Source organism: Apium graveolens, chromosome 7 (genome assembly GCF_009905375.1).
Source record: "Apium graveolens cultivar Ventura chromosome 7, ASM990537v1, whole genome shotgun sequence".
Lineage (NCBI taxonomy): Eukaryota > Viridiplantae > Streptophyta > Magnoliopsida > Apiales > Apiaceae > Apium > Apium graveolens.
In genome coordinates this window covers 14523626-14595714 of record NC_133653.1, presented here as the reverse complement: position 1 = coordinate 14595714, position 72089 = coordinate 14523626, and the positions used below count along the sequence as shown (strand labels likewise).

Genomic DNA, 72089 nt, shown 5'->3' with positions numbered 1-72089 from the left:
AATCTCAGCTAATCATGATCATTGAAATCTTCAAGTCCTGTAATCTTCTTATTATCAAAAGAGATAATGATAGATTCCATGACAACCCTTGTTCTTAAATTGTAGACTCTGAAGGCTTTTGTGGAAAGTGGATATCCAACAAAAATTCCTTCATCAGCTTTTAGATCAAATTTGGATAGCTGTTCAGGATGAGTCTTAAGAACAAAATACTTGCATTCAAATACATGAAAGTACTTTAGAATTGGATTCTTTTTCTTCACCATCTCATATGGTGTCTTTCCATGCTTGTTGATAAGTGTTGCATTCTGAGTAAAACAAGCAGTCTGCACAACTTAAGCCCAAAAATAGGTTGGTAACTTTGCTTCATCAAGCATAGTTCGTGCAGCTTTAATAAGAGTTCTATTCTTTCTTTCAACAACTCCAATTTGCTGTGGAGTTCCAGGAGCATAGAATTCCTGCTTGATTCCTTGGTCTTTGCAGAACTCTTCCATAATCAAATTCTTGAACTCGGTGCCATTATCACTTCTTATAATTTTCACAGAGTCTTTAACCAATTTATCCAGTTGTTTGACATGATCAATCAAGATAGATGCAGTTTCACTTTTTGGGTGCAAGAAATACACCCATGTGTATCTGGTGAACTCATCCACTATGACCATAGCATATTTCTTCTTTGCAATAGACATGACATTCACTGGACCAAATAGATCAACATGTAGTAGGTGATAAAGCTCAAGAATTGAAGATTCAGTCTTGCTCTTGAATGAAGATTTTCTTTATTTTGCCTTTTGACAGGAATCACAAAGGCCATCAGGAGCAAATACTGATTTTGACAGTCCTCTCACAAGATCTTTCTTGACTAGTTCATTTATATTGTTGAAATCTAAATGAGAGAGTTTCTTGTGCCAATTCCAGCTTTCTTCAATTGATGCTCTACTTAACAGATAGATTGCAGAGCCATCAGTGCTTATTGAAAGCTTGGCTTCACAAATGTTACCATGCCTATATCCTTTTAGAACAACTCTGCCTGTATATTTGCTTACAACTTCACAGTGTTCTTCAAAGAAATCCACATGATAACCTCTGTCACAGATTTGACTAACACTCAGCAAATTGTGTTTAAGTCCTGAGACTAGAGCTACTTTTTCAATGATGACATTCCCAAGATTGATATTGCCATATCCCAGAGTTTTTCCCATATTTTCATCTCCATAAGAAATACATGGGCCAGCTTTCTCCACAAAGTCTGATAGCAGGGTTTTATTTCCAGTCATATGTCCTGAACATCCACTGTCCAGAACTAGGATGTTTTTTCTGTTGCCCTGCAATCACAAAGACCACTAATGATTAGTTTTAAGGACCCAGACTTGCTTGGATCCTTTGGCCTTATTAAGTTTGTTAACATTTGCAGCGGATTTAGTATCAGAGTTTATGTTAACAGTTTTCTTATCAGAATTTACAATATCATACTTTGCATCAGAACTTACACTAGAAGGAATAATGCTAACTTTCTTTAAAGAAGGTTTTATTTGATAATAATCATAGTACATGTTAGATATATTTGATAATGCCATGGCTAATATGTTTTATGTTTAGCTTTCAGATCTTGTGTGAACAGGATAGATCAGTACTTATACTGGAAGTCAGGACTTAAGGATATCAGTACTTATATTATCAGGAGATAATCATCAGAAGATAGATATCAGAACTTAAGTGCTGAAGGACGATCAGATAAGGACAGTAGCTGATTAAAGGAAAGAAGATAGAGATAAAACATAAGAAGAGATATGCATGAAGAAGGAATTCCGTGAAGAATGGAATACTTGGAATAGAAGATATCTGATTGATATATTTTAGGAAGCAGAATTATATTCCATATCAATTAGCGATTATCTTGTAACTGTGTAGTATATAAACACAGGCATAGGGTTTACACTATAAGTGTTATCATTATCGAAGTTATTATTCTATATAACCCTAACAGCTCTCGTGATATTTGTTCATCACTGAGAGGTAACAGTTCCATATTGTAACAGAGTTTATTGTTTCAATAAAGTTTGTTTTCTGTTACTCAAGTTCTTTAAGTTCGATTTGAGTGTACTATACACTGTATTCACCCCTCTACAGTGTATGTGTGACCTAACAATTGGTATCAGGGCCTATCTGTTAACTTACATACAGTTAAAGATCCAAACACAATCATGTCGGACACAGAAACTCCAACTAAGCCTACCACAACTGAGGAACCACCAAAGACACAAATTCAGAGTCCATATGAGACCATCAGAGTCCCCATACTGAGACCATCTGAATATCCCATATGGAAGGTAAGGATGACCATGTTCCTGGAAGCAACAGATCCAGAATACCTGGATAGAATCAAGGAAGGTCCTCACAAACCAACCAAACTCGCTGTTGCAGTTGCAGGTGAAGCAGCAACGACCGTACCAAAGGAGAAGAGTGATTATACTGCTGAGGACATAGCATCAATTGCTAAGAATGCTAAGGTACGACACTTACTGCATAGTGCCATTGATAATGTAATGTCAGAAAGCCAAACAAAGAAAATCTTTGCAAAGAAGAAGTATGCGTTAGTCATAGTGGATGAGTTCACCAGATACACATGGGTGTATTTCTTGCACACATAAGGCTCAAGAATTGATGATTCAGTCTTGCTCTTGAATGAAGATTTATTTGGTCCAGTAAATGTCATGTCTATTGCAAAGAAGAGATATGCATGAAGAAGGAATTCCGTGAAGAATGGAATACTTGGAATAGAAGATATCTGATTGATATATTTTAGGAAGCAGAATTATATTCCATATCAATTAGCGATTATCTTGTAACTGTGTAGTATATAAACACAGGCATAGGGTTTACACTATAAGTGTTATCATTATCGAAGTTATTATTCTATATAACCCTAACAGCTCTCGTGATATTTGTTCATCACTGAGAGGTAACAGTTCCATATTGTAACAGAGTTTATTGTTTCAATAAAGTTTGTTTTCTGTTACTCAAGTTCTTTAAGTTCGATTTGAGTGTACTATACACTGTATTCACCCCTCTACAGTGTATGTGTGACCTAACAATTGGTATCAGAGCCTATCTGTTAACTTACATACAGTTAAAGATCCAAACATAATCATGTCGGACACAGAAACTCCAACTAAGCCTACCACAACTGAGGAACCACCAAAGACACAAATTCAGAGTCGGTATGAGACCATCAGAGTCCCCATACTGAGACCAACTGAATATCCCATATGGAAGGTAAGGATGACCATGTTCCTGGAAGCAACAGATCCAGAATACCTGGATAGAATCAAGGAAGGTCCTCACAAACCAACCAAACTCGCTGTTGCAGTTACAGGTGAAGCAGCAACGACCGTACCAAAGGAGAAGAGTGATTATACTGCTGAGGACATAGCATCAATTGCTAAGGATGCTAAGGTACGACACTTACTGCATAGTGCCATTGATAATGTAATGTCAAACAGGGTAATCAACTGCAAGACTGCTAAGGAGATATGGGATGCTCTGGAAACAAGATGTCAGGGAACTGACACAATTAAGAAGAACAGGAAGACAATACTCACTCAAGAGTATGAACACTTTGACTCAAAGACTAATGAGTCATTGAATGATTTATATGATAGATTTGTCAAACTTTTGAATAATTTGTCACTGGTTGATAAAGAGTATGATCTTGAAGATTCAAACCTTAAGTTCCTGTTAGCTCTTCCTAAATGCTGGGATTTGAAGGCAACGACAATAAGAGACAACTACAATCTTGATGAAACAACTCTTGACGAAATCTATGGAATGCTCAAGACACACGAGTTGGAGATGGAACAAAGAAGCAAGAGGAAAGGAGGAAAGTCAGGGACAGTTGCTCTTAAGGCTGAAGAAGAATTTCCCAAAGCAGCTTCCTCAAAGAAAGACAAGGGTAAAGCTCTTTTCATAAAGTCTGATACTGAGTCATCAAGTTCTGAGAGTGATGATAACTCAGATTCTGAAAGCTTGCCTGAGACTGATGCTGATGAGGAGATGATGAAACTGTGTGCTCTTATGGTGAAAGGAATCACAAAGATTGCATACAGGAAGTTCAGGAAGGGAAAGAAGTTTCCCAGGAAAAGCATAAGTTCTGATAAGAAGAATTTCAGAAGATCTGAAGGAAAAGGAGGAAAGTCTGACAGAGGAGATTACACCAATGTTAAATGCTATAACTGTGGTGAGAAAGGCCACATATCTCCTGACTGCAAGAAGGTAAAGGGTGACAAAGGCAAGGCTCTTGTCACAAAGCAGAAAAGCTGGACAGACACCTCAGAATCTGAAAGTGAGGAGAACTATGCATTAATGGCAAATGCTGATAAAGAAATTGCTGAGAGCAGTTTTGAAGCTGCTGAAACAAAGGTACTTCAGACTACTTATGCTTTTCATACTGATGATATTAATGAGTTGAGAAGATATCTTAAAACCATGTTTGTTAGCTATAGAGATCAAACTTTAACATGTGAAAGATTAACTTCTGAAAATCTTGCATATAAGAAAAGAAATGATTTCTTAGAAAAAGAGTTAGTCATATTCCATCAAACTCAGAAGGATAGAGATGATGCTTTTTATGTTAGGGATGAAGTGCTAAAAATGAATGAATCTCTAAAAACTGAGTTAGAAAAGGAAAGAGAGATAATCAGGACTTGGACTAACTCTGGCAGAACAACTCAAAATTTGCTAAGTAGTGAAAATTGGAAAGAGGGCTTAGGTTATGGAGAAAATAAGAATGATAAAGGAACTGAAGAAATTAAGCCTGTTATTAAGCAAAAGCCAAAGTTAAAACCTGTTAAGTTTGTAACTCTAAAGTCTGATAATGAGAAATCAGAAGTTAAAGAGGAATTAACTTCTGACAAACTAAAACAGGAAAAGACAGCTGAAGTAAACATAGGCTTAATGACAAAGAAGCAGCTTAAGCATAAGCTGAAAGATGTCAAGAATGCAAACAAGGTAAAATTACCTAGGAAAAATAGGAATGGAAAGGAAGGTGTGAATAAAAGCAATGATTATAAACCTGTTCCTGATGCACCTAGGAAAACTTGTCATAACTGTGGAAGTTCTAACCATCTGGCTTCTTTTTGCAGGAAAAATAAGAATATTAACTCCTTACCTTCGAAATCAGGAGTTAAGAGTCAGTCAGTTAGATACAAACCACAAAATCCTTGTTTTCATTGTGGTAGTTTATGGCATTCCATTTATACTTGTAAGGAATATCATAGTCTATACTATGATTATTATTAAATAAAACCTTCTTTGAAGAAAGTTTCCATTGTTCCTTCTAGTATAAATTCTGATTCAAAGTCTGATAATGTAAATTCTGATAAGAAAAATGTTAACATAAACTCTGATGCTAAATCCGCTGCAAATGTTAACAAACTTAATAAGACCAAAGGATCCAAGCAAGTCTGGGTCCTTAAAACTAATAATTAGTGGTCTTTATGATTGCAGGGCAACAGGAAAAATATTCTAGTTCTGGACAGTGGATGTTCAGGTCATATGACTGGAAATAAGGCCCTGCTATCAGACTTTGTGGAGAAAGCTGGCCCAAGTGTTTCTTATGGAGATGGCAACATTGGAAAAACATTGGGATATGGCAATATCAATCTTGGGAATGTCATCATTAAAGAAGTAGCTCTGGTCTCAGGACTTAAACACAACCTTCTGAGTATAAGTCAAATCTGTGACAGAGGTTATCATGTTGATTTCTTTGAAGAACACTGTGAAATTGTGAGTAAATCTAAAGGCAAAGTTGTTCTGAAAGGATATAGACGTGGTAACATTTATGAAGCTAAGCTTTCAACAAGTACTGATGGCTCTGCAATCTGTCTGTTAAGTAGAGCATCAATTGAAGAAAGCTGGAATTGGCATAAGAAACTCTCTCATTTAAATTTCAACAATATAAATGAACTGGTCAAGAAAGATCTTGTAAGAGGATTGCCAAACACAGTATTTGCTCCTGATGGTCTTTGTGATTCATGTCAGAAAGCCAAACAAAGAAAATCTTTGCAAAGAAGAAGTATGCGTTGGTCATAGTGGATGAGTTCACCAGATACACATGGGTGTATTTCTTGCACACAAAAAGTGAAACTGCATCTATCTTGATTGATCATGTCAAACAGCTGGATAAAATGGTCAAAGATTCTGTGAAAATTTTAAGGAGTGATAATGGCACTGAGTTCAAGAATTTGATAATGGAAGAGTTCTGCAAAAGCCATGGAATAAAGCAGGAATTTTATGCTCCTGGAACTCCACAGCAAAATGGAGTTGTTGAAAGGAAGAATAGAACTCTCATTGAAGCTGCACGTACAATGCTTGAAGAAGCAAAGCTTCCAACCTATCTCTGGGCTGAAGCTGTGCAGACTGCTTGTTTTACTCAAAATGCAACACTCATTAACAAGCATGGAAAAACACCATATGAGATGGTGAAGAAAAAGAAGCCAAATCTGAAATATTTTCATGTATTTGGATGCAAGTGTTTTGTTCTCAAGACTCATCCTGAACACCTATCAAAGTTTGATCTAAAAGCTGATGAAGGAATCTTTATTGGATATCCACTTTCCACAAAAGCCTTCAGAGTCTATAATTTGAGAACAAAAGTGGTCATGGAATCTATCAATGTCTCTTTTGATGATAAGAAGATCACTGGTCTTAAAGATTTCATTGACCATGATCAGCTGAGATTTGAAAATGAAGACTCATATTCTGATACTGAAAAACCTGACAGTCTAAGTCCTGATACTACAAATTCTGACAGATTAAACTCTGATGTTATTGAAACTGTGGTGACTACGTTAAAGGAAGATGCACCTATGCAGGGGGAGCATACTCAAGATCCTACCACATCTCAAGAAACATCAGAACATGCATCTGGCTCTTCAAGTTCTGATTCGTCAAGTTCTGATAAGCCAAGTTCTGATAGTGCTGAAAATCTAAATACTGAAGAATCCAACTCAGAGAGCATAGTTTCAGGGGGAGCATCAGAAAATGAAAATGAAGATAGCATGGATCATGGGGGAGCATCCAGTTCTAGAGAAAACCTTCCATCTGCAAGGAAGTGGACAAAATCACATACACCTGATTTGATAATTGGAAATCCTGATGCAGGTGTCAGAACTAGAGCAGGTACTTCAAATGAGTGTCTATACAATTCTTTTCTCTCTTAGACTGAGCCAAAGAAAGTAGAAGAAGCTCTTCAAGATGCTGATTGGGTGCAAGCAATGCAGGAAGAGTTGAATGAATTTGAAAGAAACAAAGTCTGGACCCTAGTGCCAAGACCAAAGAATAGATCTGTTGTTGGTACAAAGTGAGTATTCAGAAACAAAACTGACAGTGATGGCATAATTACAAGGAATAAGGCAAGGCTGGTTGCAAAAGGATATTCTCAACAGGAGGGAATTGATTATGATGAAACATTTGCACCAGTTGCTAGGTTAGAAGCCATAAGGATATTTTTGGCTTATACTGCTCACAAAAAGTTTACTGTCTTTCAAATGGATGTGAAAAGTGCTTTTCTCAATGGAGAATTGGAGGAAGAGGTATATGTTGAACAACCTCTAGGTTTTGTAGATACCAAACATTCAGATTATGTCTACAGGCTTGATAAAGCACTTTATGGACTTAAGCAAGCTCCTAGAGCATGGTATGAGACTTTAGCTCAGTTTCTTCTGGAAAGTGGATTCAACAGAGGGACAATAGACAAAACACTGTTCTACCTCAACCATGGAAAGGACTTACTTCTGGTCCAGATTTATGTTGATGATATCATTTTTGGATCTACAAATGACAAACTTTGCAAGAAGTTTGCCAAACTAATGCAGTCAAGATATCAGATGAGTATGATGGGGGAACTTAGCTATTTTCTGGGCCTTCAAGTCAAGCAGAATGAGGAAGGCACTTTTATTTGTCAAAACAAGTACACCAGAAACTTGTTAAAGAAATTTGGAATGCAAGATTGTTCAAGTGCATCCACTCCAATGGCCACTGCAACAAAACTGGATAAGGATACCAATAAATCAGTAGATATTACTGACTACAGAGGTATGATTGGCTCTCTACTCTATCTAACTGCTAGTAGACCTGATATCATGTATGCTACCTGTCTTTGTGCAAGATTTCAAGCAGATCCAAGAGAACCTCACTTAACAGCTGTAAAAAGAATCTTTAAGTATCTTAAAGGAACAGCTGCTCTGGGATTATGGTATCCTAGAGAATCAGATTTTAAACTAATAGGTTACTCAGATGCAGATTTTGCAGGTTACAAAATTGACTGGAAAAGCACAAGTGGAAGCTACCAATTTCTTGGAGGCAGATTGGTTTCTTGGTACAGCAAGAAACAAAAGTCAATTTCCACATCAACTACAGAAGCAGAGTATATTGCTGCAGGAAGCTGTTGTGCACAGATTCTTTGGATGAAGAATCAGTTACTGGATTATGGGTTAACATATTTCAAAATCCCTATTTACTGTGATAATCAAAGTGCTATTGCTATGACAGGTAATCCAGTTCAACACTCAATGACAAAGCACATCAGCATCAGGTACCACTTCATCAGGGAACATGTGGATGAAGGTATAGTGGAATTGCATTTTGTTCCCACAGATCAACAGTTGGCAGATATCTTCACAAAACCATTATGTGAAGCTACTTTTACAAGATTGGTAAATGAACTTGGAATGGTTTCAGGTTCTTTCTTTAAATCTGCTTAGACTTGTTCTGTGTTATCAGACTTTATGCTCAGTATTTACAAAATTAATCTCATTGTGTATTCTGTGCTTAATTGATAAATGTCTTTAAGTACTGATTGTTGTCTGATATATGTTTCTAAACTCTGATAAGTGATATGTTTGTTCTAGTACCTATTCAATCATATGAGGATAACTGTGCTAGATACTGACCTAGTAGTCTTCAATAAACAAATGATTCCATGGAAGAAGTAATTATTTCAATGGAAATCTTATGACACTAGCAAATTCTGATAACTGAGCTTAGTTAAGTTCACTTTGTATATCTTATTACTAAGTCACAAATTAGAATAATGCTACTCATCTGTTAAGTTCTGATACTAGTAAAACTGCTGATTGTACTAAGTGCTGATAAACCTCTCTTATCAAAAGAAAAAGCAAAAAGATTAAAGAATAAAATCAGGTACTCCTTTGAGATCTAGAGTAAAAATGTGAAAGGGACGACCCAAGTGCATTGCTGGTATTAAGTAAATATGCATTAGAAAAGCAAAATATTTTCTTGGTGACTTTTCACACTCTATGATTACTGGAGAAATACTCTGATAACAGCATAAATTCTAATAAACAGTCGTGACTCACTTACACTGAGAAGCCACTGTAAAATAGAATTTCAAAAGATGCATAAAATGAGCACAAAACAGTTGAGGTGGACTCAAGCATGAACTCATTCATCAGTAGGTTTCAGGATAATGACAGCTCTTTAGCAGAATTTTAGTTATGCCTTATTTCTAAGATGTACTGAAGTGAATCAGACTTTACTCTTTGTCTGTTATTTAGCTTAATGCACACACTAATCACTCCATCTGAATGATGAAAATTTCTGTGGTGGTCTATGTTATTTTAGATAAACAGTCATTGTGTCATTTTTGCACAAATTCTGAGGACAAGTTCTAGTTACCCGTTCTGATGATTAAGTTCTGACGTTCATAACTAAGAACTTGTATGAGGATTTACTAAGATGAGCATTCCTTTTTCGAGTTAAGAAATTACGTTCTGATGACCATTTAAATTTTGTCTTCATTTAAGTTCTGATTCTCTGTCAGCACTTATTCATCGAAATTATCTCGGTCATTTTTAACATGATTCATTTTCAGAATATTAATGTTGCAGTGAAAAATAATTCAATCAGTGCTAACGGTTTAAATTTTGAATTAAAACTGTGTCTCTTGATAAATGGAACGGTTTTTCCTTGAAACAAGGCAATTGGGTAAGTAATCATTCCTGTTTTCTCGAGCCCAGTAACTATCCGTTATTACTGCATGTCTGACAGGTGTCCAACGGTAACATTTTTTTTGAGTATAAGAACAACAGAGAGAAGATTTCTTTAATCTTTTATTTTCTTTATACTTTATCTCTCTTCTTACTTTTACTCTCTTTCTCATTCTTTCTCACGTTGGTTTTTCATACAGACATTATCTCAAACACCTAACAGGCATACTTGAATCTCAATATTTTTTCACATGGCACCAAAGGATTTAATCATTGATGGAGCAAAGTTTGTTCCAAACAACTATTCTGCAATTCTTGATCATGCTGAAGCCCCATCTGAATTGCACTTTGTGCAAGATCTTCTTGCACATAGTGAGGTTGGGTACGCCTTAACTCAGCCTGAATTATTTTCAAGTCAACAAGTTCTGCGGTTCTGGAGGACTGGAGTTTTTGATGATGGTGGTAAACGAGGCACTCCCAGTATTATCTTTCAAGTGGGTGATTCATCCTATGTAGTCACTCCTGGTACAGTACGAAGAGCATTACATCTTCCAGAAGATTGTACCTTCTCTATACCAGAGGAATCAGAACTTCGGGGGTTAATGACTGATTTGGGATATGAAAAGAGTTTGACGAAACTTGGACAGTTGAAACGGGCTAATATCAGAAGAGAATGGAGTTTCTTCTTCGATTGCATCACCAAGGCTTTTGGCAACAAGTGTTCAAATTTTGATGCTATTCCCATTATGAGTCAGCACATCGGGTATGCAATTATCAATCAAACTCATTTTGATTTTACAACTGCTTTAATTGGTTTTATTGGGGATAGGATGACAGAGGATCGAGATGTTGTTTATTTTGCTAGATTCTGTCAGCTTATTTACACTTACTGTACAGATGAACCTCATTTAGTCAGCACTCAAACCCCACCTTTTAAGGTTGCAAAAAGGTATTTTAACGACCTGATAAATGCTGACACAAAGAAATCAATGGTGAGACCATTACAGATTCCTCAGTCTGTGAAACAGATTATGGTAAATGCTGATCCTGCTACTTACAAATCTGTTTACTCAAATGTTCAACCAACTCACCATAACCAAAATCCATCAACTTCAGTACCTACCTCTCATTCTACTCAACCTACCCTCAGAACTTATCTCAAATCCTATCTCTCCACTTCATAGACTGCTCAACCTTCTCCTTCAGCACCTACTGTGAAGCCTACATCCTCTAAGCCAAAGAGAACAAAGACTGTTCCTCAAACACCTCAAAAGAGGAGGAGAATTACTTTGAGAGATGAATCAGATTCTGAGGATCAGATTCCTTCTTCAGAACCTGTGGTAGATGAAGCTGAGAAGGCAACTTCTCAGAAGGATTCTGCAATTGGGGGTTCTAGGCTTCTCAAGAGGCTTAGACGTATGACGGTTCCTGAAACTCCCAAGGAATCCAAATCAACAAGGAAGTACAAGAAACAGAGGGCACAAAGGCCAGTTTCAGATGATGAGGAGGAAGCAGCTAAGGAAGGGGATCAGGAATCTCTGATCTCACAAGACAAGGAATTTGCTCCAGTCACTTCTTCTCCATCAACTCCATCTCAGGAACCTGTATCTGACAAGGCTAATTCACCTTCTGTGTCTCTTGTTGATCCAGGCACAAGTGCTGAAATTGATATTCAGAACCTGGTTGTGCCTGAAATACTTTTCTTAGAAGCTCCAACAGCAAATACTCCTTCCACAACACCTGTTACTGATGTTGTTCAAACTCCTGAGTTATCACTAACACCTTCTCTGCATCAAGATGCTGATGATCAGATTTTAGTTGAGCATCAGGATATGGCTGTTGATCAGAACTTAGTATCAGATCAGCAATTAGAGGATGCTGAAGCCTTCATTGCTACTCACACTGTTGTCTTATCAGAAGATACTGATTCTCTAAGTTCTGATGCTGCAAATGTTGGAGACACTGGTGAGGCTGCTACAACTGTAGATGCTGATGAAGCAGGTCCTTCAGGACATACTCCTCCACTGACTCTTCCTAAGTCTGAACTGGTAAAGGAGTTTGTTGTCAGGGATCCACCGGTACCTTGGAGTGAAACTCCTGCAGGTCAGGAGTGGACTAAGGAATGGAACTCAGTTTCATGTGTTCCAAATGCTTTACATCTTGCTGAGCACTTGACTAAAGCTGATGAAATGTTACATTCTGATGATTTTAAAACCCAGCTTAGAGTCACTGCATTGAGTATTAAACATCTACAAGGTCTTCATTCATCTACTCATGCAGAGCTACACAAGATTCAGGAGAACTTTATCAAACAGGAACAAGTTTGGAAAATTGATAAGAAAAAGTTCTTTCAACCTACCATTGACAGGGTTGCTTATATTGAGAAAACTCAAGAGAAGCAACAAGCTCAGATTGATCAAATTCTGACAAATCAAGCTTCTCAGCAATCGCAACTTACTGAAATCCAGACCTCAGTGGAACTACTTATCTCTCTTTTATTACCTGCTGATGCCAAAAAGGGGGAGAAGGTAATTAAGTCCAAATGCAAAACCAACAAGACACTGCAAGGAAAGGATGATGGAAAAGATGACCAAGGAAACTCTGGAATGGGTAGTGGTCATAGTCAAGGTAGAAGGTTTACATCAAGACAAGCTAGTCACAGAACAAGTTCCGATACTGGGAAAAGAATAAGTTCTGCTGTTGGTAAAAGGATAAGTTCTGATGAACTTCTAGATCTTGATGAGGAAATGTCAAGACAGTTATTTCTTCAAGAAAATCCAGGGATGGACTTGGAAAGTTTAAAGGAAGAAGAAGCCAGACTTAAATCAGAGAAAGTCACATCTAAATCTGAAGCTTCTGGTAAAAAGTTACTTCCAAAACCTAAAGGCATTGTGATCAAAGAAAGGATACATACTGCAGAAACTTTGGCTAGATCACAACCACAGATAGATCCAAGATCCAAGGGTAAAGAAAAGGTTGGTGAACCTATCAAGCCTTATGTACCTCCTGAGGAAGAAGAAATTACTGGTGAAAAAGATGATCTTGCTCTTACTTCAAGAAAAGTTCTTAAAATAACCTCTGACATGGCTCAAGTTGTTCAGAGTCAAGAAATTGTAAGTTCTGATATTCAGAAGAAGCAAGTAACCTCTGACAGTGCTCAAGTTAACTTGATATCAGAAAATAGATCTAAAACACTCCTACCAGGATTCACTGAAGCAAAACAGACTCAATCTTTGAAGACTACTTCAAATGGTTTTGAAGCAAGAGTAGTTACTGGAAAGGAAGCTAAAGATAAAACTGGATTGGGAAGTGCTGATGAAAGAAGAGTACACAACACTACAGATGATCCAACTTCCTTGAGTGAACCAGGTATTGGAGCAACTCCTGAGAGATTGAATCAATTAGAATCTGTACAGATGGTTTACCATACCTACTTGAAAGAATACATCATGTTGTATTTCATGACAGATGGTAGGGTTTATCATATAAGACAAAATGCCATTCCTTTGAAGTATTTTAAAGAATTGGAGCATGTACTTTTCTTACTTCAAGTGGATGACAGAATAACAGAGACTGTTGCAAACTACTTAAAAGAACAGATTCAGAGACAGAAAAGGCTTTATTCTGTTAAGTCTGACAGCAGATATGTTCCAAAGTACAGAGATCACAATGGGGATATTGTTGATATGAAGCCTAATACTGCACAGATCAGAACATATCTTGGTATTAAGGGACTTGAATTCAATCTTGAATCTGACAAAGCTTATATCATAAGACTAGACCAGGAGTTAAGGAAAGCAAAGATTAATGATCTCAGAGCTACAATCTTTCAAACTGGTGAAGATACTGCAGAGCTTAAAGGTGTTAAAAGGAGAATGATTGATGAACTAAGATATGCTGAGAAATGTTTGTTGAAGAACTATCTCAGAACAACTCCTGACATCAGAGAGATCAGAAGATGATGAAGCCAAGTCGAAGATCTACAACTGCTTAAATTCTGATATTTATACAGATTGAAGTTGTTATCAGAAGTTGAAATTGGTAAAACTTTAAGGACTGTAAGTTGTAGTTATCTGGTCTATTTCTCATGCATTTATACTTAATGTTTTTGACATCATCAAATATCTGTTTAACTTGTATATTTTGTTAATTTACAAGTTGGGGGAGATTGTTAGATATATTTGATAATGTCATGGCTAATATGTTTTATGTTTAGCTTTCAGATCTTGTGTGAACAGGATAGATCAGTACTTATACTGGAAGTCAGGACTTAAGGATATCAGTACTTATATTATCAGGAGATAATCATCAGAAGATAGATATCAGAACTTAAGTGCTGAAGGACGATCAGATAAGAACAGTAGCTGATTAAAGGAAAGAAGATAGAGATAAAACATAAGAAGAGATACGCATGAAGAAGGAATTTCGTGAAGAATGGAATACTTGGAATAGAAGATATCTGATTGATATATTTTAGGAAGCAGAATTATATTCCATATCAATTAGCGATTATCTTATAACTGTGTAGTATATAAACACAGGCATAGGGTTTACACTATAAGTGTTATCATTATCGAAGTCATTATTCTATATAACCCTAGCAGCTCTCGTGATATTTGTTCATCACTGAGAGGTAACAGTTCTATATTGTAACAGAGTTTATTGTTTCAATAAAGTTTGTTTTCTGTTACTCAAGTTCTTTAAGTTCGATTTGAGTGTACTATACACTGTATTCACCCCTCTACAGTGTATGTGTGACCTAACAGTACAAATTATGATATTCTATACAAGTATAAATGGAATGCCATAAACTACCACAATAAAAACAAGGATTTTGTGGCCTATATCTAACAGACTGACTCTTAACTCCTGATTTTGAAGGTAAGGAGTTTATGTTCTTATTCTTCCTGCAAAAAGAAGCCAGATGGTTAGAATTTCCACAGTTATAACATTTCTTTCTAGGAGCATTAGGAACAGGCTTATAATCATTGCTTTTATTCACACCTACCTTTCCATTCCTATTTTTCCTATGTGGTTTTACCTTGTTTATATTTTTAACATCTTTCAGCTTATGCTTAAGTTGCTTCTTTATCATTAAGCCTATGTTAACTTCAGTTGGCTTATCCTGTTTTGGTTTGTCAGAAGTTAATTTCTCTTTAACTTCTGATTTATCAATATCAGACTTTACAGCTACAAAGTTAACAGGATTTACCTTTGGCTTCTGTTTAACAACTATAGGCTCAATTTCTACAGTTCCTTTATTATTCTTATCATCTCCATAACCTAAGCCTTCTTTACAGTTTCCAGTACTTAACAAATTCTGAGTTGTTCTGCCAGAGTTAGTCCAAGTCCTGATAACCTCTCTTTCCTTTTCTAACTCAGTTTTTAGAGATTCATTCATTATAAGCACTTCATCTCTAACATAGAAAGCATCATCTCTATCTTTCTGAGTTTGATGGAATATAACTAACTCTTTTTCTAAATAATCATTCCTCTTTTTATAAGAAAGATTTTCAGAAGTTAATCTTTCACATGTTAAAGTTTGATCTCTATAACTAATGAACATGGTTTTAAGATATCTTCTCAACTCAGTAATATCATCAGTATGAAAGGCATAAGTTGTTTGAGGTACCTTTAACTCAGCAGCTTCAGAACCTGCCATCAGCATTTGCCATCAAGGCATAGTTCACCTTACTTTCAGAATCTGAAGTGTTTGTCCAGCTTTTCTTCTTTGTGACAAGAGCCTTTCCTTTGTCACTTTTTCCTTTCTTGCAATCAGGAGATATGTGGCCTTTCTCACCATAGTTATATCATTTAACATTTGAGTAAACTCCTCTGTCAGACTTTCCTCCTTTGCCTTCAGATTTTCTGAAACCTTTCTTATCAGAACTTGAACCTTTCCTGGAAAACTTCTTTCCCCTTCTGAATTTCCTGTATGCAATCTTTGTGATTCCTTTCACCATAAGAGCACACAGCTTCATCATCTCTTCATCAGGGTCCATCTCATTAGACTTTCAGTTTCTGAATCCTCATCACTATCAGGACTTGATGACTCAGTATCAGACTTTGTGATGAGAGCCTTTCCTTTGCCTTTCTTTGAGACAGCCACTTTAGGGGATTCCTCCTCAGCCTTAAGAGCAACTGTCCTTGACTTTCTCCCATGCCTCTTGCTTCTTTGATCCATCTCAAGTTCATGAGTCTTGAGCATACCATAAATTTCATCAAGAGTAGTTTCATCAAGAGCATAGTTGTCTCTTATAGTTGTGGCCTTCAAATCCCAACTTTCAGGAAGAGCTAAAAGGAATTTCATATTAGTATCTTCAAGATCATATTCCTTATCCACCAGTGACAGATTATTCAAGAGTTTGACAAATCTATCATATAAACCAGTTAATGACTCATCAGGTTTTGAGTCAAAGTGCTCATACTCTTGAGTGAGTATAGTCCTCATGTTCTTCTTAATTGAATCAGTTCCCTGGCATCTTGTCTCCAAGGCATCCCATATCTCCTTTGCAGTCCTGCAGTTAATTACCATGTTTGACATTACATTATCAATGGCACTGTGCAGCAAATGTCTTACCTTTGCATCCTTTGCAATAGATGAGATATCTTCAGCTGTATATTCACTTCTCTCCTTTGGTACAGTCTGTGTTGGCTGATCTGCAACTATAACAGAGAGTTTGGTTGGCTTATGTGGTCCTTCATTAATTCTGTCAAGGTATTCTGGATTTGTAGCTTCCAGAAACATAGACATCCTCACCTTCCATATGGGATACTCAGAAGGTTTCATTATGGGAACCCTAATAGTCTCATATCGATTATGGATTTGAGTCTTTGGAGTTTCTTCAGTTTTGGTGGGCTTGGTTGGAGTTTGTGCTTCTTCAGACATGATTGTTTTTGGATCTTTATTGTATGTATGTTAACAGATAGCTCTGATACCACTTGTTAGGTCACACACACTATAGAAGGGGGTTGAATACAGTATTTACTATAATCAAATCAAATATAAGAACTCAAGTAACAAAACACATATTTTATTCAACACAATAAACTCTGTTACAAAGAACTGTTCTCTCTCAGTGATGAACAAATTATCACGAGAGCTGCTAGGGTTACAATGAATAATAAACTCGATTAAGATAACACATATAGTGTAAACCCTATGTTGTGTTTATATAGACACATAGTTACAAGATAATCTTCTACTTGATATCGAATATAATTCTGCTTCCTAATATATATCAATCAGTTATCTTTTCTTCCAAGTATTCTATTCTTCATAGAATTCTTCTCCATGCATATCTCTTCTTATGTTTGTCTTGATCTTCTTTCCTTTCAATCAGCCGCCTTCCTTATCTGAAAGCCTTCTTAAGTCCCGATATTATCTCCTGATAAATATCTCCTGATAACTTAAGTTCTGACAACTTAAGTTCTGATATCTTAAGTCCTGACTTCAGTATAAGTACTGATTTCCAGTTAAGTACTGATTTGTCCTGTTAAGTAAGATCTAAAAACTAAACACAAATCATATTAGACATGACATCACAAATATATCTAACACACTAACTCACTGAAACTCCCTCTCACTCTCACATTCTCTCAAATCGAACTCTCACCTCACCTCTCACCACTCAAAATTTCCCTCACTTCACCTCTCACCACTCCATCTCACCTCTCACCACTCTCTCGAATTAGGTGTGGACTCTCAATCGGGTCTTCAATTAGGGTTTCAATCGAGTCTTGAATCTGAAATTAGGTATGCTTCTCTCTCTTTTTTTATATGCTTATGTGGTTTCTCTCTGTTTTTTTTTTTACATGTTCTTATTTTAATGTGAAATTAGGTCTTATATGATTTTATATATGAATACTTTCAATGTTATTGATTTTGATGTGTATATGATTTTGATGAATGAGTCTCATGAGTATTTTGGGTTAAAATATTTTGTAGAGTTTTTGAGTTTTTTTTAGTTTTCTAAGTTTTTTCAGTTGTAATTTTGAGTTGTAATTTGATTTTTTTCAATGTTTCATGTTCTAGTTTTCTGAGTATTTCAATTTTTAGTTGTAATTTTGAGTTGGATGGATTTTTGTAATTAGTGATTTTTGTAATTTTGAGTTGGATGTATTGCGGCTGTTAATGAGATTTAGGATCAAGTGGATAATCCTTTCAATGTTGTGACCTCAAAATTGTAGTATATGTGGAGTATGCCCTGCTCATGCTCATATAGGTTTGTAAATTATGACTACTATCGATGACATGTAATTAGTTGAAATATGATTTATTCGTGTTTATATATTAATATTATCTTGTAAACACATAAAATATGCCATGTATGCGATTGATCAGAGGTAGTCAAGGACTCTCATAGTGATTTCCTTAAGTATATATGGACTGTGGAGTATGTCCTGCTCATGCTCTGGTTTATCAGGTTCAAAAACAACCCTTCCCCAATCTATCTTTGACCATAATAGACTTTAGAGTTTATAAGTTATTATGTTATTATTAGTACCTTATTTAATAATTTGTTTAGGTAAATATTATAAGCTAATATATGTTTAGGCCTGTAATTGTATATGTTTAGGTTGATATTAATACTATTTATTTATTTATTTAAATAATTAGCATTAAACAGAGTTATAAACAAGAAATTTTCTTATGTGAGTTTGCAGTTGTATGTATTTCTGATAATCATATCCAATCCTAATTGTTAAACCATAAACCAAACATGTAGGCTATATAGCTAACGTATACCTGTTTATAGTAGGTAGGTATGACTGACAATGTTAATACTTGGTTGAATCGTCTCAAGTATATCAAAGATTATATCGATGGAGTGAAATTATTTGTGAGGAAAGCAATGGCCAATTACGCTACTGGAGAGGAAATAAAGTGCCCTGTCGTAAGTGTGAAAATCGCTTGTGGTGCTCTGTCGGCGATGTTCAGAGTCACCTGATCTACAGCGGACCAGCAATGTTGTTCGTTAAGTGGATTTATGATGTTACTTTATTGGTAGACTGTGACAGCTAGTAAATATTTGAACTATTTTATAAGTGCGATGTAAATATTCTTAAATATTATGTGTTATAATGGCAATTATGCGGATTCGTTATATATTGTGTATAGTTTTGTTGTATAGTATTGCGAATGTTGCTGGAATATTTTTAAGCGTTAGCTTTCGTACGCAAGTAAGATTTTCATTACGCGATTAAATAGGTAGCGCGATTTGATAATATTTGAATAGTTGCGACTACGCGATTAAGTAATAATTGAGATTCTCGCGATTTAGTGATATTTGAATAAGTTGCGATTAGGCGATAAATTATATTCTAATATTGTGGAGTAGAGTCAATTTACTTGCAATCACTTGTGTGATTTTTAATGTGTTAATTATATTTTTACATGACTTATTTATTAGTATGATAATATTAGAAAAACTATTTTTAATATAAATTCTTTTTGTCCGAAATTTTTGAAAACAATTTTATTAAACTTCTAAAATCTCATAGTATTTATGGTATTAATTTTGTTATTTATGGATTCATATTTTAATTACTAAAATACATTCTTTTTAATTATACTTTTAATAGTTATTGAATGACAAGTCCGGAAGAGGAACTTTTTGAAGTATTATTCCCATCTATGCCGAAAGGCGAAGGACACCGAAGCCTTGGTACACTGCAAGCAGAGGCCGAACGAGAAACTTGGGGATTCTCTGGCTCGGTTTAAGGAGAAATCTGGAATGGTCACCAACTTGGACAAGGTTAAAGCAATGGGCTTCCTCACGGCGGGCTAGACCCCTACAAAGGTAAAAATCTTCGCTCTTCTCTTTATGATTTTCCCCCAAGCCCCTCAATGATATTTGTGTGAGGGAAGAGAATATCCGGAGAAAGATGGAAAGTATTGTGGTAAAAAAGACTCCCGAAGGGATGACCGTTCTAAATGAACAGAAAAATATGACTACTCGAGATCCGCTGGTAATCGGAGGGATAACATGAAAGAGTGATAGAAGGTAACAAATCGTGATGCCGAACAGCATTTGGTCATGTTCACTCCCTTGAATACACCGATCTCCAAAATTCTCTATGAGATTAAAGGAAAGCCGGGATTCGTTCTGCCGTCCAAAATGAAGGTTCTAAACCACAAGAAAAATCCTGATAAGTACTGTGATTACCACAGAGATAAAGGGCACAATACTGATGAGTTCCATCACCTCAAAAATCCCATCGAGCGAATGATCAAAGAAGGTGAACTAAATCAGTTCGTCCGAGATCTGAGGGACCGATTGGGGTCGAAGGATAATCAGGAAGAACACGAGGTGGAAGAGCCCAAAATAAGAGATAAGATTAGGCGTGAAGTAAAGATAATTTTATGAGGCAGCATACTGGATCGGGATAGCAAGAAAACGAAAAAAAAGTATGCCAGACAAGTGTACAATCTCTATCAATACATCCATGAGAAGCCCCATATGTCCATGAAATTCAGTACCGAGGATTATGAAGATATCATTTTTCCACACGAAGATCCCCTCATCATCAATCCTCTCATTAGGCAAAACAAAATCTGGAAAGTACTTGTAGACATTGGCAGTTCAGCCAACATCATGTTCCATAAACCTACTATAAAATGAATTTGGCGAGTGAATAATTGGAACCTTGTGACGAAGCTCCCCTCTACGCCTTCGGTTGACACCCGATACAGTTAAAGGTAAAATAACTATTCATGTCCTTTTGGGTAAATTTATATATATAGGGGAAAAGCCAGTGAAATTCTATATGGTTCGGATCGAGAGTCCATACAACGCGATCATGGGAAGGCCATTCTTGTCAACTTTCAAGGCAGTAGAATCTATACACCGCCTTTAGCTTAAATTTACAACTTAAAAAGGGGTAGGAGAAATTCGGGGTGACCAAAAGACCGCGAGGATATAATGCTGGAAGATTTGGAAAAGGATCAGGCTTATGAAAGACTAGATGAGACCAGAAAAAAGGAAAAGGGCCAAAGTCGAACCCATTGGAAGCCGAAAGCCCTGAATATCGAACTGGAGAAATTCGGGGTAGATCTCTCAAGCCCGAAAGCTGACCTGCCATTGAGGTCGAAGAAGTTGAACTCTATGTCGATCATTCACGTAAAATGGCACGTATTAGGAAGACTATGAAGAAAGATTTGAAGGAGAAAGTAATTTCAGTCATTCGGAAATACCATAATGTGTTCGCCCGGGGGCCGGAGGACATGCCCAATTTGGATCCCAAGACAGCTAAACATTGCCATAATGTAAAGCCGTACGACAGAAGTTTATTAAGGCCAAGGTGGAAAAGGTGTTAGAAACCAAGTTTATAAAGGAAATCAAATATCCTGACTGACTGACCAATGTGGTGGTACTCAAGAAGTCCAACCGGAAGTGGATAATGTGTGTGGACTACATGGATATCAACAAGCATGTCTGAAGGACCATTACCCTCTTCCCAACATCCACCAATTAATAAATGCCATGACCGAATATCAGGTACTAAGCTTTCTCGATGCCTTTTCTGGCTACCATCAAATTACTATGGATGATAAAGATGTGCCAAATATAGCGTTCATAACTCCGAAGGGAACCTATGCATACATCAAAATTCCCTCCGCACTTAAGAACACTGGAGCCACATTTCAGCGCAGTGTCAATAAAGTGTTCAAAGAACAGTTTGGTCGAAATATGGAAGCCTATGTGGACGACATGATTGTGAAGTCCCTATTCTGAGATCATGTTGAAGACCTAAAAGAGTGCTTCGACTCTCCGAAAGAATAATATGAGAATACGACCTTAAGTTCAATCCACGAATGGCAATAAAAGCCCAAGCACAGGCAAACTTTATGGTTGAATGCATATTCTCCGGGCCGAAGGACCTTACTCCTGAAGAACAACTTATTCGGATCCCTAGAAAATGAGAACTTTTTTGTGGATATTTCAGCCTCTGGAAAGAAGTGTGGAGTAGGGATGTTTCAGTCTCTGGAAAGAAGTGTGAAGTCAGATAGGAATGGAGGATAATAGTCGGGCAGATGCCCTATCCAGGCTAGCTTCGACCGAGATGCAGAGCCTGACTGACTCTATCTATCTCACCGAAGCCAAGACGCCTTCGATAAAAAAAGATTACCTAGAAATATACCAAGGGGCCAACTAGATGACCATCATTCAAAATTATCTGGAAAAGGGAATTCTCCCCCGGACCAAAGGGAAGCACTAAAGATTAAATATAGGGTGGCGAGCTACACTGTTATTAATGGGAATCTATATCGTCGGTCGGCCAATCAGCCCCTATTGAGGTGTTTGAATCTCGAAGAAAAATAACAGGCTTTAGAGGTCGTGCACGAAGAAATTTGTGGAGAACATATGGCTGGTCGGTCTTTAGCCTTTAAGATCCTTCGACAAGGATTCTTTTGGCCGACTTTGGGAGCTGATGCGAGTGAATACGCTAAGAAATGCAAGCAGTGCCAACTGTTCATCATAGTACCGAAGTAACCTCTAGAAGAAATAGCTTCGATTCTCAACCCTATACGTTTTACAATGTGGGCCATATATATTGTTGGACTTCTACCTACTACCATAAGACAGGAAAAATATTATATCATTGACATTGACTACATGACAAAGTGGGTTGAAGCCAAGACACTGTCCGCTAGCACCAAAGAAGCCGCGAAAAAGTTCTTCCTCGAACAAGTCATCTTGAGATTCGGGATTCAGAAGGTATGTGTCTTGGACAATGGAACATAATTTGTGGGAAACAAATTCAGAAAGTTCCTTCATCACTTTGGAGTTCAACAAAATTTTAGTTCAGTTGTTCATCCACAAGGCAACGGGTCGATTGAATTGGCCAACAAGATAATTTTCCAAGGGATCAACAAGAAAAGAAAAGTTGCACTGAGTTCTCTACATCTTAAATACAAAATCTACCAGCTAATACGTCAGTTGAGAGTCTATTTCTCCATATTAATGACATAGCTCAATCAAATATTTATGAACATCCATGAAATTAGTCTGTCTACTAATTATGGAAGTGTTTAGTTATAATAGTTGGTCTGCAATATTACCACTTTTAGATAATCTAAGTAACATCTTGAGTTGAGATCGTAATTGTATATGGGAATTTATTAGTATAACATAATATTGCATAGTACATTAGGTAGGAGTTGCTTGTTCCAATTAAGTTGATGTAGAGAGGTCATTTATACTAGCGAATAGTTTTTCTCTGATGCATATATACTGGGGTCCGATCGGATCCTGCTTGTCCAAAAGAATACATGCAGAGGGGTCGATGTAGTTAAATTGTAGTTCGTCTACTAATATGTGGACTGGAATGGAAACCCTTTTAGAGTAGTAGAAACGAAGATGGAGAGTTAAAAAACCCGAATATGATTGGAATGCAACTTCCAAAATACGAAAGTATTAATGACATCTTATGAACTTTCTTAAACCATTCTTCAAGTAGACCTGATTTGATATCTACGGAAAAAAATGGGCTAGAAATAAAATGGCTAGACATGGGCTTGCAGAGTTGTAGTGATGTTGGATAAATTGAACATCCTCTAAATGAAAATAGTCTGTCTACTAATTATTACAGATTTCCTGAAATATTTGCACTTTTAGATAATCTAAGGTAGCCTCTTCAGTTTCAATGGAAGGTCACTGATAACCATTTTAGTAGAAATTCTAATACAAAGTCATGGAAGGAAAATTAATTTAATTTATTTGAATTATGATGTTTTGAATTTTTTTCGAACTTCTATAAATTTAAGAAAGAATGCAAAACATTATGTATAAATAACCCAAAAAAATTATTTCGGAAATAAATTTTTACTTGTTAAAGCTAGTAAGATGGCTAAATTTTTACTGATGCCTATGTAGGAGGAGCACCTTATTGTGCAATAGGAGGCGAAGACGAAGATGAAGAACAAGACTTTGAGTAACAAAGTGTTTTTGAAAATCCACTTTGGAGCTGGAATGCATTTCTCTTAACCGTTTCTTAACCTTCTTTCTTCGAGTAATACTAATACAATAAATGTGTTTTTGCACAAGCGGTGAAGCACTTCACAAAAATTATAAACTATTATTTAAAGTATTTAACGGTCATTTTTTTATAACTAAACACACTCAAACACCCAAACCACATTGCTATTTATAAGGTATGAAATCGACTTGAAGGGAAGGGAGCGAGAGATACCAATACATAAAGAGGCCTTTTAGTAGTTAAAAATCGTTTCCCTTCATAATAATGAAATGATATACTCTCCATGTGTACTTTAATGTTATGTACTTTAAATTACCTCGTATTCTTCAGCCTGATGCATTTGTATAGTCTTTAGGTGCGAGTTAGAAGTTATGATGTGGGAAGCGTGCAATATGAGCACTTTTAAAAAGTAATAAAAGAGATAGATTACTAAGACTTTGAGCATAACTGTCACGTCTAGAGCTGTAGACCGGGGGCAACTACAGCCACCAGGTCTAAAGTTGTGATAATTTGATAATTTGTAGGGCACTATAGTAACACTTTGGGGGTCATTCCAACTGCTGAGAGTGTTCAGTTCAATGCCTTAAATGTGTAGTCATTGACGAAAACGAAGACTTTGAGAAGTATTTTGGAGCTACTTTCTAAAGCTCAGTGTAGCTCCCAAGAAAGCAAAGAAATAATATAATCTTTTAGAATAATTTGTGGAAGTTTAATACAAGTACAGAAGTTAAGATGCAGAAACTTGACCTGTGATGGCTCCTGGATAGTTTCCTGCAAACTGATCGGTATGCACAGAAAGCGCAATTGGGAACAAATAACCCAACGTGAACCACCACCAAGAGCTCAAACTTTGTGGAATCATTTGGGGAAGAATCAGACTTGCTTTAACATTTTCCGTAATAAAGTGACGGTGCAATTTTGTAACTTGCAAACCAACTAAGATTACCTTTCATTCAGGAAATTAAATATTACCTTTTATTGCTCAAGATTTAATTACATTGCTTAACAGCTCTGTAGGCAACAAACTTTTAGATAGACTAGCATCTCCAAGTCTAATTGCTAAAATGGCTAGCTAAATGATCATTATATAAAAATTTGTTGAATTTGTAATAGTTTTTATACTATTAGTATGAGCTATAATGGTTAGCGATATTTAATAAAATTATTTTATTATTATTTTCATATATATATATATGCAAATTTTATATGTTAATAAATATTTAGTTCAATACAAGTGAAAATATAAATAATATATTCAATAAAAATATATTAAATATGATAGAAATTTAATATATATATAGTAACATGTTTAAATATAACCAAACATATTTAACTTTTGTGTTGGTCGTATGGTACATTAATAATTAATTTTAACTAGTTGATAACGTGTGCGAATAATGGGTTGAGATCAAAATATCAATAATAAATAATAATAATAGAAATTTATTCTAAATTATAATTAAAATATATAATAAATTAAATTATATGATTATTGTTTATTTTTTTTAAAATTATATGTATTTTTCATCAACCCAAATCTTATTAGAACAATAAACTCAACTTTATTTGTATATATTGTTCAAAAATACATAACTAACATTTTACATCGAAACTTTAGTCAAGTAAAGAGCAACACAATTGACGATAATTTAACAAAATATTAAATCAACATTACTAAGTAATTGCATATTAAATTTTTTTAGTGTTAAGTGGATTTGTGTTTTTATATAATTTGTGATCACTTTTTTCTAATAAAATCTTTTATAAATTTGCATTTGGTGTTAAAATAGAATTCTACATGTATGAATCTAGAAATTTAAACATATATACGATTTTATTTATATAAAAATAATATAAATATGTGGTATATAAGAATAAAAATCGGGTAAAATATTACATATAAATTATAAGTCATATAGTAATAAAAAGAATATAATTGGCTTATTTAGAGATATAGTAAGATCTAAAAAGGATGAAATCAAAAGTTTGTGAAAACGAAAATGGGTGAAATCAAAGTATCCCTTAAAAGATAATTTCCCTTATTAATAAAAATGTATAAAGTATTCCATTTTATTATTTTAATAAAAAAATAAAACGAATTCTACGAAAAATAGAAATGCCGTAATTATAGTATGATTTCAACGATCTATAATTTGTTAAAAAAACAACACACAACTCTACATGTACATCTAAGAGAAATTTGGGTGTGAAACTAAAATACAGTCTAACCGTACCCAGGAAATAAATTAGAGTTCTACGAAAATAGAAATGTAATCCTAATATGGTTTGAACAAATTTGTTATTTGTATTTGGTGCTAAAATAGAATTCTAGATGTATGAATCTAGAAATTTAAATGTATATACGATTTTCGTTTATATAAAAATAATATAAATATCTGGTCTATAACAATAAAAAACGGGTAAAATATTATATATAAATTATAAGTCATATAGTAAAAGATTTTGATTTTATGAAGTCGATATCTGGAATTGCACAGGCTTAGTGTTCCAACCATGGACATTTTGGGAGTTACAAACCCGTCGACCAAATCTTTTGGTAGACTTCCCCAGCTGCAGCCTGAAGAATAGACTATAGGTTCCAGCTGGGAGAGGAAACTCGACCTCACCGCAAACCTCAAACCACCATGTTTGCTGCAGATATGCAATTAAACCAAATTTGCAAACACAAAAAAGGAGCTTGGTAAGATTACAAACTCTAGAGATAGCAATTGAAACAAATTTTTAGAAAAAAGGGAATTATCCAGGTCATTTAATATTCAATGTCCTCAAAAATAGAATTCTTTGATTCTCAGACAAATGCTGCATCTGGAGCTCAAATCCAAAACTGAATACACATTCAGTATAGCACTACAAAAAGTTAGAAATGGTAAGCTCATCCACACTTTATTTTTCTTGCCAACACTCATTTACATTATTCTATATAAGGAGATCAGAGGATCTCAAGTCGGCCTTTTATGATGATATTATCCGGGGGGATAGGGTAAATTTCACTTTTCAAGAATCCCAACCGATAAATGGCCCATTAGACTTAAGATCAGTGCAAGACAGTCACATAAACTTGCATTAACAATACATCAAAATCTTTGATATCAAGAACACATAAAGTAGCTTTAATCCAATCTCGTTAAAATATAAAAACAAATAAAATTATCGAAACTACATGCCTCTAAACAGAAAACTAATCCCCAGCAATGCAATTAGTTATTTAATTACTCAATGTCAATTACATGAAGGAACTAACACCAAATTCCAGCATCCACCAAACTAAAATCAGCTAACAAAAGACAAATGAATTGCAAAAACTCTCACCTAGACAAATGTCATCGCACGTGTTCAATCTTGTGCAATTGGAAAGTATAACCCCTTCACAACTAACTTAACAAGAGTCACCCACAATCTGACATCTTCCAATCTGCCGAGAATTAGATGAAATTTGGAAGGCAGGCACAACACCTCAGAAAATCCAATTAATATCTCACCATATTCAGTAAGCTATCATTTCGATAAAATAATAGTAGGGCTTCTAAAATAACTGCCACGATTGATTCTACAAGCCAAAGTTTGGAAAAATAAGCTAGGCAACTAAAGCCTACAACAACACTGCAAGTGCCTCTACAATAATCAAATGATAAATCCACTTTTATGTTAAAATGAAATTTCAATGAAGATAAAATCCCGGTAATAAGATAATTTAAAAACTGTTTACACAAGACATACAAAATGGGACTGCTGACCCTTACAAAAAGCCATTGCATACAAGCGAAATCAGATCCATAGCCATCACTTCATCAGGAACCGACCCACTTTTGAGCATTTCACGATAAATTATTAATGCATCCTTCAACCATCCTTCTTGCACATATCCTGCAATCATCGTACCACAAGAAACCCCATCTTTTTCAGGATTCCTGTCAAACAAATCTCTAGCCAAATTTACAGACCCAGTCTTAGAATATCCATTTAACATAACATTTCACAAAACTATATTATTCTCTGGCATATCACACTAACCTTCTCCGTCCTGCAAACACGACAAAACACAATAATATTAACCAAATTTGTCAAAATAAGACCAAAGCTCTCAAGACCAATCTTAACGACAAACCCATGAATAGCATTCCCTTAGCTTTCTTAACGCCTTTAATATGCGAATAAGCTGATTATATATACACTCCACATTATCTCCTCGCCGAATTTATGGCTCACTGTTCTGATGGTAAAAATTGGTATTGCCTTGGCACCCAGAGGCGGATCCTTTAAGGGGTACGACCCCTTAAATTTTTAGTTTAGTTAAATTTGTATATTCAAATTATATAAAAATTAAAAATGACCCCCTTAATTTTTGCAAAAAAAAAATTGCCCCCTACTTAAAGTTTTTTTATGTCAAAAGTCAATTTATTGGGGCAACATTTATATGTGAAAGTTATACATTTTTTGTTTTAAAAAATTATGAGTTATAAATGAAAGTAGAAGTTAGGAATAGATGACAAAAAATGATAGGAATAGATATTGAAAGCATTTATAGTTAAACCACTTTAACATCATCAATTTTGATTTTCATAGAACTATAATAAAGTTAATATGAAGTTGATTTATTGCCTATTATCCCTTAATCCACATAATTATTTATCAGGTTTTGATTAGAAATCTATCCTTCAAAATTTCACCAAATACGTCTTCTAATCACTTGAAGATCAGCTTTTTAACTATATAGTTGACAGTTGATTTTCAAAATTTGAATGGTATTCTTGACCTCGTTCAAAAAATGGTTGAAAAACACAAAGATATGAGTGTAATTCGGTTCGGGAAAGCCGGGTTTCGAGACAGGTGTAATTTGAGTCGGGTTTAATTGAGTCGAGCGGACTCGCTCGTTTAGTTAAACAAGTCTAAACCTCTGCCCGAACCCGACTCGTTAATTTTCACGTGTCGAGTCGAGACGACTCGTTTAGCTAAACGAGTCAGTTTTAACGAGCCTTCTCGTTCAAATTTACAATAAATCGAGCCTAAAACGTTACCAGAATTCGGCTCGTTTAATTTCACAAGTCGAGTTGAGCCGACTCGTTTAATTAAACGAGTCGAAACCTTTACCCGCACTCAAGCTCGTTTATGAAACAAGCCGAGCCCAGTAAAACGAGTTCGAGCCGAGCGGGCAGCTCGAGCTGCCCGGATCGTATTACAATCTTACACAAAGATGTTGGTAAAATAGCTAGTGATTCTAACGGTTGCAACTGCAACAATTAAGAGATAATTTTCAGTCGAAAATATTCTCAATAATTTAATATATAAGATCGTATTTTTGATTTTTTTAAGCCGAGCTCGAGCTTATTTCGAGCCGAGCTCGAGCTTATTTCGAGCCGAACTCGAGCACAACATGCCAAATGCCCGGCTCGAGTTCGTCAAAAAAAATTTCTGACCCCCCTTATATTCAAAGCTGGATCCGCCACTGTTGGCACCCACTGCAAGTTCAAAAATTTAACATCACTCTTTGCTTGGTGTTTAGGCAAGGTCTTCTAACAAAAGATAAAATGTCTCCGTATCATACACACTACAACAAATTAGGCCAATTACGACGGCCAACTTACGACGGAAAAAAATTCGCGCCCAATTTACGACGGAAAAAAGTAAAACGTCGTAATTATTTATGACGAAACACAAAACCGTCGTAAGTTTAGTATTTTATTAATAAAATTACGCACGACACGATTAAACAAAAATTAAAATAATTTGAAGTTGCGACGATTTAAACATTTCGTCGTAAGTTAATTATTTTATATTAAAATTTTAACTTGAAATTGAAAAAAAAAATATTTAATCAAAATTTAGGACGAAATATGTGCGATGGAAAAATCGGATCGTCAAATTTACGACGGAAATTAAAATTCGTCGTAAGTTATCAAAGAGGGAAATTTAATTTTTTCCCCAAATTTTTGGCGGGAAAAATATTGAACATCCAATTTACGACGGAAATTAAAATTCGTCGTAAGTTATTAAAGTGGGAAATTTAACTTTTTCACCAAAATTTTGGCGGTAAATTTGACTTTTCTCATATTTTTTTGTAGATAATAATTTACGACGGGTTCAGTCGTAAATTAGCACATAATTTTTTATAATTTCAATTTTTAAGAAATATTATTTCATGATCTAACCATATTAATATCAACATTTATTTGTGTGGGTGACATTTCAAGAATTTCAGTAAAAAATTAAATATTTTGATAAAATAATTTAATATGAAACATTGATTATATCACTAATATATATATATATAATCATCCATACGGTTGGATCGTTCAAAAATATTTTTAAAATAATCGTAACACCAATTTAGGAATAAACACTAATTAACAGTAATAGTCCAACTGATGCTTCATTGGTAAATTGGCAAATCTGATAAAATTATTTTGACATTTAATTTTTGTAATATCACTAATATATATCAATTGAAATCCATATAGTTGTATCGTTCAAAAATATTTTTAAAATAATCGAAACACCAATTTAGAATTAAACACTAGTTAGCTGTACTAGTCAAACTGATGATTGACTGTTAAAACGACAAACCAAATAAAATTATTTTGATATGAAAATTTGGTTATATCACTAATATATATATATGTTTTGACATCCGTACGGTTGGATCGTTCAAAAATATTTTTAAAATAATCGAAACATCAATTCAGGACTAAACACTACTTACATGTAGTAGTCAAACTGATCTTTGACTGTTAAAATGTCAAACCAAATAAAATTATTTTGATATGAAATTTTGGTTATATCACTAATTTATATATCTATTTACATCCATACGGTTGGATCGTTGAAAAATATTTTTAAAATAATCGGAACACTAATTCAGGATTAAACATCAGTTAGCTGTACTTGTCAAACTCATGCATGATTGTTAAAAAGGCCAACCAAATAAAATTATTTTGATATGAAATTTTTATTATGTCACTATTATATATATCTATTGACATCCATATGGTTTGATCGTTCAAAAATATTTTTAAAATAATCGAAACTTAGTAAACACTAGTTAACAGTACTAGTCAAACTGATGTTTGACTGTTAAAATGGCAAACCAAATAAAAATATTTTGACATTAAATTTTGGTTATATCACTAATATATATATCTATTTATATCCATACGGTTGGATCGTTGAAAAATATTTTTAAAATAATGGAAACATCAATTCAGGATTAAACATTAGTTAGCTGTACTAGTCAACCTGATGCTTGTGTGTTAAAATGGCAAACCAAATAAATTTATTTTGATATGAAATTTTGAATATATCACTGATATATATATCTAGTGACATCCATACGGTTGAATCGTTGAAAAATATTTTTAAAATAATCGAAACACCAATTCAGGATTAACCACTAGTTAGTTGTACTAGTCAAACTGATGCTTGACTGTTAAAATAACAAATCAAATAAAATTATTTTAATATCAAATTTTGGTTATATCACTTATATATATATATATATATATATATCTATTGACATCCGTATGGTTGGATCGTTGAAAAATATTTTTAAAATAATTAAAATATCAATTCAGGATTAAACACTAGTTAGATGTACTAGTTTAACTGATACTTGACTGTTAAAATGACAAACCAAATTAAATTATTTTGATTTTAAATTTTGGTTATATCACTAATATATATATATATATATATATATATATATATCTATTTAAGTCCATACGGTTGGATCGTTGAGATATATTTTTAAAATAATCAAAACACCAATTCAAGATTAAACATAAAGTGATGCTTGACTGTTAAAATTTCAAACCTACTAAAATTATTTTGATATGAAATTATGGTCATATCACTAATATATATATTTTTTGACATCCATATAGTTGGATCATTGAAAAATATTTTTAAAATAATCAAAACACCAATTCAGGATTAAACACTAGTTAACTGTACTAGTTAAACTCATGCTTGATTGTTAAAATGGCAAATCGAATAAAATTATTTTGATATAAAATTTTGGTTATATCACTAATATAAATATATCTATTGAAATCCATACGGTTGGATCGGTATTTTTAAGTTAATCGAAACACCAATTCAGGATTAAACACTAGTTAGTTGTACAAGTCAAACTCATGCTTGACTGTTAAAATGACAAACCAAATAAAATTAATTTGATATGAAATTTTAGTCAAATTTCTAATATATATATCTATTTACATCCATAAGGTTGGATCGTTGAAAAATATTTTTAAAATAATCGAAACACCAATTCAGGATTAAACACTACTTAACAGTACTGGTCAAACTCACGCTTAACTGTTAAAATGAGAAATTAAATAAAATTAGTTTGATATTAATTTTTTTATATCACTAAAACATTTATTTAAAGAATTTTATATCCTATAATATTTTTAAGTTCTACAAATTAATTGAAGTAATAAATTAAGTTATAATTATATTAAATTTAAAATATTATATAATATTGATAAAAGGGAATATTGTAATTGAATGTTGGGCTGGCTACTGAAATTTGGGTTTGGCCGCTAAAATTTTATACGAGCGGGAAGTGAATTTTTTGGAGAAGAGGAAAGGGGGAATCAATTGGAGGAACTAAACATTGGATTTGCTTCATGCTCTCTCTTATTCTTCTGCTCTGATTTAAGATTCAGAAAATTATTGGGTTTAATTAGGGGCAAAATATTCGAGCAATACATTTAAGCAATTGATTCAGTGTTTCAGATTATGGTTGAAGGTCTCTTCCGATCTTGGTTCAATATCTCTTCCAATTTTTATCTTCTATTTAAATTGTATGTGTGTAATTTATGTGTTGGCATGCTTCATTGATGATGTGCACATATCTGTAATTCTTTATATAAGTTGTGTTGCTATTCTACTTTTCCTTTTGTTATTAGGGCGTGTTCGTGTTTAGGCAGTGTTAAGATTGGATAAGGAGTGCATTGTAAGGTTTGGAGAAGTGGGTTTGCTGGTAATTTGTTTGTGCGGACTGGTTTGGTTGATTTTTATGCCAAGATTGGTGAAATGGAGAAGGCACGGTTGGTGTTTGATGAAATGTCTGAACCAGGTTTGGTTTCGTGGAATGCGTTGATTCCTGGGTATTATTTGCAAGGGTTTTATGATGAGGATGACACTGAAGAACTGCAGGAGTGGGATCAACAGGTACTTTATCTTTTGTGGCTGGTTCTTGGTATTTGTTCAAAAATAGTGGATCCAATTTTTAGCCAGTAGGTTTTAAATTACATTTTTGTAAATAAACATATGCAGTAGCTAATCGCATTTTTGTCATCTTTCAAGATACCCAGTATACAATGGTGCCAGAAATTAAAAGACCCCCGTCAAGATCAGCTCTTAGAGGTCCAGGCCAACGATAGCTTTGACAATTCTTTCCCTTGCCAAAAAATGAGGATGTTTCAGTAGACTGCTGATGCAAATCTCAGTGTTCGAGACATGCATGAGGTTAGTTCTAGTATAAAATGTAATTTGTATATCATAGTAGCTTTTCAGTTTTACTCCCTACAAAGGTCAGGATGATGGGTTCATTGATTTCGAGTTGAGCCTTCCTAAGCTATTCTTTTTCCCGTGAACGTCGCACATGCTCATATGCTTCTGTTATTTTTTCATTGGAAATCCATATGAGCTAGAGTTAGATATTAAATTTAGAAATTTCTGTTTGTTATATTATTAATGTGCGGCGACAAGTGCCCACAATAAAAAATCAAAATCATTTGAATTATATATGTATACAGTTTCTTTTTTGGACAGTTATGCACTATTACCATATAAATACTTTGCCCATATAACATTCAGACTAAACTTCCATTTTTGTATGTTTAATGGTGTGAATTTTAAGGCTCAAGAGCCTAGTTGAAGTTTATTTGAGTATTATATCTGCAGCATAATGTTATTCCCTTGTCAGATATTTACTCCAATCAAAGCTTCAAGCCTGTTAAACCACAATAGTTACGTGCAATTATCTATAAATTAAATAGAGAATGGTGCTAGCTTTTACAATGGCAGCCTTAGCCTCTTGGTGATTAACAAGAACAGAGGGTATAGTCAATGCTACGTCGACCATGCAACTACCTTTTAAATTATCTTGTTTTAATTTCTGGTTCCCATTGGAAGCATTTGTTTTGGCAGATTGTCGGTCTTTATCAGGGACTGAACGGTGTTCTGGATAGCATGGCTAAGAAAGGCTTACCTATCCCTGTTTAAAGTCTAGCATCCGATTCAACTGTTTTTTTGAACTAGCAAACATACAATACGATCAAATGGCTTCTTCAGTATTAATTTTGGTTGCTGTTGTAGATATTAGTACTAGTATCCCATTGCATCTTTTAGAATATAGCGGCACTTTGGAATTTGCTTGCTTTTGTCTAATATGTATATGCTTATTGTCTTCTAACGTCTCAAATCCATCCATGCACAATAGATGCAACTAGAATACAAATTGTGTATTTTCATTGTCAGCTGCTATGTTTATTATATTTTACCTGTTCTGGATTTCCCTCTTTACAGCCTGCTCTGCTTCCAGAAAGGACAGCAGAAGTAACATCATCCGTATATTCTGTTATGGGCCTTCTTTGCTTGGCTGAGTCTCAGGTGAAAGTCTGTTTTTTCATGTTTATTAGTTTGAAGGCTTAAACTTCTTTGATAGTTTTATTTATGGAGATAACAATGAACCAAAATTTTCTTTCAGGGTGTAATCATAAGGAAATCTGAGGAGAAAGGAAACACACAAAGTCTATTAACAAAGTTGCATTATGGTGATGTATAGATGCTAGATGAAGCGATTATTTTATTACAGTCAGTGACTGAAGATAAAAAGAATATTTCAGTACATTTTGTGGTATATATTCAATATGCATATCCATTCTTATATTGGTTAATTGCTTATCTTTTGTTTTTAATATCGTGGCCGTATCTATATAATATGGCTTGTTACTTTTCATGTCATTTATAATAGTTGATTTTTACCTACTGTTGAAGGAAATAATGGAAACTAATTAACTAAACATAGTCTCCAGTCGTTAGTCCATCTTTTGAAGAAATCTATCTATTTATAAAATTAGATGTTGAAGAAATCTATCAAATAATTGAATTGGGGTTGCCGGAAAGTGTCCGGAATGCGGCTAGATATTTTTTTTTAAACCTGGAAATTCAAACTTACGACGGTTGTTCATCACATATTTCGTCGTAAATAGGCCCTAATTCCTAAAATACGACGTTTTTTCTGTCGTAAATTTATAACTTACGACGCATTTTTTGTCGTAAAATTATGTTTTATTTTATTAAAAGTGGGTCCCGTAAAGTAATATCCGACATTTTTTTCGTCGTAAGTACATAACTTACGACGTTATTTTTCGTCGTATTTTGATACCTTACGACGATATATTTCGTCGTAAGTAGATTTAATATTTATTGAGTATGTGGGCCCTTACTTCCTAACTTGCGACGCAATTTTATCTTGTGACGAAAAAACGAACTTACTACTCGACCAAAAACGACGATTTTTTTCCGTCGTAAATGGCTCAATTACGACGATTTCAGTTCAAAAAAACCGTCGTAAATGGCCAGATTTGTTGTAGTGACATTACTCGTGCTTTCAGCTGCCAATCTGAATGTGGAAACACTGGACAATATATTTTTACTATAGGTTTTCATAATCTATAGTGACAGCCTGTTGTTCGCTTACTCAGTGGGTGGATTAAAAATCTAATGTTTAGTTTTTAGGCCTCTTTGATGGAGGCTTGTGTTAAAAACCTAGCTCCAAAAAGCTCCATCTATCTGCTGTGGTTTACCATAGTCATGAGAGTACAAATGTGTGCATGTCTATCAAATGAGAGATGAAGATAACAGGTAGTAAGTTCCTCCAAGATTACAACAAATTATCAATGAAGTCAAAATTATGATCCAGAATCAAGTCATAGCCTATTGTACAACCGCTGTTTAACCAATACAGAGATAATGTCACGTAACATACACAATTAGGATATTATTTCACAATTATTCATTACATGGGATGACGGTTGACATGGCATACCAATTGAAACAAATCTTTATTTATCTCCATTTAATCTCCATCCTCCTGACCTTGAGGCCCAATTCCCTGGCAATGATACCAGCAAACCATTTTGGTTTTCTAGCTAGCAACATCAAGTATCCAGCAATAAATGCAGGCACCACTCCACAGCCGTATCAAATCACCACAGCTTCCCATGTAAAAACCACTAAAAAAGTAATCGTCATCCTCCTCTCCATCTTCTTCTTGCGTCACATTATCATGTCCGCACTTTTTGGACAATGGATTTCCACACAATCCTAAGTTAGCAACATAGCTGTCATTTTCAAATGTATTGAATTGAAAACCTTGTGGAATATTACCTTGAAGTAGGTTGCAAGAAAGATTCAGAATTGCAAGCGAATATAAATCAGTAAGTTGATGTGGAATTTCTCCTTTAAGTTGGTTGGATGAGAGGTCTAGTGACTCCAACACTGTCAATTTAGCAATCGATGGTGGTATGTGGCCTGTGAGATGGTTGTGAGAAAGATTGAGAAATCTGAGTGAAGCTAGATATCCGATGTATTCAGCAATCTGCCCTTCAAAATTGTTCTTGGATACATCAATGTTGGTGAATACAGTTAAAATTCTTATTAACTCAATCTCTTGGCCTTTAATCACTAGACTCGTTGAATCACTGTAAGAATCATCACCCAAATATTCAGGCTTTGTTTCCTTCAGGTGACCGTTCATCATAGCCTTGAAGCTTTTGAAATACATTGTTGGCAGTGAACCTGAAAACTCATTGCACGACAGATCAAGGATTCTCGACTAGGAAACGGGTCCTCTATCTTAGAACTCATGTTCATAAGACCATGAAACTTATTAAATTTCAGAACAAGAACTTGGAGATTTGGAAGAGCTTATTGGCATGGAGATCGAGATACCGAATGCCATTCCAAGGTAGTTGTTCAAGACCACCAGTTAGCCTGTTGTGAGAAATATTCAGATACAAACCCACTGACCCAATCCAATCAGGAATTTTCCCTTCAATATCATTGTTTAATAGGTCTACATAATCCAATGAGATCTTTGCCTCTTTTGAAAAGTGTGGGAACTCTTTCATGTTGCAAGATGACAATCCCAATGTGAAAAGTGTAAGAGGGAGTGGGCTCATACCTGTGCTTCTCACTGTGAGAAAATGGTTATGAGAAAGATCAAGATACTCAAGGGATTCAAGGCGTGAAAACATACTAATGTTCAAAACACCACTGAAATAGTTTGATGAAAAGTCAAGGCTAGTGAGGTTCACAAGTTGAGAAAATGATTGTGGAATGGGTCTAGTGAACCCATTATCTCTCAGAACTACATAAATGAGATCACGGGAGTGGGTAACAAATGTAGAGGGTAAAAGACCTGTGAAATTGTTAGAATTACGGTACAGATATCTTATGTTTGTACAATTTGCTAAAAGTGTTAAAGATGTGGTCTCATAATAGAATTGACAAAACTGTATTTCGATGTGCAACTAAAGAACAGTGTGCGTTAATTGTGCTGACATGTTGGAGCATTTGGAATAGACGTAATAAATGGATATGGAGCAAAATTAAAGGTTCTGCTTTTGGTACAACAAATGCGGCAATAAACATGCTAGCAGATTGGAAAAGAACTCAGGAGAAGAGAGCTAGAAATGCACCACCGTTACAGAACTGGTTGAAGATAAATGTTGATGCAGCAATTTTTGCTAATCTAAGAACAATTGGAATTGGAGGAGCAATTCGTGATAAAATTGGAAATTTCAGGAGAGCGATGTGCAAGCAGTTGGGTGGGGGTGTGGTCACCTTGTGAGGCTGAGGCTTTAAGCTTTAAAGAGATACTATCATGGGCAATGCGCCTTGGATTTACACGGTGCATTTTTGAGACGGATTCAAAACTACTGGCAGATGCATGTAATGGTAGTCCAGGGAGATCTTCGTTTCATTCTATCGTTAGTGAATGTGTGAGCTATTTAAGCATTTTGAAAATGTGCTAGTGCAGTTTGTGCATAGGTCTGCAAATGAAGTCGCTCACTTCACTTGTTACCAAGAGCCAGACTTACAAGAATGGGGATGTGCCTCATACATTCTTATTGGATGTACTTACATAAGATTTGATTTAAATGCAAGTACAATTATTTGCTAAATTGTTAAACCACTAGAGACAGGGTCTACTTATTCTACTAAAGTTATCCTATTCTTTTTATTATAAATTTATAATTATTATATATTTACAAAAATAATTTTAAAATTAGAATATGATGGGATAAATAAAAAAATTTAAATATTAACGGAAACCCGTGCATCGTAGGGGATTTAAGCTAGTTATTATTAATAAGGGAATCCATTTTTAACGGGTACTTTGGTTTCACCCCTTTTCTGTTTCACAAAGTTTTGGTTTTACCCCTTTTTAAATCTTACAATAACTATAAATATATCATTTTTTTTATTCCTATATGACTTATAATTATATATATAATATTTTACCCGTTTTTTGATTCTTATATATTACATATTTATATTATTTTTATATAAATGGAATCGTATATACATTGTAATTTATAGATTCATACCTATAAAATTATGTTTTAGCACCAAACGCCAATTTTCACAAACTATATAAAAACACAAATCTAGCTAAGAATAAGAAATATAATATGCAATTACTTAGTAATGTTGATTTAATATTTTGTTAAAGTATCCGTCAATGTGTTGCTCATTGTTCGGCTAAAGTTTCGATATAAAATGTTAGTTATATCTTTTCGGACAATAGAGACATTAATAATGTTGAGTTTGTTATTCTAACAAAATTTGAGTTAATAAAAACTACATATAATTTCAAAAGAAAAAAATGCAATAATAGTATAATTTTATTTATTATATATTTTAATTATAATTTAGAATTAATTTATATATTCATTATTATTTTAATTTCGGTGCATGTTTAGCGCAGTTTATCAACTAGTAATAATAAAAAGTAGATAATCACTTGATACATAACAATTATTTGTCGCCTCACGGAGACAATGCAGATGAATTTAAATATGACACTCTCATATCTCGACTGGACTCATGATTGTTTCTACCTATTCCCGGAAGCTAAAAAATTTTATGGGATGAACCGACTAATCATGAGCTAATTATAACATGTAAATGTGGGAAGTGTGCCTGTAGTTTGGGCCAGCAGCATGAAAAGTGAAGCAGTAATGAGCGCTTTCATCAATTTTTGATGGGTTTGAATTCTGATTTTTAAGCTCAGTTGCGTACTACTTTATTGTCTCAAGAATCATTACCCTCTATCGACCATGCTTATCAACAAATGACTCAACAAGAACATTTACGTGGAATTAATAATGCTAGAGATCTCCACCGGATTATTGGGTTTTGCTCTTCGTATAGAAAGATGTGGTCGAACAAAACCAGAAAACATTGACATGCGTGAGCTTATGTGTTCTCATTATCACCGATCAGAACATGATCCGGAATGGTGGGGTAGTGGCTGGCTACAATGGTATGGCTACTGCTCCAGTCAATGAGAACTCTTCTGTTGGTAAAGTCCACATATCAAATACTCCACCTATATCACTACTATGATGGTAGAACAGTGGCAAACTATTGATACTATATTTGGTAATAAGCAGTTACATGGTAAATTTTCTGAAATTTCTTGGATTATAGATAGAGGTGCATTTAATTATGTGACAGTGGATGAATCATATTTTCTTAATATTCAAAATATTGTGGCATGTCCAGTAGGACGTCCTGATGGTCAAAAATTAGTTGCAACTAAAAAAGGAAGTGTGATGTTGTTGGAAGGACTACATCTTAAAAATGTGATTTATGTCCCTAAATAACAGTGTAACTTAATTGTGGTTACACTGCTAATTGACAATATGCACTGTTTTGTATAATTTCTTGAAATATGTGTGTTATAAAGTTGCTTCATACAAAGGAGCTGATTGGAACGGGTGAACAAGGAGATGGACTTTATTTATTTCAAAAAACAAAAATGTTGCAAGCTATCACAGTTGGTGGCTCTACATCATTGTTGGAACTTTGGCATCAACACCTTGGGCACTACCTTTTTTACAAAATTCTAGTGATGAATTGAATAGGGAATGTGATGTGTGCCCTCGTGCCAAACATACTCGTGATTCTTTTCCTCCTAGTGATTATAAAACTTCTAAAATTTTGAATTGGTTCATTGTAATTTATGGGGTCTTTATAATACACTTTCTTCATGTGGAGTTCGCTATTTTTTTTAACTATTGTGGATAATTTTTCTAGAGTTGTATGAGTTTATCACTTGATTGATAAATTGGAGGTTTTTTAAAGTTTTGTCATTTTTTACTATGGTTGATCAACAATTTGATAAAAATATTAAAATTGTTAGAAGTGATAGTGGGACAAGGTATATTTGTTTGAAAAATCATTTTCTTTCAAAATGAATTATATTTCAAACATCTTGTGCAGGAACTCCACAACTGAATGGTAAGGTTGAACGTAAGCACCGTCATATTCTAACAGTTGCAAGAGCCTTGCTTTTTCAAAGTCATCTTTCCATTTATTTTTGGGGTGAATGTGTTATGGCAGCCTGCCATTTAATATATTCCAGTGTGCCTAAAAATAAAACACTCTAACTAAAGATTAAATTTCGAATGCTAAAAATTACTCTCTCAATGAGAGTCGACCCCCAAACCCTAATTAGCCGCCTCAAAAATATTCAGATCTACTCCTTCTTCTTCATTAATTAAGCCCTCTTCATTTTCCCAAAATCACTTCCATCTTCTTCTCCCCCATCTAAAAATCAGTTTTTTATTTTTTTCAATAATCATCCTTATTTTATAAGGATTACTATCGTACCCAATCTTTTTGGGTATTTTGTTTGTCCTCCTTTTAGAGTGGTTGTTTGTCCTCCTTTTGGAGTGGTCCGTATGTTTTTGATATTTTTGACTTGTTGGTTTGTATCGTTGGGAATGATTCAATTGGTGTTTCGGGAAATCTTGAAAGCTCGCATCGAGTCTGAATCGGTGGTGAAAATTGCAAAAGCTCACCTTTCACAACGGAAGATTGTTCATATTACGAGGGCATCTGTACCTCCAATCACTTCTGAACATTGGATTACAACTGGAATTAATTGTGTGAAGGTCAATTGTGATGCTACTGATTTTGGAGATGGTGTAGGATGGATTTTTTGGGAAGCTATTGTAATCTTTTTCAGTTTAAAGAATATTTATATTCTGTATGTTAAGCGATCTGGAAACAAAACGGCTATTCATTTAGCTCATTTATTTATTTGTCAACCTGGTCGTATCACCAGTTTTGGGATTTGTCCAAGTTGGATTAAGTCTTTTTGATAAATGCATAATATTTTGGCAAAAGAAATATGTAATGAGATAACAAATTTGCATCCAAAAAAAAAATAAAACACTCTATGAAATTTTATTTAGTAATGTGCATGTTTTTGATGAATCGAGGGTGTTTGAATCATTATGTCATGCCCATAATAAGCAAAGCTAAGAGTGATAAATTTGTAAGTCGAAGTCGAAAATGTGTCTTTGTCGGGTATCCTTTTGGGTAGAAGGGGTGGAGACTATATGATCTTGAAAATACAAGTTTTTTTATTTTCATGGATTTTACGCTCTTTGAAAATCAATTCCCTTTTGCTAAAAATGATATTGATATTATTAGTATTGAAAATAATTCTTCAAGTATGTATTTTGCTGATGATGACCTTGAGTTCAATATCCCTAGAGATCCAGAATTATCCAGTAATGGACTAGAGTACATACATGAATCAGTTGAGAGTCCACAGAGGAGGAAACAGCAATCGCTTTTGATTCTCTAGTGAAACACAAAGGGAACAAGGATTTCGTTAAAAGATACCATGTATCCGACTTTGTGATTATGTTACAGATACTATAATAGCAGAAAGTCCATCTACTCTCTCTTCTAATTCACTCGCTTCATCCCCTTCCTCAGGTACCCTTTTCATATAACACATTATATCAATTGTACAAAATTTCTGTTGGGCGCCCAAAATTTCTTGCATTTTTTTATGGCAGGTTGTGAACCAGGATGATTCAAAGAAGCTATGGCAGATGAGTGATGGCGTCAAACTATGCAAACAGAAATCCGTTCTTTAGAGGATAATAGTACTTGGACTATAGAAAAATTACCACTTGATAAACGTGCTCATGGTAGTTAATGGGTCTATAAAATCAATTACAACTCTGATAGTAGCGTCAAACGATTTAAAGCTCTTTTAGTTATTCTTGGTAATCATCAAAGATCTGGGATTGATTACAATGAAACCTCTGCACCGGTTTCAAAAATGGTCACATTTCGAGCTTTCTTAGCCATTGCAACATCTAAAAATTGCGAGATGCATCAGATGGATGTGTATAATGCTTTTTTGCACGGGAATTTTAACGAGGAAGTATAATTAAAGCTTCATCCAGGTTTTGTATTTTCTCTACCTAATATGTTGTGTCATTTTGTAAGTCAATTTATAGATGAGACGGTCATCATGATGCTGGTATACAAAGTTGGCCACTGCCTTAAAAGAGTATGGTTTTCAATAATCATATGCTGACTATTCATTCTTTACTTATACCAAATCAGGTGTCCAAATTAATATTTTGGTGTATGTTGAGGATTTAATTTTTTCTGGTAATGATTTTGTCATTTTGAATGTTTTTAAAAGCTATTTGATTAAATGATTTTACATGAAGGATCTCGGTGTTTTTAAATATATTTTTTTGGATCAAAGTGGCACACAATCCTAATGGTATATTTCTTTGCAAAAGAAAATATTCTCTTGATATTCTGAAGTTGGCCTTTTATCGTTGTTTGGTTGGCCGATTAATTTATTTGACAGTCACGCGTCCAGATTTGGCATACTTTGTACAAGTACTATCACAATTTTTACAAGCACAAAGTTGCCTCTCGTGCTGTTCGTTATTTGAAAGGTTCCCATGGCCAAAGAATTTTACCCCAAGCTCTTTAACAGTTATTGGGCAGCGTGTCCATTTTCTTGTCAATTCCTTACTCTCTGATTGTATTTTTTGGTCATTTCCAGATTTCATGGAAAATAAAAAAACAAACTATTATCACACGTTCTTCAGAAGAGGCTGAATATCGCACAATGGCTTCCATTACTTGTGAATTGAAATGGTTAAATGGTTTTCTTCTTAGTTTATGAATCCAACAATATCATGTTACTATTGGTGTGTATTGCGATAGCCAATCCACTTTACATATTGCAAAAAATTCCGTCTTTCACAAAATAACAAAGCACAACGAAGCAGACTGTCACTTTGCACGTGATGCAATCTAGAATGGCACTATTCCTCCGGCATATATATGTTCTGACAATAATCCACTTGACGAACATATTCACTAAGCCTTTAGAGCAGCCACAGAGGAGACCTGTTTCCTGTCTCGAGCCGCGTGAAGTGGTAAATATGCAAAATGCCGGGTCACTTGCCGCTGGAGCAGAAGGGGAGAAAGTGGGCAGGCCCTCTAACTTGGTCCCATCCCACTTTAATACTTTTATGTTTTAAAATATGAAAAAGTTGGTAAATCAGTAAACCACATGCATGCTGCTACTTTGTCACTCCGCCAGTCTGCTTTTATATACGTTATAATCTTAACGTAAATATTTTAAAATGGTAACATTTTTTCTAGATAAATACTCAATTCTCTCTTTTTCTTATTCACACTTTTTATTTCCACCAAAAAAATTCTACAAAAAAAAAAGATGAATCCAAATAAGCTTTCATCTTCAAATCAACAAAATACAAATTTTCAAAATCTAAACCCTCAATTTGCATATCCATATCCAAGTCCCTATTTTTCAAATCCGCAAAATTTTACAATTCTCAAAATCCAAATTTTCAAAATTAATTTCACATTCTCAGAATTCTCAATTTCCATTTTCATATCCTCCAAATTCTCCATATCAATTTTTATTTCCTCCATTTTCAAATCCACAATTTGAAACATAAAAAACACCAATCAATATCCAAAATTCCCCAGAAACGCAAGTGCCGGCTTTTGGTCACGAAAACATTATTGATCTAAATGATGATTGCGAAGAAACCGAAGATTTACGAGAAATTATCGGTCAATGGAGGTGGGTTGAAGATAAACTCTTAATAAGTGCATGGTTGAATGTGTCAATTGATCCACTAATCGGTACTGATCAAAAGGCCGAAGTATTTTGGGACCGAATTCATCAATATTGTGAAGAAGATAATCTCGGTGTCATTAAAAGAGGAGTTGTGGCAATGAAAAAAGGTGGCAAAGAATAAATTGAAGGTGCTAAAAAATTGGTTCGTGTTATGATGAGGCTCATCAAAAAATCAGGAGCGGTTCAAACTTGGACAAAATAATTAAGAAAGCTCACCAAGATCATTTAACAAATTACAAGAAGAAGTCTAACTTTGAGCTTCATTGGCGTGAGTTTCGTAGACATCCCAAGTGGGGAACTCCTCCAACTAGCGTAAGTTCTAAAAGAACTAAATTAAGTAGTTCTGGAGCTTACTTATCAGAAGGAAATAATAATACACCAACATCTGATGAATTTATTTATTTATAAACTAGCCGTGGGAAGCTAGTATATGTTTTTATTTGTTTGTAAACTAGCCGTTGGAATATATTTATTTTTACTTTCTATATAAACAAGATGTATCAATTCTTTCAATTCACATCAACATGAATCAAACACCAGAAAGCTTCACTAAAGAATTTACTGAAGATTTCATTGAAGAGTTTTGCGATGACGTTGAAGACAATCGTCAAGTCGAGCTCTTTCATAAAATATATGGACAGAGTTCAACATCCATGCCTCGAAAATGTATTTACAGAGATCGTGAAGCAAGTCATCAACGTCTGGTGAATGATTATTTTTCACCTAATCCAGTATATCCAGAAAATATTTTTCGACGAAGATTCCGTATGGGGAGACATGTCTTTTTTCGTATTGTGGATGTTGTTTCAAATTTTGATCCATACTTTCAACAGAGAATTGATGCAGTGGGAAGAAAAAGTTTATCACTTTTATAAAAGTGCACTGAGGCAATGCGCGTGTTGTCATACGGTGTATCTGCTGACGCTGCTGATGATTACGTTCGTATTGGAGAGAGTACCACGATTGAATGCTTGAAAAAATTCGTCTCCAATATAATTATAATATTTGAGGGTGAATACTTACGAAAGCCGAACTCAAATGACGTGCAACGCCTATTATAGATGGGTGAGGCTCATGGTTTTCCTGGTATGATGGGAAGTATTGATTGCATGCACTGGCAATGGAAAAATTGTCCAAAAGTATGAAAGGGAATGTTCATGAGCGGTCACAAAGGAGTTGCAACAATTATATTGGAAGTGGTTGCTTCATCTGATCTATGGATCTGGCATGCATTTATTGGAGTTTCTGGGTCAAATAATGATATAAATGTTTTAGATCGATCACTAGTATTTGATGATGTGCTACAAAGTCCTGCTCCAGAGGTAAATTTCACTATCAATGGAAATAATTATAATATGAGATATTACTTGACTGATGGAATATATCCTGAATGGTCAACATTCGTTAAAACAATACCACGTCCACAAAGTGAGAAAAAAAAATTATTTTCAAAATATCAAGAAAGTCAACGAAAAGACGTTAAACGAGTGTTTGGTGTGTTACAATCCCGTTTCACAATTGTACGTGGTCCGGCACGCTTTTTGGACAGAGCAGATCTTGGAAGAATCATGAGAGCGTGTATCATAATACATAACATGATTGTTGAAGACGAGAGGCACACATATGCCACTCAATTTGGTACAGTACCAACTTATGATGATGCAACAAATGGCTTACCGGAACCCAACTTAGGTGAAGAATATTTTGTCCCGTATGAAACATATATTCAAAATAGTATGCAGATGCGGGATAAATGGATACATCGTCAGCTATAAAATGACTTGGTTGAGCATATCTTGCAGTTTCATAATAATCGTTAATTTTTTTTATATTGTAATCTTTAATTTATTTTTTTCTTCTGTAACATTTTTTATTTAATGTTTTTGAATAATATGGTGCATTTTAGTACGGGATTCTTTATTTTAATAATATTTTAAAATTTTAATTACTTAAATTTTATAATTATAATTTAAATTTTAGAGTTTAAAAGAAAAAATATTTTATTAATAAATTGAATAAATAACATTAAATTATGTTACTGAATTCTATCTGAACTAAGTTTAATTAATCTATGTAAAAAAACCTGCAAAGTATAATTTTTTTTTTGAAAAGCACGAAATGGGTTGCCGGTTGAAGTAGTTTGGCCACTTATTCTTTCAAGCCTGTTTTGCCTTACGTGGCCGGTACGTGGGTCCAATAAAATAAAAACCGGTCTATGGCGATGCGGATGCTCTTAGGGACACGTCAATTTCAGTTCTTACTTTTCAAGTTGGGCATTTATAATCCACACACTCTAACTTGAGAAAGGTGTTGAGACTACTGATATGCAGAAATATTCTCTAGATATGTTGGGATACTCTTATAATATATTATGCTGATATGTTGGGATACTCTTCTGACATGTAGGATGTGTAGAATGTGCGGATTCTATATTTATGTTAATTGATTTTCCTGCACTCATGATTGTAAAAATCGGAAATCGGTACTAATCGGTGGAGGTACCGAATATAAGAATTAATCGGTAAATCGGGGATTAATCGGAAGGATTGATCGGAATAATAATCAGGTATATATTATTTAAATAATAAATAAATATATATAATAATATTTTTTAAATTAAAAGTATAAACATTGAATATCAAAAAAAAATATTTTTTTAAATATAATCTTTTAACATTTTACCGAAAAACTCTTACTATACAAACATTACATAGTACATCTTTATTGTATTAAATATTGAACTAAAAAAAGAGTAATTTGCACACTTCAGTTCTACCTACTCCCTCACACGTCTCTCCCCTGCTACTCTCTCTCTCTCCCTTTTCTCTCTCTCCTCTCTCATTTTTTCCGGCAGATCTAAAGTATCTCAGAAATTGTGTTATCGGCGACTACTCTGTTCAACTATTTTGCCTATCATTTCTATGTAATCGTCTTCTCCAAATGCAAATTTCTTCTTCCTTACCCGATTCTTGACCTAATTAATAAGATTTTGACCATTTTTTCTGAAAAAATGTTTTTCCCGGCGATTAGCTATAATAAAATCGGCACCACGCCGATTACTGATTACTCGGCCGAATAATCGGAGTAATCGGTGATTTTTACAACCCTGCCTGCACTAAAGTTTAGTAAGTAATACAGATAAGCTATTTACATTATTTTGCAGATTTATATTAATTATTTTTCATAGTCTAAAATTATAAATTTTCGTTCTTATTGTGTTCTTATGGTGGTGGATCCAGGATTTAAATTCTGGGGAAACATCGATCATATTTTGTGAATACAACATTATATTTTTCAATTTTCGGGAGGCACTTTCATCTATTTTCAAAAAAATTGATGATAAAAAAGCGTAAAATTTTATTTTACCGTTGCCCCTTACTAGATCCTCCCCAGCTCACGGTAAACAATAGAAACACTCCAAAAAAAACTCTCATTCTTTGGCTAGTATTTAAGTTTTAATTTACGAGTATTATACTTTAATAATTTATATTTATTTTAGAATAAATGATCACATTAAAAATATTTTTAATATTAGTGGATTGACTCGGATTCGCCGAATCACAAAAAATATGGTCAGAAAGAGAAAAATACGGTACTTACTCATATCTAGTTTGAATCGGAACTTCCAATATCCAGAATTTCTTTATATATGAAGTAATATTCTACCGAACCTGAAATTGGATGGCTCAATAAATAATATTTTATTCTAACTGCCAAGGCAATTGGAACAGTCTCTTATGCAAATGGGATAGTCCCTTTACAAATGAGACAGTGAATGGGACAGTCTCAATTAACTGCAGAAAGTAAATAACAGTAATGATAATGCAGAATGCTGAAAACTTAATAAGTAAGAACACCAGAAGTTTTCACTTGGTTCGGCCCCTACACCTAGTCTATGGCCTACATCCAAATCCCCATGTCAACTAGCATAGAGAATGTATTATATCCATTTAAAACAAAGTACTTACAAAGTTTCCTTGATTACAAACTTGGCCCACTTGAAAGAACCCTTTCCCTAGCACATAGCTACCTAGCACAAAGCTACTTGGCCTTCCACTTATAGTCAAATCCCACAACCCGGGACAAGTAATATAATACACCTTTCAGATACAAGAATATAATATGAAAGTTTACAACTCAAACTAGGCTTCTTGTTTACTGGATATGTATCTCAGGTATAGAACAAGAAGGTATTTTTCAGATGATAAGAATTGACGTGAAAAGCATTAGCTGAAATCTGAAAAAGTGAGTTGTATTTATAAGCAAAGTTCTAACAGATTTATTTTCAAACAAAGGATAAGATAGATAAGATTTGAAAGCAAGTTTGTTTGAAAATATTTGAATGAAACTTGAGAAAAGTAATCTGTTAGTAGTTTGAAAAAGATAAAATAAGTAAAGGATAAGTCTTGAAAGATTCAAACTTAGTTTATAAGATAGGGTGGGTTTGTTTGAGATAAGGTTTATCCAGATAAACAAGATTTACACAAACCCTAACAACCTAAACTAAACCTGCGGGATAGACTCCTGGAAGAGCTGAACAAGCTACAATCTGATAAGCATTGCTATGATCTCGGATGTTTCCAATCTGTTGTCTTCATTCTGTTGCTGAGAACTCTTATCATCATAAACACGTGAATTAACATTCTCCCCCTTTTATGATGATGACAAAGAAAGCATAAATGATCCCCTATCAAAAACACTAAAGACCTGTAAAACAGAGTTAGATACAACAGAATATATTACAGTTTATAATATATGCAACAAATATGTGGATGAGACAACTAAAGAATGAATGAGACACTAGATGAATATGCATAAAAGAGACAGTCTCAAACAAACAACCCATCCAGACTTAAACAAACAACCCATCCATAAACCAGGATGTCCAGTTGTTATCAACACGCATCACATAAACCAATTTAAAAACATCCATCCAAAAAACCAAAGTCAAAATCAGCAGCATAAAAAAAGTCTTAAAACACAGTCTTTAAACCATCATAAAACTTAAGAACTTCTCCCCCTTCATCATAAAAGGGGCTCTTAATCTGAATCATCATCAATGTTGACTGGAGTTTTGCCTTTCCCTTTGCCTGAACCAGAAGCCTTGTTCTGGGATGCTGGGAAAACAGGAGTTGAACCATACTCTGAAAAGAGCTTGTCAAAAGCATCTTGAGTTGGTGCTTTTCCATCCCGTTCTCGAAGCCACTTAAATATCTTTGCCTTATATTTTTCCCTTGTCATGCCGAAGACCAAAGGTGGAGGGATGGCAGGAAGTGGCAGAGAAGCTGTGATTTCTTCTAAAGTACAATCGCCAATCCAGTCTCGTTTTTTGTGCCAGTACATCTTGCTTTTATCTTGCATGGCTGACAACTGCTGTGACACAAACTTAGTCTCTGAACCTAGCTTGAAAAATAACTTTACAAACTCTTGTTCCCAGGCCTTAGCCGAGGAAACCATTCCTTCTTGCAGAGTCCCAAACTCAAAATCTATTGTCTTGGCCAACTTAACATCAGAAGCATGCAACACAGAAAGCTTTGCATTGATAGCATCCAAAGACGAACAAACATACTTCTTAAACAACTCAAACGAAGCATTCAAAATACTGACTTCAGAAGTCAGTGACCCAAGGGATTTGACAGAAGCAAAATGTTGATTAATCGAAGCTAAAGCAGCAGAATTTTCTTCTAACTTAGCAACCAAAGAATTGAGAATAGTATTGGTGTTTTGGTCATTTGGTCCTGATACATAATGGGGGGATTTGGGCAAACCACCAAAAGAGCGGTGGGTATCATCAAAAAACAGATCATTTGACTCAGACACTACGAGACCATTCGCAGTCAAAACAGACAAGTCAAAAACAACATTCAATTTCTCTGACTTAGCAGACTCAAAAGGAACATAAAAATACTGAAAAATCTTTGTCAATAAAGCAGGATATGGAAGATGCATTGACTCATGTTTAGCACAATGATTCACGTTAGAAATTATCAACGAAGCCAGATCACAAGGGGTTTTCTTGACAAACATAGACAAAAGAATAGAATCCTGAAATGTGACTCTATCACGACCAGACTTGCGAGGAAGTACATTCGAGTGAAATAGTTTAAACAATAATAAACACATAGGAGTTAAATCATTTACCAATGGTTTGACAGACACAGAAACAAAGTTATCACCGAGAATAGCTTTGAGTTGTTCCTCATATTGCAATCCTGGAATCTCGTCAAAGGCCCGGTGGGTAGTAAACGGGCAGGGGCCTTGATCGGATACTCCTGTGAGTCTTGCCATTAAATCCACCTTAAAGCATACCGGACTTCCTTTCACCGAAGAGAACACAATATTGTCGGTCAAAATCAAAAAATTCGCATAGAACTCCTTCACTAAATCTGGATAAATCACATCTGGAGGCGACAGTAACCCAGCACAGCCAACGGCTTCAATTAACGCTGATACTCCGACCCTAGTAAGAAGATCAATATCACAAAATCTTTCTTTCAAAATATACTTGTGCCACGCCTTTGTACTGCTGTCCTTTGCATGACGTTCAAAAGAATCAGGAGATGCTTCGCTTGATGCTTCAGAAACAACGGCAGTAACACGACGTCGCTTCGAACCAGATGGACTGGCTGTCGGGGTTTGGTTAGCAGTGGATCTCGAACGGCAAGCCATGGAAGAGAGAAGTTTTAGGGTTAAGAGAGAAAGAGAGAGGATTTTGAGAGATAATGAGAGAGTAGAATGAAGAAAATGAAAAGATTGAGAACAAGTGTTTAAATAAGAGAGAGAACTGAAGAGTTAGAGATAGAAGAGAACACGAACAGATGAAAAAAAAAGAAGTGATGTATTGAAAAGAAAATACATGCACGAAGTACAAGGAGATGAGGAGTCTAATCAAAAGATTTCCTAAATCTATTGGCAAATAAACATGCAACAACACGCGGACTAAATATAAAAAAAAAAGTAATGCTAATAGTTATACAAACAGATTAACACACGTAACAAACAGATAAGCACATGTAACAGTTAATGATTAACACGAAAATAAAAAAATAATTACATAAAATTACACAAAATCACGTAACAAATTAGAGAGAACACATACCTAATTCACGACGCATTATACAAAATCTATCTTCAGCTAAAGGCTTAGTGAAGATATATGCACGCTGTTTCTCAGTAGATATATAAATAAGTTCAATATTACCTTTAGAAACATTATCTCGTGGAAAATGGTGACGAACATCAATATGCTTAGTACGAGAATCCATGACAGGATTTTTAGAGATATTAATTGCAGAGGTATTATCACAATAAATAGGAATATTTGAATAACAAATACCAAAATCCTGTAATGTTTGTGCATCCACAAAATTTGAGCACAGCAACTTCCAGCTGCAATGTACTTTCCTTCAGCTGTAGAAAGAGCTACTGAAGTTTGCTTTTTACTATGCCATGCAACTAAACAATCTCCTAAAAATTCACAAGCACCACTTGTGCTTTTTCTATCAACCTGTGACCCTGCATAGTCAGCATCTGAAAAACCGATTAAGTCAAAGGAAGAGGAGCTTGGATAAAACAATCCTAAGTCACTCGTACCTTTTAAATATTTAAAAATACATTTAACGGCATTCATATGAGATTCTTTAGGTTGAGATTGAAAACGAGCACACAAGCATACACTATACATAATGTTAGGTCGTGAGGCAGTTAAATATAATAATGAATCAATCATACCTCGAAATTTAGTGACATCTATAGGTGTACCTTGTTCATCCTTTGTAAGCTTAACTGAAGTACTCATCGGAGTTGATTTAGGTGTGATATGATCCAATGCAAATCTTTTGAGTAGATCCCTAATGTACTTACCTTGGTGAATAAATATTCCTACATTAGACTGATTAATTTGCAAACCTAGGAAATACTGTAATTCACCCATCAAACTCATATCGAATTCCTTATGCATGCAATCAGGAAACCACTTAAACAGAGATTCGTTAGAAGATCCAAATACTATATCAATAACATAAACTTGAACTAAAATAAAGTTATCACGTTTATGAAAAATAAAGAGAGTTGGATCGAGTGTACCGCGAATGAAACCATTGTTCATAATAAACTGACTGAGACGTTCATACCAACAACGAGGAGACTATCTCAATCCATAGACAGATTTCTTGAGCTTGTAAACATAGTTAGGGTACTTCTCATGAATAAAACCTGGAGGATGCTTCACGTAGACTTATTCCTTGAGATAGCCATTTAGAAAAAGCGCTCTTAACGTCCAACTGATAAAGCTTGAATTTCTTGTGAGCTGCAAAAGTCATTAAGATTCGAATAGCTTCTAAATGAGCTACTGGAGCATATGTCTCGTCATAATCGATTCCTTCCTGTTGGTTGTATCCCTGAGCAACCAAACGAGCTTTATTTCGAATAATGTTGCCATCTCCATCCTTCTTATTCTTGAAAACCCAACGAGTACCAATGATCTTGGCATCCTGAGGAGGTGGGACGAGTTCCCAAACATCACAACGCTCGAACTGGTTCAATTCCTCTTGCATTGCAACAGACCAGCGTTCATCTGCAACTGCTTCTTGAGCATTCTTTGGTTCGAACTCAGCAACAAAAGCACAGAATACACACAGATTGTGAAATCTGCTTCGAGTAGAAATCCCTTGATCTAAATCAGTAAGAAGATTATATGGTTGATGATTCTTCACAGTCCTAGAAGACTTAGGAAGTTGAATATTACTCATCTCTTCCTCATTAGAATTATCTTCCTGGAAATGAATAGGAGTTGTCTCATTCAAAAGAGACTGCCTCATTTCCGCTTGTGAAGATTTATCCGGAGGAGTAACAGAAATCACATTTAAAACACTATCGGGAGACTTTGGAGAACCAGAAGATTCACCTGAAGCTTGAGTAGATCCTGAAGAATTATCAGAAGACTGAGATGGACCTGAAGAGTCTTGACTGCTTGATTTGTCAGAATGAGACTGACTCTTTTCAGAATGAGACTGTCTCATTTGGGAATAAGACGATAGATCCGCAGTGTCTTCATCAATTTGAGATATATTCCTTGAGGATTCATTGAAAGCAATATTGATGAATTCTTCTACTTTATTCTTGACAGAATTATAAACACGATAAGCTTTGCTTGTTTTAGAATATCCCAAGAAAATTCCTTCCATAGATTTTGCATCGAACTTGCCTCGATTATTCTGAGTATCTAAAATAAAACAATTGGAACCAAATACTCGAAAATAACTAATGTTAGGAGTCCTTTTCTTAAGCAATTCATACGGAGTTTTAAGCAAAATAGGACGAATAAGTACTCTATTTAAAACATAACAGGAAGTGTGTACCGCTCCAGCCCAAAATTTTCTTGAAAGCTTACTCTCATGCAGTAGAGGAGCTGAGAATTCTGGCAGTTTCCTGTAAAGTCCTGTTCTTGTGTTCTACTACTCCGTTCTGCTGAGGAGTTCGAGGAGCTGAGAATTCATGAGTGATTCCTCTCGATTTGCAGAAGGTTATGAAATCCTTCTTGAATTCACCTCCATGGTCACTACGAATAGTCTTGAGCTTATATGAATACTTAGTCTCAAGGTTAGTAATAAGATCCTTAAACTCAACAAAAGCTTCATCCTTAGTACGCAAAAATAGTACCCAAGTAAAACGAGAATAATCATCAACTATAACAAAAGCATAATTCTTACCTCCCAAACTTACATACCTTTCTGGACTAAAAAGATCTAGATGAAGAAGCTGCAAAGGAACAGAAGTTGATACTTTATTCTTAGCAATAAAGGAAGTTTTCACCTGTTTTCCAAGTTGGCAAGCTGAACAAGGTTCTGTTTTCTTGTACTTCAGCTTTGGTAGACCTCGAACCAGATCATGAGAAGATATCTTCCGAAGAAGATCCATGTGAACATGACCTAAACGTCGATGCCAAAGATTCTGCTGATCTTGAACAGTAGCAAGACAAATTTCCTCCTTCTGTTCATCAAAATCTAACACGAAAATATTTCCTTTCCTCTTGGCAACTAAAGCAAACTCGTTAGTCTTAGTACCAATATAACATACATCTTTATCGAACTTAACCTTATGACCAGCATCAGTAAGTTGACTTACACTAAAGAGATTGTATTTCAAACCATCAACTAAACGAACATTAGAAATAGCAAACCTGTCATTACCAATGGTACCTTTTCCAATAATTCTAACGGTGTTTGAATCTCCAAGAGTAACTAAGCCACCTTCCTTGGCAACTAGAGATAGAAACTTGGATTTATCACCTATCATGTGACATGAACAACCACTGTCGATGATCTATTTATTTCGCGAAACATGGACCTTCAAGCAGACCTGCAAAAATTGCTTTATCTCTTAGGTACCCACTTAACTTTGGGTCCTGGTTGGTTAGTATCACAAATCTTATATAAATATCTATCTGATTTCTTAATCCACATCTGAACAATATTAACAGAAGTATTAGCAGATTTATATCTAGCAGATGATTTATAAGATAAGTTAGAGGAGTGGCCCTTGATACCATATAATCTAGATTCAGATGTATGGTGACCAGCTTTGCCACAATCTCAACATTTCTCATAAGGCATCTTATATCTCATAGGAGCTCGTTTGTAACCTCCTTGAAATGCACGTTTCTTGATTGATTCACATCCTAAACCTCCTTTATCAGGAGAAGATTTTTGTTCACCAAGAAGAGCATTCAAAGTTCCTTCTCCATGGAAACATTTAGCTAAATCCTTTTCAAGCTGTTCAACTTTCTGCTTTAATTCAGGAACCAGGGGATCAGGAGCACTGTCTTCTTTAACGGTTTCTGGATCAACAGAGATTGACTCTTTTTTCAAGGCATACATCTTTCATCTCAATCTCATTTTTGAGATATTGATTTTCTTCAGTAAGTTTTGAAACCCTTTCAAGCAAGGATTTGTTCTCAGCAACTAAGGCTTCTTCCTTCATGGGGTCATCCATTTCACTAAGAACTTTGCTTAATGCTTGTTTTAAATAAGCATTCTATTCTTTTAACTTCTTAACCTGGACCTGCAAATTCAACATGGATGAAGATATATTTGAATTATACTTAATATTTTGTACCTCATCATTATCACTGGAGTTTTCCTCGAGTCCTGCAAAGCAAAGTTGAGCAACTTCATCATCTGAATCAATCTCCATATCTGATTCATCATCACTCCATGTAATTAATGCCTTCTTTTTGTTCTTCAGCTTGTAGGAGTCCTTTTTGAAATGTCATTTCTTTCCACACTCAAAACAGGTGTCCTTGCTTTGATTTGTTTTACTCTCCTTGCTCGGATTAGATTTGAAGTCCTTCTTTGGAAACTATGATTTCATAGGTCGTTTGGAGGCATTCCGTTTGGCAAGAAATTTATGAAACTTCTTAGTTAGAAGAGCAATCTCTTCATCAAAATCATCAGGAGACTCGTCTGCATCTGCATTAAGTGCAAGAGTTTTCTTACGAGGAGCTTCATCTTCTTCATCATATCTGCGTAGCTGATTTTCGAATTCTTCCAATTCATTGAACAGTGTTAGAGTGTCCATAGTCGAAAGTAGTGTCGAATCCTGTAGAATGGTAACCTTTGGAGCAAACTTCTTTGGCATTGCTCTGAGGATTTTCCTATTGATCTTGGATTGAGGAATGATCCTTTCCAGAAGTGAGATAGAGTTCATCAATGTCAGGAATCTCCCTTGAGCATCTCGCACGCTTTCATTTCTTTCCAACCTGAAACCTGTTGGATTTTAATCGCAGCGGAGGCATGGTAAAACACTTTTACACATATAAAATTCAAATAAAAGCATATAAATCGTGATTAAAACATATGAATCGATTACTAATCTTTAATAGCGATCCAAAAGCAACGATCGAAGATCCTTAGCAGCTGCTCCTCAAACGTGAAGCACTCCACCGGTATCCACCAAGAAAACGACGTTAAGGAGGAGGAGGAGGTGGAGAGAATTAGGTTTTCTAAAAACTTTTTTCGGTTTTTTGGGCTTCTGGGTTTTTTGGGTTATAATGAAAATAGGGTTTATAATATTATATTTATAGGCAAAATTTTCAGCTGAAATTTTCCCATAAAATATTATTATTATTAACCCATTTATTATTCTCATTAATCATTAAAACACCTTTTAATTATTAATCCTTTTTCTAAACACTTTAGAAATAATTCTCTCTCTTGATTTAATTTCCAAAAATTAAATTCTTAATTAATAATATTAAGAACTTTTCTTAATTAATTTATAATCAATTAAATCTCATTTAATCAATTATTAAATTTGCCAATTAATTATTTATTTCATAAATAAATAATTATTAGCCATTATTAATCAATTCCTCCACCATTAAACCATTTTCTTTTTATGGTGTGACCCTATAGGTTCAATATTAAGCTGGTAGTAGAAATAAATAATAATAAAACTATTTTATCATTATTTATATAAATTCTCTAATTTATTAAATATGATTAATTAATTAATCATATTTATTCTAGATCGTGAGGGATACTTCTCAGCATATCGCGACTATCCGGATAATACGAATTCACTGCTTAGAATACCAAGAACCTATTCAGTGAGTAGTTACCGTACAATAAACTCCTTCTACCCTACAATGTCCTGATTAAATACAAGGCATGGATCTCGTGTCAAGCCTATCTAATTTAATCACTTGCTTACCATTCACTATGCTTAGTTCTATGCAAATTAGAAACTCCTTTCTAATTTCATTCACTCTGTCCGGAGATTCCTGAACTAGCATAAGTGGATCAGCCTTGAACATTCGCTTCCTTCACTAGAAGGGGTAGATCCTTTATTGATCATACACTATCTTCGTGTACAAATTCCTATACCCAGTAGAGCCCTAATAATTGTCCCTGGAGACTAAGAACTAAACCAAAGCAAAGTTCAGTGTACACAAGATGACTATGATGACCTCAAGTCTAAGGATACTTGTATAACTATCACTATGTGAACAACTGCTGACACGTGAGTGAACTTCATCAGTTGTTCAGCTGTGCGAGTCATGTTCAGTGAACTTATTCTATAATAAGCACCTACATACTAGCTATAGTGTCACCACACAAATATCTATGAGAACAGACATCCTTCAAAATGAAGCAAGCATAGTATGTACCGATCTTTACGAATTATTAATTACCAGTTAGTAATCCTATGACCAGGAACTATTTAAGTTTAGAGTTATCATCTTTTAGGTCTCACTATTATGATCTCATCATAATCCATAAAAGCTTTACTCTAAACTATGGTATATCTTATTTAAACACTTAAATAGATAGAGCCCGTAATAAAAACAAAACAAGTCTTTTATTAATATCAATGAAATCAAAACAGATTACATAAAAGTTATTCCTAAATCCTAATACATGATTGGACTTAGGACATATTCCTTTCAATCTCCCACTTGTACTAAAGCCAATCACTCTGGTATCTAATACCCATCTAGTCTTTATGACGATCAAAGTGACTTTCATAAAGTAGCTTTGTGAGTGGGTCTGCTATGTTGTTATGTGTGTCAACTCTATTTCAATACAACATAAGAAATGTTATCGCGCTCCCACTAAACCTTTTGTAGACACATGGTTCATCTACGTTTTTCATAAAACCAAACTCTTTGATTGTCTCATCAAAACGGATGTTCCATCTAAGAGAAACTTGCTTTAAACCACATATGGTTCGCAGCAGCTTACACACTAGGTTTTCATTTCTCTTGGAAAGAAAACCATCTGGCTATTTGCCAGATCTCATAGTCGTAGTAAGCAGCATTCGCAAGCAAAATCCGAACTGATTATAACAGGGCTACAGGTAAAAGGTTTCATCAAAGTCAATCCATTTCCTTTGTTTGAATTCTTTTGCCACAAGCCTGGCCTTAAAGGTCTCCACCTGGCCATCTGCTCTAATCATTCTTTTATATCCCGTATACATATATTTCATTCCGGATTTCATGGCACTATACCATTTCTCTGAGTCAACACTACTCATAGCCTCATTAAAGGTCACAGGGTCGTCATCATCAATGATCGACAACTCATTGTCATTCTCAATGACAAGGCCATATTACCTTTCAGGTTGGCGAGACACTCTCCCTGACCTACGAATGGGCTGTTCCACAGAAGGTTGTTCAGTCAGAACAGGTGTTTCCACTTGATCTGTAGTAGTTTGTGCTTCTTGAATTTCATCAAGTTCAATTTTGCTCTCACTGTTTCCTTCAAGGATAAACTCCTTTTCCAAGAAGGTAGCATTTTTGGAGACAAACACCCGATGATCGGTGTAAAAAAATACCCTAAAGTCTCTTTAGGATATCCCACAAAACTACATTTTACGGATCGATATTCCAGCTTATCTGGGTCAACTTATTTGACATAAGCTGGACATCCCCAAATCTTAACGTGTTTAAGACTCGGTTTCCTTTCTTTCCATATCTCATACGGAGTTTGAGGAACAGATTTGGAAGGCACCTTATTCAGTAAATATGCTGAGGTTTCCAATGCATAACCCTATAGGAATACTGGAAGATTTGCATAGCTCATCATGGACCGAACTATGTCTAACAAAGTTCGATTTCTCCTTTCAGATACCAATCTGGAGGCGTCCACTGGGAGACTATACCATTTACTTTGAGATAATCCAGAAACTCTCCATTCAAGTATTCACCACCTCGATCTAATCGAAGAATTATAATACTATGTTTGGTTTGTTTCTCCACTTCATACTTATACTCTTTGAACTTTTCAAAGGCTTCAGACTTGTGTTTCATCAAACACATATCCGAATCTAGATCTATTATCCATAAAAGTAATGAAGTATGAAAATCCACCCATGGCTTGCGTAGACATTGGTCCACATACATCTGTGTGTACCATTCCTAGCAAATTTGCAGCCCTCTCTCCATGTCTACTAAATGGAGACTGCAGTGCCACAATGAAGTGAGATTTTCATCATCCCTTTTCTTTTATTAGTTTGTTCAATCTGAAGTAAATTATGTCACATTTATACAGACCATTATTTAAAGTACCACGTCCATAAAGAATATTATCTCTAAGAATAGAACATTCATTATTCTCAATAATAAATGAAAATCCAGCCAAGTCTAACATGGGAATAGAAATAATATTCCTCACAATCGAGGGAACAAAATAACAATTATTTAAAATAATAGTCTTGCCCGTAGGCATATGTAAATGAAATGATTCTACATCTTCAGCAGCAACTCTTGCTTCATTTCCTATCAGTAGAATCACCTCCTCTTCCTCAAGAGTCCTACTTCTCCTTAGTCCCTGCAACAAATTGCAGATATGAGAACCACAGGCGGTATCTAATACCCAAGTAGAAATTTGATTTAATGACATATTCACTTCTATCATGAACATACCTGAATCAGAAGCAGTAGTCTCGCTACCCTTCTTCTTCTTCAATTCTGCAAGGTAAACCTTGCAGTTCCTCTTCCAGTGCCCCACCTTGTTACAGTGAAAGCAAACAACTTTGCTCTTGGGGTCTTCAGCTTTTGGTGGAACCGGCATTTTCTCACCTACTTTCTTCTTCTTGGAAGGGTTCCTCTTCCTTTTCTTAGGATTGGAACCTTCACCAATTAGAAGAACAGAACTCTTCTTAGGGGGGAAATTCGATTCCGCAGTCTTCAACATGTTGTGGAGTTCAGGCAAACTGACATCCAACTTATTCATGTGAAAGTTCACAACAAACTGCGAGAACGAACTCGGAAGCGATTGCAAGACCAGGTCTTGGCTCAGCTCCCCATCCATGGCAAAACCAAGTTGTCCAAGACGTTCAATCAAATTGATCATCTTAAGTACATGGTCATTCACAGATGATCCCTCAGACATCCTACAACCGAACAGCTCCTTCGATATCTCATATCAAGCTGTCCTCCCTGCCACATCATACAACTCTTGTAGATGCATGAGGATAGTGTGAGCATCCATATGCTCATGTTGCTTCTATAGCTCAATATTCATGGAAGCTAGCATGATGCATTGAGCAACATTTGCATCATCTAACCACTTACGATACACAACATGTTCATCATTATATGCATCACTAGCAGGTTCAGTAGGCTTAGGTGAGTCAATCACGTATTCCAGCTTCTCAATCCTGAGAACAATTCTCAAGTTTCGAAGCCAGTCAGCATAATTAGGACCAGTCAACTTGTGAGCATCCAGTATGCTCCTGAGTGATAGTGCAGAAGACATAATGTATATTGTAAATCTGTAAATGATAAAGACATAACAACACTTAGCAAATATTCGATTTTATTTTAAAACACTATATGAATCGGGTCTTTATTCATAAGTGGCTCCCACTAGTTTATCTAATTGATTCAACCCCCTACGTGAAAAATTAAACATTCATAATGCTAGTGGGAATAGGGATCCTACATTCCATTACACAACCCCGACTGTAGCACGAACTGCCATGTAATGTTCAATAGGCAGACAACTCTTGTCAATTACATCTTATGTTATTCCCTAATCAAACTTTAGCCTCTTGAATACTTGAGTCATGGCTGTGGCACGACAAACTCAATATTCTAAGTCAAGTCTAACCCAACATTCTGTATAATTGAATCAGTCTCCAACGGCCCACGGCTGTGGCACGTACCGACCTTTAGATTCTAATTCAATGTACACATCTCTATGTAATATACAAGTATTTCTTATTTCGAAATCAAAGCCCTCGGCTGTAGCACGAACCGACAATGATTTAAAATTAAGAACTACTTTTCTATCATGTTGGAAGGCTATGACCGACACAAGCCCGTTGTATCATTGGCCAATTATTACTTGATATTATTTAATTATAGAGGGATTATATTACGTTACAATCATAATCATATTATAAAGAGATTCTTCCTTTTAAATTAAATATTTCAAATCAATAATCAGATGATTCCCAGATCGGGTGGAGCATTGTCAAGAGGCGTCACTTAATAACCCTTTCTTACAGATAGAAATCTGTTGTTGACAGAATCATCATTTCTCTCATATTGAAAATTCATATTCAATTACGTGTTTCATAAACACAAGAATCTCATGATTGTATTCATAATATTATTATTAAGGTTATGAAACAATTTCACTATACTAGATTGTCTAACAAGCGCCTTATGTTCATTTAAGTTCACCTAAATCTATCATCGCATGATAAACTAAGCATATATCACATATATCAACATGAATAAACATCAAGGTAGGCATGTTACATCATCTAGCATATTGGTCTAAGCGTTATACATCTCTATGTATCACATGAAGCATTTAAAAGCTATTAAAACAGTCAAAAAACAGCTTTAAAACACTTCTGTTTGCTATAAACAGTTCGAAACAATTTCATAAAATATCATATAATATACCATTAGAAGCGTCTCGAAAAGACGAATCCAACGGCACCAAAAACACCCAATTCTGAGCTGGCACGCGCCCTCACGCGCCGAAACAAGGTCCCCCACGCGCGGCCACGCGCACACGCGCTGTCAGACGCGTGTCAGAACACCTTCCTGCGTCTACTGTTGCCGCCTGACAATTCTCGCACGGAATTCCGTGTGCCGTACCTGTTCTTTTCTCTTTTCCGTGCCACCATTACACCACAGCAGCAACAGCAGATATATACATACTTTCAATTTATATATATATATATATATGATTATTTAATTACGAATTTAATTACAACAACTTCAAAAATTCATAATAAATAATCTATACATCATAAAATTATGAAAAAAATACCCAGACGATCTACAACACTTGTAGAACCCAGATCAACATTCAAAATTATTCTGAGAATCGATTTCTCATCAGAAAAAATTAATTCATAATATAACTTGTAAAAATCATAATTAATTCATACAAGCACATAAAATTCTGAAATTTTTATCACAGATCTATATGCATACAACCTATGCTCTGATACCAATGTTGGATTTTAATCGCAGCGGAGGTATGGTAAAACACTTTTACACATATAAAATCCAAATAAAAGCATATAAATCGTGATTAAAACATATGAATCGATTACTAACCTTTAATAGCGATCCAAAAGCAACGATCGGAGATCCTTATCAGCTGCTCCTCAAACGTGAAGCACTCCACCGGTATCCACCAAGAAAACGACGTTAAGGAGGAGGAGGAGGTGGAGAGAATTAGGTTTTCTAAAAACTTTTTGGGTTTTTTGGGTTTTTGGGTTTTTTGGGTTAGAATGAAAATAGGGTTTATAATAGTATATTTATAGGCAAAATTTGCAGCTGAAATTTTCCCATAAAATATTATTATTATTAACCCATTTATTATTCTCATTAATAATTGAAACACCTTTTAATTATTAATCCTTTTTCTAAACACTTTAAAAATAATTCTCTCTCTTGATTTAATTTCCAAAAATTAAATTCTTAATTAATAATATTAAGAACTTTTCTTAATTAATTTATAATCAATTAAATCTCATTTAATCAATTATTAAATTTGCCAATTAATTATTTATTTCATAAATAAATAATTATTAGCCATTATTAATTAATTCCTCCACCATTAAACCATTTTCTTTTTATGGTGTGACCCTGTAGGTTCAATATTAAGCCGGTAGTAGAAATAAATAATAATAAAACTATTTTATCATTATTTATATAAATTTACTAATTTATTAAATATGATTAATTAATTAATCATATTTATTCTATATCGTGAGGGATACTTCTCAGCATATCGCGACTATCCGGATAATACGAATTCACTGCTTAGAATACCAAGAACCTATTCAGTGAATAGTTACCGTACAATAAACTCCTTCTACCCTACAATGTCCTAATTAAATACAAGGCATGGATCTCGTGTCAAGCCTATCTAATTTAATCACTTGCTTACCATTTACTATGCTTAGTTCTATACAAATTAGAAACTCCTTTCTAATTTCATTCACTCTGGCCAGAGATTCCTGAACTAGCATAAGTGGATCAGCCTTGAACATTCACTTCCTTCACTGGAAGGGGTAGATCCTTTATTGATCATACACTATCTTCGTGTACAAATTCCTATACCCAGTAGAGCCCTAATAATTGTCCCTGGAGACTAAGAACTAAACCAAAGCATAGTTTAGTGTACACAAGATGACTATGATGACCTCAAGTCTAAGGATACTTGTACAACTATCACTATGTGAACAACTGCTGACACGTGAGTGAACTCCATCAGTTGTTCAGCTGTGCGAGTCATGTTCAGTGAACTTATTCTATAATAAGCACCTACATACTAGCTATAGTGTCGCCATACAAATATCTATGAGAACAGACATCCTTCAAAATGAAGCAAGCATAGTATGTACCAATCTTTGCGGATTATTAATTACCAGTTAGTAATCTTATGACCAGGAACTATTTAAGTTTAGAGTTATCATCTTTTAGGTCTCACTATTATGATCTCATCATAATCCATAAAAGCTTTACTCTAAACTATGGTATATCTTATTTAAACACTTAAATAGATAGAGCCCGTAATAAAAACAAAACAAGTCTTTTATTAATATCAATGAAATCAAAACATATTACATAAAAGTTATTCCTAAATCCTAATACATGATTGGACTTAGGACATATTCCTTTCAAAACCTTCATAGTCACTCATGAGCATACTTAATTTTACTTCACGTACCTTAGACGTGCCTTCGTGGTGGACTTTGATCGTATCCCAGATCTGTTTGGCAGTAGTACATACTGATACTTTTCTTAATTCTGTAGCTACCATGCCATTGAGAAGTGAGTTCATAGCTTTAGCATTGGAGTTCATTGCATTCACTTCTTCAGGAGAGAGATCCTTGAGAGATTTTGGCTTCCTTTCTTTCATGGGAATTGTAAAACCTTTTTCTACAGCATCCCATTCGAATGCATCATGCTGGAGAAAGATTTTTATCTGAAACTTCCAGTCATTGTAGTTTTCAGCACCATGAAGCAGTGGTGGATAATTGTTTGAATACCTATCTGGTTGAGTCATGGATGATAATGATAATGCAGAATGCTGAAAACTTAATAAATAAGAACACCAGAAGTTTTCACTTGGTTCGGCCCCTACACCTAGTCTATGGCCTACATCCAAGTCCTCATGCCAACTAGCATAGAGAATGTATTATATCCACTTAAAACAAAGTACTTACAAACTTTCGTTGATTACAAACTTGGCCCATTTGAAAGAACCCTTTCCCTAGCACACAGCTACCTAGCACAAAGATACTTGGCCTTCCACTTGTAATCAAACTCCCACAACCCGGGACAAGTGATATAATACACCTTTCAGATACAAGAATATAATGTGAAAGTTTACAACTCAAACTAGGCTTCTTGTTTACTGGATATGTATCTCGGGTATAGAACAAGAAGGTATTTTTCAGATGATAAGAATTGACGTGAAAAGCATTAGCTGAAATCTGAAAAAGTGAGTTGTATTTATAAGCAAAGTTCTAATAGATTTATTTTCAAACTAGGGATAAGATATATAAGATTTGAAAGCAAGTTTGTTTGAAAATATTTGAATGAAACTTGTGAAAACTAATATGTTAGTAGTTTGAAAAAGATAAACTAAGTAAAGGATAAGTCTTGAAAGATTCAAACTTAGTTTATAAGATAGGGTGGGTTTGTTTGAGATAAGGTTTATCCAGATAAACAAGATTTACACAAACCCTAACATCCTAAACTAAACCTGCAGGATAGACTCCTGGAAGAGCTGAACAAGCTTCAATCTGATAAGCATTGCTATGATCTCAGATGTTTCCCATCTGTTGTCTTCATTCTGTTGATGAGAACTCTTATCATCATAAACACGTGAATTAACAGAACCCAAATGTGACACTTTGAAAATAAAATGATCAAGAGTCAAGACGCGAGGAATGGGGTACCTTTTTTAATTTTTACACCCTAATCATTTTACATCCCTTAGAGCATCTCTAATAGGGGTTGCCAAGTCCAATGTGGCATAGCACCCTTTGTTGCCAACCTATTGGAGTTGTATGGTTGTCAAAAGGTTGTCTACCAAGGTTGTCAAAACTTGGCAACTTCCCAAAATAGTTAAAATACATATATAAGTACAAAAAATATAAACCAATGATGTCTTTTTTAGTTTATGAATCAATTACAATTTAATTTAGGGGACCACATAGGTAACTATTAGAGATTGCCAACTATTGGAGTTAAATGTTGCCAAGTTGATATAAAACTGAGTGTAAATAAAATATTAAGATATTTAATGATTTGGCAAGGTTGGCAACTATCTTGTCAACCCCTTGTTGGAGATGAGACCGTTAACACTCGAACTCTGAGAATTGAAAGATAACTCGTTTTCGAAAGCTACTTTTGAAGCTTAATTGCAGTTCTCCCAAATTTCTTAAACCTTTGGTTTTTCAAGTAAAACCTATTCAATATAAACGCGTAAATGAAAGAATTTTCTCTGATATAAACGCGGTCAATTCTTCAAATCCAAATAAATTGCAGTTATTCTATTCTTCATGCACCAATTCGTCGTCCCTGGGTGCGAAGGAATTTCTTAATATTTAGGAGTTATTTTTGGATTGCTAATTTCCAATCTTAGCTTAAACTGAAAAAATTCATTTTTTGCATGGTAGGACTCAAATGTATTGATGCTGATGAAGCAATTAGTTGGTGCCACAAGAAGATTTGTCTCTGATAATGTGACAGTGCAATTCAATATGTAACATTGAATTGACTGAAAGCTTTTGACGTTATTATAGATTTTGACATGTTGATTCAAAGGGGCTGACAAAGGTTTCATAGAGTTTGAAAGTTTTTTCCAGTCGGCTTGCAGTGATTCAAAATACTCCTCATCGTAGATGTACGGTTTATAAGTTTTGAGACAAATTTATCAATCCAGACGTAGCCTTGGATTTCTTATTCAAATGACATACCACTTGTTCGCGTATCAATCTTTGACATACCACTTGTTCGCGTATCAATCTTTGGACAGTGAGAGAAGGTAATGGCGGATGAGTTATCTGCTAAAGAAAAGAGCCATCAGTTTCCATGGAACTGTATAATGCCTGAACGGATCTCATTCATAGTGCAGCCTCAAGATTAACAGCTTCACCATGTTCTTCTAAAGATGAAATGTCTCTCCACTTAAATATATAAAGAATGCAAACAAAAAGTGAGATGTGAGAAGAAATTAGATTAGACCATACAAACGTTAGTGACAATAGAATTGTATTATTCTTGCAGATCTAATTTTACGGGAATAGATAGGAAAATGCAACAGCCACATGGAAGTCAATTTTTTTTCTGCTGTGAATTCGATAGTTTCCTGAAATCGATTTCATTACATATTATGTGAAGCTGCAAATCAAGTCGCAACCTATTCCAAAAAACTTGTTTAACCAATAGAGAAATAATATTATCATATAATGCACACCTGCAGAAAGATGTTATGGCCCAAAGGCTAACAGAATTAGTTCAGAAAAGAAGCAGTTGGGAATATTATATCACAATTATTCACTACAAACCACAATGGATGACATTTGATAAGATATATACAAATTACCACAAATCATTATGTATCTCCACTTGACCTCCACCCTCCTGACCTCAAGGCCCAATTCCCTGACAATAATTCCAGCAAACCATTTTGGTTTTCCAGCTAGCAACATCAATTTTCCGATAATAAATGCAGGCATCACTCCACAGCCATATCCAATCACCACAGCTTCCCAAGTAAATCCACCAAAAAGGTAATCATCATCCTCGTCTTCATACTGAGATTGCATCACAGTATCATTTTGACACCCTTTAGACAATGGATTTCCATATAGTCCCAAGTTACCAATGTAGATATCATTATCAAATGTACTGAACTGAGAACCTTGTGGAATACGACCACTAAGTTGGTTGCGAGACAGATTAAGACGTTCAAGTGTGTATAAAATATATAGTTTCCAGATTACAAAATTTTGGGCAAAGGGAGCGAGAGGTACTATTACATAAAGAGGTCTTTTTATAGTTAAAAATCATTTCCCATGTTAATTATGAAATGATATACTCTCCCTGTACCTTATGGCCAGGTACTCTAAACTACCTGGTATTCTTTTGTCCGATGCATTTGTATAGTCTTTAGGTGCGAGTCAGAATTCATGACAAGGGGTGCACGCAATATGAGCACTTTTACAAAGTAATAGAAGATAGAAGAACAAGACTTTGAGCATAATTGTCACATTTAAAGTGGCGGAAGATCGGAGGCAAACACGGACACCAGCTCTAAAATTGGATGTATTGGCAAAGACTGGAGTAAACCAAGTCAAGTCAGGTCTAAAGTTGTGATAATGTCTTAAATGTAAAGACGAAAACTTTGAGAAGTCATTTGGAGTTACACGACTAAATATAATCGACCGATTTTTTTACGTCTATTTACAATCGAAAATTTGTCGTAAATGATTTTACAAATACGACCAACCTTTTGCCACCATAATATAGATCATCCATAATATAGATCATTTGTTTGGAAATAGTTATTAGGTGACTTTTCATCCTCGCATATTGACATTAAGAAATCGAAAACTTATAAACGACCGAAAATGTCCAACATAAAATTATATAGTTCCAGAATTAAACTCTTACTTGTTCATTTTTTTTGCCAGATTACTACTTCATTAAACTACCACAAAACTTGATTAATGTAAATTAAATACATGAGCATTCTGATTAAAATAATAAAGCATAATTTTTAATTTATATCTGATTCTATTAGTATGTAAATTATATATAGTATACAAGCCCATGCCCCTGGCTCAAGTACTTGTATACATTTACCCTACTTCCTATGCATGTTCAGTTCTCTGTCACAGATAAAATCATCATGATTTATTGATGGAGAGAATTCCTCGTTGCTCAAGTTCATACAGCATCAGAAGACAAGCAGAGTCTAAAGAACTTTTCTTGTCTGCTCGTGGATGTCCATCGAGTACAACAACACAGCGGTCTGGAATGATTAAGGTGATCTGTGACGTGAAACTGCTGAAACCTTCCCTCTTTTCAGGGCCATCCATAAATACAATGGGAGATCTGCAATAGAAGTAGCTACATTAGCTGAACATCTACTTTTAAATTACAAAGTACAAAGTAACTGTCAAGTACGACATCTAACCTTGACTTCTTCTCAGTTGTCTCAAATTCAGGCAACGGCCACTGTTTTTTCTTGCAAACATCATAAAGGGCGACTCGCGGTGCACCTTTTTTCGTAGTAATTAATTTGATCGCTGCACGAAATGATTTGACAGGTACAAAACATAATAGAGGTCAATTGCTCTGTACAAAGAACTGGAGTGTTCTAAATTAGAGTGTCCACATCAGGACACACATTTGCGTTTTTTTTTTGCTTCTTCCATAATCAAGTTGATGCAATTGATTTGACTGGATTACTGAATTGCATAATGGGATATTAATTATGGATAACGTAATCATCTTAACCAGAGTTTGGCCATCAATTGCTTGTATAAAAGAGATAAATATATAGTTTGAGTCTTAGTTTTCAATTCAAGAATTGTTAAGCAAGCCTTCTTCTACCTAGGATTTGCATGGGCAACTAAATACCTATGTTCACAGATACTATAATATTGCAGTGCTAATTGAGGGCTCAAACTACCTGAGTGAAGGTACTTTTTTATGAATATTCAGTAAATCCGTTTATGCAAGTCACATTAAAAAGTATAGGAGTCTATGGTATAGTATAGACTACAGTCTGAGAGTTTAATCCAATTATATTAGCAACTACTGTATACATCGTCTAGCTCCTCGATGTGCAAGTACTGTTATTATTCTTGCTTTAGTTACTAATATGGATGATTTCAAATCAACCGGGTCATGTATGATATCAAGAATAGCTACTTCGTATTTATTGAAGGAGTAAATAACATTTAATTGGCCCATACCGATTATGTTATGTTCAGCACTACCATTTGCATCAGGAGTGATGGTTGTGCTTTGAATATCACACGTCTTTTGTTTCTTAGTTGACGGATAATTGGACAAAGCTTCCGGACATGCTTGGCTGCAGCTCTTAATTGCAGAATCCATTGAAGATGAGGCAATAGCATGATTCTCATTTTGTTTCCGCAATGAATATCCTCTACCCTGTGTGGGGAAATATTTAAATATGTTAGTGATGAAACGTCATAAAGCTCAATTGACAACATTTTCATATGTAGTAAATGTTATGGTCAGTAATCGATTAATAATAGGAATTACAATATTTGAATATTATGTTGTACATTCAGATATTCATTGCGGAAACAAAATGAGAATGAAATCCTATTATTGTAGATAGATCAACCATAAGAGTAGGACATTAATATTGAAATCCTAGGGAAGTAAAGACCAAGCACTACACAGGAAGTCCATTGAGTTTCCTTCTACAATGTTTAGTGATAAATTGAAGAAGTGCAAAAAAATATTTCAGGAATAAACAGTGAAAAAGGGGAAATAGAAAAAGAATTTAATATGTATCCTGAATAAATAGGTAAGTCGCGTAAGGCATACCTCTAGTTTTTGTAGCAACTGAAGAGCTGCGTTTCCCTTTGCAGATTTCCTGTTTTGCCCATATCCCTCTCCAAATAACAGTGTATCTTTAAGCTGTACACTAAGCTCAGCAAAAACTGTTTCTCCTTTGGTAAAACAATTTTCCTTATGGAAAAATCCAAGAGAATCGCACAATTCAACCAATTGACGTAGCGGCGGTAGTTCAAATTTATCAGGTGTGACAATCGGCGATAATATCGGTTTATAGACTCGCCACACCTCATCCACATTAAGCCTGCTATCAATTAATATTGCCCCTGCAATACTCTCCACCAAGTCACCGAGTGCCTGTAACAGACATACAATTTGTAAACTGTCAGACAAGGAAGATAAAAAAATATTAATCGATCAGACAGCAAGCATAAAGGTGCATCATCCATTATTTTCAGATGAGTAGGAGTATACATCAACACTTTATCATTTTTATTTCCCTAGTTTAAAAACTTGTTATCTTACTTGGCTAGAACCTGTCCATTTTCACTGGTTAAATTCTTTGATTAAAACATTATATTTGGCTCTCTTCCATTTTCTCTCCAAAGCATTCACGGCCTTCTTATCATAATTTTGTTTTTTACTTTTTTCTTACTAGCAGATAACCGAAGCACAAACCGAGATTCTTATGTTAATTTTGTACTAAATTTTTTTAGTAATATTATTTAAAAAAATTACTTGTTATACTTATCCATCCTAACATTAAAATTTAAATATGAATACATTTAATTTTTATTTTAGGCACTTTTTTTTTGTACATATTACACATAGATTTATATAATTTCTTTATCATGGCGCAGATAAATAGGTAAATATTGTTTAATCATGTAGTTCAGAATAGATATAATTAATATTTAATAAGTATTATTTAAATATACAGTTGTAGAGAATTGAATCTTATTATTAAAAAAATTGTTTAATTATGTAGTTGCAGGGAACCGAACCAAGATTGGGTGAGACCAAAGAAGTCAAACCAAATTTGGTAGTAAGGTACCACTGAAAGGGGGTTTCTCGCTTATCAATAGAGTATAGATTTAATTTTTCAATGCATAAGAATTCAAGATCTCCATTACTTGGAGACAATCTCCATTGTTTTGTAATTAACAGTTAACCCTTGTTGATTATATTGTAATTTAACGTATTTTCATGCTAGTTAAACAAGAAGTCACTCTAGGCTTGTAAAAAACTAATTTCTTACCTTGGGACATTTTGCAGCTGGGGGAGTACTGGTGTTGCTGCACAAACCTGACATAAAACTTGCATACTCAGTTATTTGATTTGAAAGAAGCCCAGAGCAGCGTTTGAGATGAAGATGAAGTTTCCTTCTGACAGCAGCTTGAGCAAAATTTTCATTATTGACAGAGGCTGATCTCAAGTCTGTTAACTCCCCAGGATCAATATCCAAGTGGCTTTGGTACAGGTACACTGTAATAAGTATATCCAACACAGCATCCCCCAAAAATTCAAGTCTCTATGTAAATTTAAAAGGAAACATGTCAAATTGTACATCACTTCTCCATCAATTTAAACTATATAGTATATTTAAAAAGCAATAACATTGACAGTGACATATTATGTACCTCATAACTATAGCCACGGTTTACCACTTGCTCTTCAGAAGCGTGTGTAATGGCCTCTACTAACAAACCCTTTACCAAGAATTTATACTCCAATTTCTCCTCCAGAATGTCGATCTCTAACTCTTCTGGGTTGTAAGAATGGAGAGATGCTTTTTCAATGGCTTCATCAAGCAGTAAGGGCTGAACTTCAACATCCATACCAAGCCATTTCATCAATTGTACTGAAGCAACCAATCCACCTCCAATATAGTAGGCCCCTATTAGGGCCTCGACACAATCAGATATAGTCTTGGAGCCCATCCACCTATGACCCCTATCACAAAACTTGCCAATTTTGATTTTTGTATCTTCGGTTATGAAGTTACTATCTAGAGGTACTTCTGGTGTATCCAAGCCATGTTCACATGGAAAAAGTTGAATAGATTTTTGTCCAGGAGCAGTCCATCTCAGTGGATCAAAAGGACTATCTCGGATATATCCCTGCCAAAGTGAGATAAATTTTTAGAACAGTGATTTGCTTTAAAGATGCAATTATAATTTAAAATTTCAAGTTTCATTATTTTCTCGAATAAACTAAATGTTGAAGTATAAAAGCTTTAAATTTCCACTAAAGACAAAACTTTGAAATCAGACGAGTCTCTCAAGTT

General features: G+C 34.7%; 2 protein-coding genes and 2 long non-coding RNA genes across 5 annotated transcripts in view; 2 read left to right on the top strand and 2 right to left on the bottom strand.

Moving 5' to 3' along the window:
• Positions 1 to 27670: 27670 nt before the first annotated feature.
• Positions 27671 to 28269, bottom strand: LOC141672855 (uncharacterized). Its single transcript, XR_012555718.1, has 2 exons — positions 28020 to 28269; positions 27671 to 27931 (listed from the first exon to the last, which is right to left on the bottom strand). It is a non-coding gene; the product is annotated as an uncharacterized LOC141672855 (long non-coding RNA).
• A 4258-nt stretch (positions 28270 to 32527) lies between these two features.
• LOC141670643 (uncharacterized) lies at positions 32528 to 34899 on the top strand. 2 transcript variants are annotated; one of them, XR_012554671.1, is made up of 5 exons: positions 32528 to 32754; positions 32915 to 33179; positions 33315 to 33476; positions 34539 to 34622; positions 34720 to 34899. It is a non-coding gene; the product is annotated as an uncharacterized LOC141670643 (long non-coding RNA). The 2 variants fall into 2 exon arrangements; XR_012554670.1 differs by having other exon boundaries at positions 32528 to 33179.
• A 10502-nt stretch (positions 34900 to 45401) lies between these two features.
• Positions 45402 to 46025, top strand: LOC141673299 (uncharacterized). The gene has a single exon (XM_074480035.1). The coding sequence runs from the start codon at positions 45402 to 45404 to the stop codon at positions 46023 to 46025; it is 624 nt and encodes a 207-aa protein (XP_074336136.1).
• Positions 46026 to 67972: 21947 nt separating this feature from the next.
• The window catches only part of LOC141671846 (endoribonuclease Dicer homolog 3-like), a 13554-nt gene continuing 9437 nt past the window's right edge, over positions 67973 to 72089 (bottom strand). The window contains exons 19-24 of the mRNA XM_074478229.1: positions 71443 to 71922; positions 71061 to 71333; positions 69833 to 70159; positions 69226 to 69427; positions 68442 to 68553; positions 67973 to 68359 (exon numbers count right to left, since the gene is read on the bottom strand). Of these exons, the coding sequence (XP_074334330.1) occupies positions 68152 to 68359; positions 68442 to 68553; positions 69226 to 69427; positions 69833 to 70159; positions 71061 to 71333; positions 71443 to 71922 (1602 nt within the window). The 3' untranslated portion in view covers positions 67973 to 68151. The remainder of the gene's footprint in view (positions 68360 to 68441; positions 68554 to 69225; positions 69428 to 69832; positions 70160 to 71060; positions 71334 to 71442; positions 71923 to 72089) is intronic.

Bases quoted from the DNA above. Each gene is read 5' to 3' on its own strand.
- LOC141673299 (XM_074480035.1), top strand. From the start codon at position 45,402: ATGTTCATGAGCGGTCACAAAGGAGTTGCAACAATTATATTGGAAGTG.